This window comes from Alligator mississippiensis, chromosome 1, assembly GCF_030867095.1.
Source record: "Alligator mississippiensis isolate rAllMis1 chromosome 1, rAllMis1, whole genome shotgun sequence".
Taxonomy (NCBI): Eukaryota; Metazoa; Chordata; order Crocodylia; family Alligatoridae; genus Alligator; species Alligator mississippiensis.
This window is the reverse complement of record NC_081824.1, coordinates 483,262,475-483,326,643: the sequence shown is the minus strand read 5'-3', so window position 1 is coordinate 483,326,643 and position 64,169 is coordinate 483,262,475. Positions and strand designations below refer to the sequence as shown.

Below are 64,169 nucleotides of genomic sequence, written 5' to 3'. Positions count from 1 at the left end.
ACCCACACTTTCCCTTAGTCCTATTTTCCCTCTCCCCACCTACCTTTTCAGTTCCCCTGTAGCTCTGGCTCCGGTCCTAGCCTCTGTGCCAGCATTGCTCCCCTGTTCTGCAGACTTTGGGCATTGTCTTTTAATCAATTAAGATCAAACAACCTAAAGTTACCCCCAGCCTCAGTTCTTCAGCCCAGGCCCCTCTAGTCTACTGGTTCTAATCCCGGTCCCAGTAACTTTCACTCCTAGCAACTTTCACTCACTACACTTCTACTTTCTTACCTTAACCTTTCCCCAGGTATCCCAAGTACACCAAGCACATACATACATCCATACATACACACACATCACAACACCCAACTTAGGAAATCACCTGTGTGTATGTGTAGGTGGGTGGTATGTGTGTGAATTAGTGAATACACACATATATATAGATATATAGATATCACGGTGTGTGTGGTATATATGAATTAGTAATCCATGTATGTGTATTGGATGTGCAGGTGTTGGTAACTGATTCTGTCTAAATTTGGCGTGTGTAGCATGTATCGGCTTAAACTGGTGATAGGTGTGCATGAAACTAGACTGGTTATTTTGAGCATGTGTGTATCTGAGTTGCTAGTGTGAGTGTGTATGCCTAGTAGGGGCGTATGCATCTAGTGAGTATATGTGTGCTTAATTGATTTTTATGTGTGCATGTGCAATTGTACACCATGCCCTCCTGTCTAACAGTGCAATATTGAGGTCCTGAGCATTGGCCTGACCCCTCCAGGCAACATTTTTATGGTGGAGAATGCGGGCATATTGCAAGTGTTGGTGGGAGTGAGCATGAGTGAGAAGTGTGGGTTCGGTGAGTTAGTGTGCTTGTGTATTCTCTGTGTGCGTTTCCTTGGTGTCACTGTCGTTGTTGTTGTTGTTGTTGTTTTTGTGGTAGGACTCAGAAATAACCAGTCTGTTCAGGAAGAAGACCCCCATGCCAGGCATTAGTGAGCATGGGGTGAAGTGGGTGAAAAAGGAAGAGGTATCCTTCTTGCTCAGGGAGATCCTGAAAGAGGGTCCTTCTCCTTGGAGGGAGGATGTGTGTGTTCCAGGGTACTCCCTGAATGATATTGAGGTTCAATTTGAGAAATTTTATCTCCGTGAAAAGCCATCACCCCAGAGACAGCAAGGTACTGCAGTTTGGCTACTGTGGCATGCTGTGAAAACAGCAGTTGAAGAAAAAAGGCCAAAGAGCCTCTGAAATTGAGGAAAAGGAAATTCAAAATCAGGCTCTGAGGGAAAAAAATTACAATTGGAACTGAATAACCAAACATTGAAAAGCCTCCTTCATAATTTGGAACAGGAAAATGAGATATTAAGAGACATAAATCTGAATCAGGCCCAACAATTAGAGTCACTTGATCAGGAAAAAGCAAGCTGGTAGGCCTTGCAAAACCTGGTAAAAACCATGGTAAAAGAACAATCTGACAAAGAAGCCAAAACTAATCATGGACCCTGTGAAGAAACTATCACCCGCTTAAAGCAGGAACTCCAGGAGCGCAGCTTACAGGTGGCTGCTTTCATACAGATTCATAGATTCATAGACATTAGGGCTGGAAGGGACCCCGGAAGATCATCGTGTCCAGCCCCCCACCCAAAAGCAGGAAGTCAGCTCTGGTCATAGGATCCCAGCAAGATAAGCATCCAATTTTTTCTTGAAGGTGTTCACTGTAGGTGCTTGAACCACTTCCGGTGGCAGGCTGTTCCAGACCTTGGGAACTTGGACAGTAAAGAAATTCTTCCTTATGTCCAGCCTGAAACGGTCTTGCAGTAATTTATAACCTTTCGACCTCGTTATCCCTTGGGGTGCTCTGGTGAACAAACGTTCGCCCAGATACTGGTGGTCACACCTGATAAACTTATAGGCGGCCATCAGATCACCCCTGAGCCTGCGCTTTTCCAGGCTAAAGAGCCCCAGGGCTCTCAGCCTGTCATCGTAGGATCTGCTTCCCTGACCTCTGATCATGCGCGTGGCTCTTCTCTGGACTCTCTGAAGCTTCTCCACATCCTTTTTGAATTGTGGAGCCCAAAACTGGACTCAGCACTCCAGCTGCAGCCTCACCAAGGCCGAGTACAAGGGGAGAATGACATTCTGGGATTTGCTTGAGAAGCACCTATGGATGCAAGCCAGTGTTTTGGTTGCTTTACTAGCCGCAGCATTGCATTGCAGGCTCATGTTCATCTTGTGGTCAATCATGACCCCCAAGTCTTTTTCTTCCGTAGTGCTAGCCAGCGTAGTACTGCCGGGCCTATAAGGATGCTGCTGGTTTTTCCTCCCAAGGTGGAGAACCTTGCATTTTTTGGTGTTAAACACCATCAGGTTCTCATCCGCCCATTAGCTGAGCCTGTCCAGGTCAGCCTGGATCACCCTCCTGTCTTCTGGTGTGGATGCTTTGCCCCAAAATATGGTGTCATCAGCAAACTTGGCCAGTCCACTTCTGACTCCAATGTCCACATCATTAATGAAGATGTTGAACAATATGGGTCCAAGGACAGAGCCCAGTCTTCAGGTGCTACACCAGAGCGCCAGGAGTTCTTGAAGATCTGTGCCAGGGGCTGGGCTACGATGCTCACCAGCTCCTTGAGTACCCTGCAGTGTAGATTGTTAGGGCCAGCTGACTTGAAGGTATTCAGCCTCTCAAGGTATTCCTTCACAAGGTCAGCATTGATGGAGGGTAGGGAATCTCCCTCACCTGACCTCCCTGTCCCATAGTGGGCAGGGGCATCCCATGGGACTGATGAAAGACCAGTGCAAAGTGCCCATTTAATAGGTTGGCTTTTTCCTGGGCATCAGTTGTCCCATGTGGTTCAGCAGGGGTCCAAGGTTGCCCTTGCTTTTCCTCTGGCTCCCCACATATCTGAAAAAGGACTTTTTATTGTCCTTGATACTTGAAGCTAGTTGGAGTTCAGTTGCAGCCTTGGCTTTCCTGGTTTGCTCCCTGCAGGACCGGACCAGTGCAGAATATTCCTCCTTGGAGGTGAATCCCATCCTCCATCCCTGGAGAGCCAGGGGGGCTGCTGTGCCCTCTTGCTGCCTTTCCTCTGAGATGGAATAGAATTAGCTTGTGCATTGAGGATCGCTCCCTTGAGGAGCAACCACTCTTCCTGGACTCCCTTCCCCCTGGGGTCGTGGTCCCTTTGGGCCTCACTGACAAGCCTCCTGAGCTTATCAAAGTCGGCTTTCCTGAAGTCAAGGACTTCAGTGTTGCTGACTGACTTGCCAGCTTTATGGTGGATGGTGAAGGTGATTAGCTCGTGGTTGCTGGTACCCAGCTTCCTGTTGTTCACTAGGTCACCGATTAGGTCATCCCCAGTAGCCAGTACCAGGTCGAGCAGCGCTTTACCTCTCATTGGCCCATAGACTTCTTGAGTCAGGTGGAGGTTATCCATGCATGATAGGAAGCTTTGCGACCTCTTGGATTTTGCTGAGTGATCCTCCCATGAGATGTCTGGGTAATTGAAGTCACCTGAGAAAACCATGGTCCTGGAGCATGTGGCCTCAGCCAGTTCCCGGGTGAACTCCTGGTCAAGCTCAGGACTTTGGGTGGGAGGTCTGTAGTAGACCCCCACCATTGTGTCCCCTGTGCCGTGTTCCCCACGGATTTTAACCCAGAGGGTCTCTAGTCATCCTCCCTGGTCACCAACATCAGTTTGCAGGGACACATAGCTCTCCTTAACATAGAGAGCTACACCTCTGTCCCTTCTATCTACTTGATTTCTCCTGTACAGGGTATAGCCGTCTATACCCGTGGTCCAGTCATGGGTGGAGTCCCACCAGGTCTCCATTATCCCTATCACACTGTAATTATTTGTGTTAAACAGGAGGATGAGTTCCTCCTGCTTATTCCCCAAGCTCCTGGCATCTGTGTACAGGCAGGCAAGTGTCTCTTTGGGGGCTCTTGCCTTGCCCACAGATAGTACCAGGGCTGGGCTCCCTTAAGTGCCTTGGCCTGCTGCATTTGCAAGGGTTGTTCAGCGGGCCAGCAGTGGCGGTAGTCCCCCCATCCCTCGGCAGGCTTCGTTTAAAGCCCGGTGGAGCAGGTCAGCCAGTCTGGCTGAGAGGAGCCTCCTCCCTAGGGGACAGAGGTGGAGGCCATCTCTTCCCAGCAGCTTGCTGCCTCTCTTGCCAAAGAGCAGGCTGCGGTCATGGAAGCCAAAGCCTTCCCGACAACACCAGTGCCGCAGTCTTTGGTTCACTACCTGGATCCTCCTCTCCCTCCTCAGCCCATACCCTGAGACTGGGAGGATCGAAGAAAACACTACCTGTGCTCCCAGACCCTTTAGCCCCGCTCCCAAATCTCTGTAGCACTTCATGACCCAGCTGGGAGCGCTCCGAGCCATGTCATTGATGCCCACATGAACAAGGAGCATAGGGTAGTGGTCAGTGGGTTGGAGGAGGTTTGGGATCTTCTCTGCAATGTCTTGGATGTGGGTCTCTGGGAAGCAGCAGACTTCCCGGGCTAAGGGGTCGGGGCAGCAGATTGCCCCCTCCATCCCCCTCAGGATGGAGTGTGCCATGACAAACACTTTGCATTTTGTCTTGGGGGAAGCAGGGGCGGTAGCTGCAGTACAGCCTGTGTTGCCTGTGGGAGCTGGCAACTCAGCAGGCTCTGCTGGGGCTGCAAGAGGTTCGTACCTGTTGCAAAGTTGTGGCGGGGCAGGGGTCTTGTTGTGGCCGGCCTTAGGGGCCTTGACCACCTTGGTCCATCCTCCTGACTGGACAATACGGGGGGTCCTAGAGTCCTCCCTTGTCCTGGAGGGAGACCGTGGTCTACCCTCCGCCTCCCAGGGGAGAAGGGCCTGGCAGTAGGAGTCAATCTCCTGCTTGCAGTCCCTGATGGTGTGCAGTCTCTGGACTGTGGACTGGAGCTCCTCCAGCCGGCGCACCAGAGACCCCAAAAGGGAGCAGACCCCACAAGGGGAGGTGGCCATGCTCCCAGGCCCCACAGCCTGAAAAAGGGGCAGGAAGCCCCTGCAGCTGAGAGCCAGGGGCTCTGTCCGAATGGAGCCCGGGACCACGGGCTCCATCTGGGTGGCCATCTCCGAGGTGCCAGAGGTGGGGGCCGCAGACCCCGAGGGGACCCTCAGGGTCCGACGTGTGCCCATACGGGCCATGGCACTGGTAGGCGGACTATAACTATCCCAACTACCACTGATATGACAGTAGGGAGGAGTATAATGGGGTTCAGGGTACCATATGGAAATTTTTAATGCAACATGGGGAACCCAAGGAGAAATGGCACTGGAGACCCTTGTATGAATTAATTGAAAGGATGGTGGAACTGAGTACAAGAGAGAGTGGTCGTGATAGCGCGGGACGGGGGCAGCTTTCCATGCCACCGGGATTGCGGCTACAGCACCGGTATCAGGCGATTGCTGTGGGGGCCCCTGTAATGTAACCCATGAGCAAAGCCCAGGCTCGTGGGTAAAAGTGGTCACTCTAAATTGGGATACAGGAGGGAGACACAGAATACACATTATGGTGGGAAAACGGGGGCAAACCAGTGCTCTTCTGGATACGGGGGCTGCATTAAATGTCTTTGGCAGGAGATGGGACTTAAATCAATATAATAATGGATGGATAACTCTGCGCTCTTTCACTGGACAGGAAACTATGGGTACAGTTTGTAAGGATGTAATAGTCTGCATCCATTTCCCAGAGGGGCAGTATAAAATCAGGATAGGAGGGGTTCAGTTGGAGGGATCCACAGAACAGTTAATCCTGGGAGCTCCCCTGTTCAGTCATGAAGGCTGGGTCTTAGACCTGGCAAATGGGGTGGTATGGAAAGCCCAAGGGGTTACAGAAACCATAAAAAACTAACCCTTACTGGAAACTGGAATGGTGTAGCGGTATAGGGGCAATTAATTTTGATATGGGAGATGAATGGTTGCAGCAATTCCCGGATGTATGGGCAAGAAGCAAAAGTGACTGTGGCAGGATTGATGCTTGTGTAAAGATCGTGGGTGACCTAGGTCCTCCTCAGAAACAGTATAATTTTCCAAGCAGGCTGAGGAGGCTATACAGGCAACCACTGAGGACCTGCTGAAGCAAGGGGTGTTCATTGAAACCCACTCAGAATTTAATTCCCTAGTATGGCCTGTCCTTAAAGTGGACAAAGATTCATGGAGGCTGACTGTAGATTATAGAGCCATTAATAAAGGGACACGTCCTATGTCTCCAGTTGTAGCTGACATGCCCGCTATGCTCAGCAGAGTGCAAGAAAGTCCTCGGTGCTTCTCTGTTACAGACTTAGCCAACTGCTTCTTTGCTATTCCCCGACATCCAGAGTCCTGGAATAGGTTTGCTTTTGCCATCAAGGGAAAGCAATACACTTTTACACGCGTTCTGCAGGGTTTCTTCCCATAATGCCCAGCTATTGTGCACCACCATATGCTGAGCATGTTGCAGAACCTAAGCAAAACAGACCAGGACAAGGTAATGTCCTATGTGGATGGCATTAGGATCTGGGGGACCAAGAGCAGGAGGTCATGGATTGGACGAAAAGGGTGCTGGCTTTGATCCAGAAAACTGGATTCAAGGTCAGCAGACCAAAGGTCAGGAGGTGATGTACTAAGGTGTAAGATTGGGGGTAGAAGGGAAGAAGATAGATCTGCATGAGATCAAGGCTCTACCAAACATGCCAGTCCCCACAGATCCCCACTCCTTACGGGTATTGCTGGGAGGGTTTAACTTCCTTCCCTCCCATATACACCAGTTTGCTGAAATCACACAGCCTCTCTGGAAATTGCTAAAAAAAGGTGAAATGGGAATGGGGGGAGACCGAACAAAAGGCCTTTTGCCTACTAAAAGAAGCCCTGGTTACTGCACCAGCACTAGCATACCCAAACCTGGCCAAACCCTTTTATATTAAGCTGGCTACAACAGAGCAAGCGCTTTCAGTTAGATGGGTCCCACCCCCGAACTCGGGGAGGAAAGTATCAGTGCCCACCATAACCTGCGGCATGAAACCCCAGAGGCCACCATTGCTAGAGTAATAGAGGGAGCCTATTAGCCAGAGATATCTAAGGATTCAAGAAAATGGGTACAGGGATGTTTGAGTTGTGCAGGAGAAGGGGCAAAGCTCAGAGACCCAGGACCTCTCCTACACCAAAAGATAGTCGGTCCATGGCGGAGAATACAGATGGACTATATCCATAAACTGCCACGCACTGCCAGAGGAAACCAGTATTTACTGGTAATTATAGACTCCTTCAGTGGATGGGTTGAAGCGTTCCCCGTGAAAACCCACACCGCTGAAGCAACTGCAAAGAAACTATGGGCAGAGGTTATTTGCAGATTTGGGGTCCCCCAAATCATTGACTCTGACCGAGGTCCGCATTTCACAGGGTCAGTGATAAAACAATTATTACAGGCCCTAGGAATAAAGCAACGACGGCATATCCCTCACCACCCTCAGTCATCAGGACAAGCGGGACACATGAACCGAACTATTAAGGAACCATTAAGAAAGGTAGTTAATGAAACTGGTACTGACTGGGATCTGAGACTGCCATTAATACTAGTAGGTTTAAGAAGTGGGAACCGTTTGGGAACAAGTCTGCAGCCCTACCAAATCTTATTTGGTAAACGTATGGCTCTGCTCCCCACCGGACTGGTCCCATACCCAGACAGCCCCAGCTCCCCACAGCCCACTGATATTATTGACTGGGTGAAGGGACTTCCCCACTGACTCAAACAGCAGGAAATACAAGTTAGTGGGGCTATCCAACAAGCCCAGCTGCGAATGGACAATGGATTGGGCCATATATCATTATCAATCGGCTAAGTCCAACAGTGGTACAGATTGATAAGGGGGATGCAGGGAAATGGGTACATGTGTCACAACTCAAACTACTTAAAGGAACAGGGTAGAGCCAACTGTGAAAACCAGTCTTATCCTAATCGAATTCAACAGGATTTGTCCACTCCCAGGATCCACCGGCAGAGGAGAAACAGCCAGGGGACTGGGTAAGACAGTTTTCTCCTCTCTGCCGCCCACCCTTCTTGAATAGCTTCAGTGGTGGTAAATACGCATCGAGCAGGCTGAACCGTGCCTGTATCTGACGTCGAGGCAGACAAAGGCAGTAGGCCAAAACCTCCGTAGGAAATAAATAAATAAAACAAAAATTAATTGTTTCACCACCTCCCGCTCTTCCAATGTCTCTCCCAAAATAATGGTTTGTTGGGTAACCTCATTCCTATTTCTAATCATGAAAACTGTGAGCCTGTGGGGAATCGTTTGCCTGTGGGTCACCCCACTCGCAGGTGACCTCCACTGTCCGAATAATGAACTAACCACCCACAACAGTGGGATCACCTGTTGTTTGGGAATGGTTGCTTGTAAAAATAGTGTAAAAGGCATCTGGAATTCACCCCACTCTACCTTACCAAAACCAGGGTGCAGACAATGGGATACACCCATGTGGAAAATACTGCCAAATTCGTTACTTGAAATGACACTCCCCGAGCCCTTCAAATATATCATTTTTATCAATACCAAATGCACCATCCCCACCTTTTGTGCTAGGATAGGTCTTAACACAGGGGGGGAAGTCCAGGGTGGTCCTAAGGGGTACAATACATGGAGGGCGGTTAACATCACTATCCCAACAGGACAGGAAATACATGGCTGGATGAGAAATGGAAGGGGATGTTATGGGCACATCCTGGTGTTTAAGTTAGTTGGCCCCCCAAAACCCACACCCACCCCTACTCCAACCATGCCTTCCCCCTCTTCATTAACACCACCTCCACCACCCACCTGCTCCTGCATTTCATGGGACCACCCCAGTCCATTGCCAGCTGGAGAACATCCCATCCAGGCATGCTGGGGTAGCAATAACTCGAATCTAAGCCTCCCAGATGACCGTCAGATGACAAAGACAGCTGACTGTTAACCTCATCCACCCAAGGTCTAAATCCATAAATCTTACCCTGAATGCCACCAGCTGCCCTGGGAAATGCCCTTTGGTCAACTGTGGCACCCTAATATACAATTTCTCCCTATCAAGTTCGGGGACTTGGAAAGCCTCTGGTCTCAAGGACCCCCCAACCCTAACCACAGATATTAATATTCATGAACAGGCACAGCAGCATGAGGTGGGACCCTTTGTAGTAAAGCAAGACGTCATTAAGCTTTTATTAACCAATGTAACACAGTCGTTATGGAATATCACCCTTGATTTACGATCCCACAGTATCACACAGCTGTATCCACAGTGTGCCAGCTGTCACTCTGCTGAATGCTGGATGGCAGGCATGGGCTCAGCAAATCGCACATAAGTCTTCAACCAGCTCTGAATCCAGTGGCCCATGACGCCGATGGTCACTGGACACAGTACTGGGAGCAATTGGGACTGGAACGGGTATCCTCAACACCACAAATGCAGAAGTGCTCTGGAACAGATTAGCAACCATTGCAAATTTGCTCCACCAATTGGACAGACCTACGAAGGATAATTTTGAACGCTCTGTTCTCCTAAGTGTGTCCATAACTTTCCTCATGCAGTGTATAACTCAAATAGCTTCTCAAGACTCCCACACCCTAACTGAAGCCATCATTGCCCTAGGACAAAACACCTCCCTTGTCCTCATGTGTATCCAGGCCCAGATGTGGTACTTGGATGTGGTTAAAGGTATCATACTCCAAGGCTTGGAAGGACACATTCCCTTAGAATTACGACACCTATTAGCAAATGAAACCAAACAGCCTTCGCAGTGTGCTGAATCCTACATGGATGCAATGTCATTGGCTTAGTGCTAAGGTGGGCACACATAAATCAGCTCTGCCTTGGTTGTCCTTCCTGGGACATGCTCAAAACTGCTCTAAGGCTCCTGTCATGCATTACATATATCAGACAATTAACTGGTGAATCCTGCAATAAATTTAGACTGGCCACACATGTAAGATAAGATCAGCCATGCGTACAAAGTAATGATCACACCTTAAAACGGTCCAGCCAGCTATAAAGAGAGCCAACCAGCTACAAAGTCAGTGCTTGGAAATGTGTAACTACTTTCTAGCTGGTTTCTTTCCAGTTTTCATTTGAATGTGTGGCAAAGCCATGAAGTGGCTGTTCCAGGGAGTGCTATGCACTGAGTGGACCATTTGGTCTTCAGCAGGGAGCTGAGTAGCATGGTCCAGAGCTGGGGCAGACATGTCCTAAGAGATGCAACCATTTCTAGGATAGGTTGCAGGCAACCTGCACCCGGCCCAGAATTCACAGCCTCTGTCAGAGGAAAAGTCGTGCCACCCGCTCCCGGATCTTCCTGGTCCGTACCCCGTAGATGATAGGGTTCAGCATGGGGGGCACCAGCAGGTACATGTTGGCAACGAGGATGTGGATGTGTGGAGCCACGTTGTGGCCGAAGCGGTGGGTGAGGAAGGAGAAGACAGCCGTGGTGTAGAAAACAAGAATGACACAGATGTGGGAGCTACAGGTGCTGAAGGCCTTGAGGCTAGCCTCCTTGGAGGGCAGGCTGGTGACCGTCCAGAGGATCAGTGTGTAGGACAGGGTGATGAAGAACACATCAAAGCCCCCGATGAGGAATGCTAAGCTCAAGCTGTATGCCCCTCTGGCAGTGGTGTCTGCACAGGCCAGTTTGACCAGTGCCATGAACTCGCAGTAGCTGTGGGAGATGATGTTGGTCTTGCAGAAGGGCAGACTGCTCACCAAGAAGGGGTGGGGAAAGAAGAATACCGCACCCCTGACCACAACTGCCAGGGCAATCTTAGCAATGATGACGTTTGTGAGGACAGTGGCGTGTCGGAGCGGGTTGCAGATGGCCATGTAGCGGTCATAGGCCATGGCCAGGAAGAACCCGGACTCCATGGCTGTGAAGGAGTGAATGAAGAACATCTGGGTCAGGCACGCACCAAAGTCAATCTGCCGGGCATCGAACCAGAAGATGCTGAGCATCTTGGGCAGGGTGGACGAGGACAGGACCAGGTCAGTGACCGAGAGCATGCACAGGAAGAGGTACATGGGCTTGTGCAGGCTCGGCTCTGTCTTGATGATGAAGAGGATGGTACAGTTCCCTACTATGGCCATGATATACATAGAGCAGAAGGGGATGGAGATCCAGATGTGCACCGTTTCCAGCCCTGGGATGCCGATGAGGATGAAGGTTGTGGGAGACGGGGTGCTGGAGTTGAGAGTGGACATTGTGTGATGCTGGCTTCATGCCTCACTGGGTGAGGCACCCCGCTGCATAAACAGAAGCAACGCCTGAGGAGTTTAGTTGCAATTCATAAACTACCAGGGATTAGCCATGCATTTCCGTAATATGTACAGGGAGCGACAGGAAGCCCCATGAGCTACTCATCGAATCAGAGAAGTGGAGCTGTTAGATGACTCCAGAGGTCACATTGAGCTCAACCCCTGCATGAGGCAGGATCAGCCCCATCCAAACCATCCCAGGCAAATCCACTGCCCACTACAGAAGAACGCAAACCCCGCTCTAGTCTATTCCAATCTGACCTTGGGATAACATTTCTTCCTGACCCCAAGTATGATGATCCATCTGACCCTGAGCAGAGGGGAAAGACCCTCTAGCCAGGAATCTCTGGGTTTAAGCCCTAGCAGGAGCGTAGGCACAGCCCAGTCCCCATCCCCAGCCTGGGCTGCAGCGCCTCTGAGAAAGGCTTAAAAACCCTGACACATGGGAGCAGGAGGGGAAATAAATTCCTCCTGGCCCCAGCAAAGTCCAGAAGCCTGGAAATGCCCACAGCTTGGAAATAGGCACAGCTACACATAAATTATCCCTTACCAGTGCTCTCCCCAACCTCTTCTTGAACCCTTCCAGTGATGGAGAGTCCACACCTTCCCTTGACCTGGATGCAGAAATGACTGGGTGCAACTCTGGCCCTTGCTATGCAGGTCAGATGGGATTTGGATACAGGCTTCTACCCAGCCTGAAAATACAGGTGTTTTGTTAAAGAAATAAGGTCTCATTTAGGCAAATAGGGCCTGGGGGTTGGCTGAAGACTGCTCCAGTTCTAAGACAAAAGGTCTGAATGTATTAAAATATTTGGCAGGGAGGTGGCTTTGATGGGTGATGAATGCCAGTGGTAAGAGCAAAGAAGGGTCCTAAGTTCAACACTTACCTCTGCCAAGGATTTGCTGTGTGAGGAGGGGTTGGCCTCTTCCCAGACCATGATGCCCAGGTGTTGGGGTGATGAACCCAACATCAGAACCAAGGTGGGGGAAAGGAAAGTCACCTCCATGGTGCTGGTGTCCAGAGAGACTGAAGAGAACAGGCAATAAAAATTGGCCTATTGCTATCGGGGAGAATCCCTCTTGGGTAAACCCCAGTGAGCAAGCAAAGCAGAGGTGCCGAGGGAGGTTTATTTCTAGGGCTGCTAGAAATAGTCCTGATCTTGATATCAAGTCAAGTGGTCACCTACCCCCATAGCACTGCCTAGAAAGCCAGGGAGCTGTGAAGGGCCATTGAGGTCAAGCTCTAGGGATAACAAATAAAGAGGTCAGGGTTGGTCAAAATCTACTACACCCCTGAAGCTTGGGGGTGTAGTAGATACGCTGGAGGGTCGGGCTAGGATTCAGAGTGATCTCAACACATTGGAGGATTGGGTCAAAAGAAATCCCATGAGGTTCAACAAGGACAAGTGCAAAGTCCTGCACTTAGGAGGGAGCAGTCCCATGCACCGGTGCAGGCTGGGGGCGATGGGCTGGGCAGCAGCTCTGCAGAAAAGGACCTGGGGGGACAGGGGACAAGAAGCTGAACAGGAGCCAGCACTGTGCCCTTGTTACCGAGAAGGTGACCGGCATCCTGGGCTGCATGGGTAGGAGCGCTCCCGGCAGATCGAGGGCAGTGATTCTTCCCCTCTGTTTGGCACTGGGGAGGCCACATCTGGAGTCCTGCGTCCAGTTTTCGGCCCCCACTACCAAAAGGATGTGGACAAGTTGGAGAGAGTCCAGCAGAGGGCAACAAAAATGGTTGGGAGCTGGGGCACATGATTTGTGAGGAGAGGCTGAGAGAACTGGGCTGATGTAGTCTGCAGAAGAGAAGACCGAGGGGGATTGAAGAGCAGCCTTCACCTCCCTGCTGGGGGGCTGCAAAGGGGATGGAGCTGGGCTGTTCCCAGTGGGGGCAGGTGACAGGACAAGGAGAAATGGGCTTACATTGCAGAAAGGGAAGTTTCATTTGGATAATGGGAAAAAGTTTCTCATGAGGAAGGTAGTGAAGCACTGGAACAGGTTACTCAGGGAGGTTGTGGAGTCTCTATCTTTGGTGGTATATAAGACCTGGCTAGCAGGTGCGTAAGCCCCGGCAACAGGCACGGTGTAGCCTGGTGGTCTTCTAAGTTAGTTTCAAACTGGGGAGATGCCTTGGATTTTCAGGAAACTGCTCCCAATTTTTTCCAGAAGTGCTGGAGAGGTGACTCTGGACTACAGTTCTTGTGGGTGCATCTACACATGTGCTTTACTGCAGAGTTGACCAATTAACTCTGCAGTGTTGTGTAAGTATTGTGTACATGGTGTCAGTATTAGGGTGCAGTAGATTGCTAAACTCCACTGTAAGACTGTATTGGTAGGGACAGTGCTATCTTATGGCAGAGTAATTAACTATGCCAAAATGCTTGCGTAGATGGTGACCAAGGCTGGCCGGTGCATGAGGGTGCTAAAGTGCAGGGGTGCCTGCCACCCAGACCTGCACTTTAGCACCCTCGTGCCCCAGCCAGCTCCTCTGCTGTCCTCTGCCACCACCCAGAGCCCGAGACTGACCCCTGAAGACCCTGCCAGCCCAGAGATGCTCCTCCCTGGCTCTAACTGCTGCAGTCCCAGGTGCACGTGTAGACACTGCACCTAGGAACAACTAATTGGCGCAAACTGCGTTGGAGTTAATTGCATCTCACTAATGGCACATGTAGATGCATCGTGTGTGGGTGGACCTGCCCCAGCTGATGGCTCTTCTCCTGGTTTTCACAAGAACATAAGGGCCGGTGCTGGTGTGACAAGGTGGAGACCTCCTTGTCTGGGAAGAGCACACATCACCCACATGTCCTTCTCATGCTTGCTGCCAAAATAACATTGGAATCCCAAAAGAGCGCCTGGAGGAAAGACAAGACTGCCTTGGACTATTGCACTGCTAAAAGCTACTCAGGATCTCCCACAAAAACATGCCAAGTCCCTTGACTTGCAATTGCTCCATTCCCACCTCCTGCTACTTACCCAGCCCTTGAGCCGGCGGCAGATGGATTGTTCTTTTGACAAGCCAGAGGAACGTCCATGAAGACAACCTTTTGCAAGACTGAGAGAGACCAAAGGGGCAGCCAGATTTATAAGCCGCTCTGCTGAGTCCCTCTGGTCCTATTGTGGTCCCAAAGTCACCTGCAACAAATAGACTTTGGAGACCTAGAGACATTTGTTTACATCCAGAGATCTCCAGCCTATCGCAAAAGTGAAGCCAAGTGCAGACGGGGTTGGAGGCAGCACAATAGGCAAAGTTGCTGGGCTTCCTCAGTTGAGGAGGGGTCTGCAGTGCAGAGGGGTTGGGAAATGGGCTTTGTCCAGCCTAGCAGGGCAGGGAGGGCTGTGGGGAAGGGGAGCAAGGAAGAGCCACAGTTCAGACTTTAGTGATGCTCGCATTGACCTGCTTGCACAATCCCACCCTGCCTGTGTCTGTCTCCCTGCTATGGTACTTCACCCCGTGACCCTGGCATGCTTCAAGGTGGTTCGTGATTGACCCCAAACCTCCATAGGAGCCAGTGTCCATATCGTTCTTCCTTCATGAGAGGTGGAGAACACAATAACTTCCACCTGGGCCAGACCAATGGTCCTTCTAGCCCATTATCTTGTATCCAACCGTGGCAAGTCATAGGTGCTTTCAAGGGAGAGCATCTGGATGGGGCTAGTCTAGTGTTCTCTGCCCCTGGCATGAACCTTCATTGACTGAGGGATGTTGAGGATACTTCCTTGTGTGTCCCAGTTTTATGTAAGACTTCCCCCAGGATGGGCCAAAGTTTGGTCACTATGAGCAGACATCTGTGCCCTGCACCTACATGAGCACCCAGCTGGCAGAGTCCCAACTCCCCTGCAGTAGGACAGTTTCAGATGCAGTAGGGTCCTAGGGGACTGCACAGGATAGCTCCCATCACCACCCTCTGGGACTTCATTGCTTTTCCTGCCTCAGCGCCCCATTGTACAAGAAGCATTTGTGGCACTGCAAGGGTGGGTGCGCACACCCCGGTGCCTTGGTGTCTGTATACTATTCCAGTTTGATGATGCCATTGGCAGAGTAGGCCTCAAGGTCTAAGAGAATAGCCCTCAAAGTCTTCTGGATCCTCATTGGCCCCAAATTTCCAGGGGCTGCTCTGGGGGGACCAGAGGACACAAGAAGGTAATAGTCTGACCACAGCAGAGAGTTTGTCCCAACATGCCAGCAACCAGAGCCCCTGTTTCCAGGTGTCAAACGTCAGTTCCAGTGCATGTGCAGCCTTGTGGGCTGGCCCAGTTGCAAACTGGGACACCCCCATGGGGGTCACACTAAGTCCTGCTCCATCCCTGAGAGCCAGCCTCAGCATGGATGTTGAAGTCACCCAAGACGATAAAGCCTGGGTGTCCTCCCAACACCACCTCACCACCACCTCACTCTTGGCTAGCTCGGTCAGGGAGCCCACTGGGGAGCGTGGTGGCTGGTACACCAGCAGAGTACACAACCCATCCCTGGCCTTGAGCACAAGGTGGACACACTCAGTGTTGGACAAGTTGGTCTCAGACCACTGAGACTTCACCCTCCCCAGTCCCTGGTCCTGGGCTGATGCTTCACCCCATCCCCAGCTGGTACTTTCTGGGCAAACACCAGCCCAAAAGCCAAATTTAGCCTCGTCTTTTGTGGCGATTTTCTTCTGAACTATCACTTCAGGAGCTTGTGACTACTTATAGCTAATGGGAACAGACATCTTGAAACAAGCATCTTGTTTGGTTTATTGAGCTCATGGCACAAAGTCTTACAGAAAACATATTTGAAAACAGCCAACACCTTTGTCTAGTGTCATCATATTTTAATAGCTCATTACAAGTTCTAGGAGGTCTCATTAGCACAGTCATTAGAATGGGGAGCCCACCTTATAAAAGGAGAAAAGATGTTGGCTTGTTTCACCCACCAAAACGAAGACTGAGAAGGCACCGGCTGAAAGACATTGGTTCACACCAACATTTGCAGGCTTGCTTAGTTGAAGCTGTATTTAAGAGGGTTTTCTTTAAGAAGAATTCAATATCCCCTTAGACTCCACAATTATAGTGTAGCCTCTGAAGGTTAAAATCAGGTAGCTCTCAGTTTTCTGATCCTAGGGTGCAGAAAGGCTCTGCTGGTTATCACCCGGTTCATGGTTATTATGTCAGTTCTCATCTGCCATTTTTTTTGCCCAGACTCACTGCTCTGTAGCAACCTGGATCCCCTCTGGAGACTTTTCTGAACATGAGTGTCATGTTGGTGACATGCCAGGCCTCTGGTATGGGCCATCTATAACACTATGTTACATATCATTGCCAAAAGTTCTGCAATTTCATGTCTGAGATCTTCCAGGACCCGTGGGTGAACACTCTCTGAGCCCAGCAACTTGCAACTCTTTCTTTAGTTTATTAATGACTTATAAAACTTCTATTTTCACTTCATTTTGATCCAACCCTTCATGTGTAGCTTCTAGCAAGAATTGATCTGGTGTGAGAATCTCTTCGGTAGCCTCTGTAGTACAAGACAATGCAAATCATCCATTTGGATCCTGTCCTACGGCTCTGCCTCCCTGACTGGACTTTTTGCAGCTTGGCCATCTAATGGTCCCACTGTTTCTCACAATATTTTTCCACTTTGGATGTATTTAAAAATAGCATTAACTTTATTATCTGTTGCAAGACTGTCATAGAAACATGGACAATGAGGGCTGGAAGGGACCTCAGGGGGTCACATCAAGTCCAACCCCCTGCTCCAAGCAGGACCAGCCCCAAATAAATCAAACCAGCCAAGGCTTTGTGTAGCCGGTCTTCAAAACCTCCAAGGATGGAGACTCCCCAACCTCTCTGGGAAACCTGTTCCAATACTTTACCATCTTTCTAGTGAGAAAGTTTTTCCTAATAACCAACCTATACTTCCCTTGGTGCAACTTCAATTCTTTCTCGCTGGCCTTGTTACACTTTAATATTTGACCTGTCAGAGCTTGTGCAGTTTCCCATTTTCTTTTCTTGGGCATCTCTTCTGTTGTTTGAGCAATATCTTTTTGCCTTGGATGGCCTCCTTCCTTTTCCTATTAAACAGGGCAGGGTCCCCTGTTACACTCTGCCATTAGTTTTGTGACTTTATTACCACCTGACTCTCCACCATCTTTCCCAGGTCTCCTCTTATGGGTCACTGGAGTTATTGTGGAATATACCTTCACCCCTCCTTTACCACTTTCCCCGGTGGTGTCTTTATCTTGTATTTTATGTATGCCATCTGACTACGTTCCTCTGTACAAACTTCCTGCAAGCTTTCTCTAGCGGTGTGGCTTGTTCTCTCTCTTAGGTCCATTACCTGTTAACTGGGTACCTCTTTGGTCCCTTTCATGTGGTGGCCCAATTCAAGGTCTTTTGGGTATGGGGTGACTAACCAAGCCTCCCACTCCTTCCATGGTTTTAACATATTGACATGATGTATTTGCACAGCCTTCTTTTCCCTGGCTGTCTGACCTTGTGATCTACTGACCTCACTTGTCTCATCATTTCATATGATCTTTGGCATGGGGCTATCAATTTTGAGTCACAGTTGGGACGCAGAACTAAGTTTCATCCTCCACATTAAATCAGCTCCTCCAGGTCCATTCGTTATAGGAAATCTCTCATCTCCCTTGGGCCTTCTGCTGGTTCTCCAATGACCTTCAATATCTTGTGACATTGCAATGTGTATTGTGTGGGGCTCCACTCAAGTCTCTCTGCTCTTCTCAACCCTCCTCAACCATTTTAGGCTTCAAGCAACCCTTGGAAAAATGACAACTCTTCATCTTCACTCTTTTTTGGGCTATGGGAAAATAATAGAGCAATTTAAGGATGTCAGAAAAACCACAGGAGCTCAGAGGGTCCAAGGTCAACCTAAGGGTCTTTTAATTGTCTGGATCATGAACCAGGTCATAGAAATCATAGAGAATTTGGGCTGAAAGGAAGACCATAGGTTATCTAGTCCAACCCCCTGCATGACACCTATCTAAACCATCCTATACAAATCAACCTTGACACAACACAAGAGATAACACCCGAAACTCCTATAGGTAAAACAGAGGGACCACAGTGGCCAACATCTTCCTGCTACTGAAAAAGGTTGTTAATCTATGCTCAAGAGATCCTGGGTAGAGGGCTGTGCACCCATTACAGAGAAAGGCAGACCCTGACCCCTACTCCAGTCCATACCAATTTGACAATGGTGTAAAATTCCTTCCTGACCCCAAATGTGGGGGCTGACGTGACCCTGAGCAAAGGGGCAAGACCCTCTAGCCAGTGGCCTCTGGGGTTGAGTCCCAGCAGAAGCACTGGTACAAACCAGTCCCCAACCCCAGCCTGGCCTGCAGCTAACACCGAGTACCTTTGAAGGAAGCTTAAAAAATAATTAACACCCCCCTCCCTGGCACATACAGCAGTTAAATGGGGGGGGGGGGCAGGGAGGGATGCCCTTGTCCCTTGTAGCCCCAGGGGGCAACCACCAGTGTCCAGAAGCATTGGAGAGACCCATAGGAAAACACAGGCATAGATCAACTATGAGCTTTGCTGTCTCTTCTGGCATGGGGGCTCCTTTGGTGGCCACTATGATCATATAATCACAGACAATGAGGGTTGAAGGGACCTCAGGGGGTTGCATCTAGTCCAACCCCCTGCTCCAAGCAGGACCAGCCCCAACTACAAAACCTCCAAGGATGGAGATCCCATCACCTCTCAGGGTAGCCTGTTCCAGTGTTTTATTACCCTCCTATAAGAGCATTTTTCCTAATATCCAACCTGAACTTCCCTTGCTGGAGCTTGAGCCCATTGTTCCTTGTCCTGTATCTGCCCCCACTGAGACCAGTCCAGCTCCGTCCTCTTTGCAACCCCCCACCAGGGAGTTGAAGGCTGCTATTCAATCCTCCCTCGGCCTTCTCTTCTGCAGTCTAAATAAGCCCAGTTCCCTCAGCCTCTCCTCACAACCCATGTGCCCTAACCCCACAATGTTTTTGCCCAAGTTTAAGAAGTTTAAAGTCCTGTTATCTCAGTTTCTGATACAGCAAATGCTATTCCACCCAAGCACAGCATATAATCCTGAAATGCAGAAGATGCAGTTCATTCTCACCCTTCCTCCTTCCCCTTGGTCCATCTGACCGACAACGGTGTATCGCTGCAAGTCTGTCAAACAACTTTTTACAAATATAGACAAATGACCTGTAGCTAGCTACCCGGGCAGTGGTCAGTGCCCTCCACCTCTGGTGTCCAGTTTGCTGGATGGAGTGGCTCTGTGACCTGGCCATATATTTGACACACCTATCCTATGGCATCTTACAGTATGTAAGTTAATTATTACTAGAGGAAGAAAGGTCTTCATTGGAGCCAAGGGGTGCTGCGGAGATGTAAGTTGAACAGGTTGCTGCTATTCTGCGACATTTACTACTTCTCTTCATTGTTTAACATTCTTCAAACCCTTACAAAAACCCATACAAAAATGACACTTGGTGTGACCTGAGAGTCTCCTCCATGTCTGAGAAAAATCTCAACCTCCTCTCTGTTTTCAGGGGCCATCAAAAACTTGGGGAGATCAAGGAGCCCTTTGGCCGCAAGATAGAAACTCCTGAGGCAAGATGTGAGGGGATAACAGAGGGCTTGGGTCTGTAATCCCTGGACTCAGAGCGATCTAGCATGACATTATCAGGGGTGGGACTCAGGCATGTGTGTGGATGTGCAGGCTTCAATGCGCACCCTTAATTATGGACCAATTTCATTAATGAATGCAGGCACCAACATTCCAGCCAAAATTTATCTGCAGATTGGGAACAGGTCCCCCCCTCAATTAATTCACAACAATCAAGTTGGATTTGTCAAAAAGGCAATTTTCAGTTATCTATATCAGGTTATTGAAATAGGAGCAGCAGTATAAAGATCCACAGTACCCATGGCTCTCTTAGCACTGGATACAGATAAGGCCTTTAATTGTGTTTTTGGAGGTACATTTTTTGTGTGTGTTGTGAAAGATGGGATTTGGTAATGAACTCCTCAAGTAGGTACAGTCATTTATATACAACCCCCACTTCCACGTTTGTGACCAATAACATGCTATTGCAGCGGTTCTCAACCTTTTATGTGCCAGGACCCACTTCTCAACATCCATGGCCAGTCCCAACCTAGTGCCCCTCACTCCCGAACTGCTGCCACCAGCCTCCCCGAGTGGGGCAGGGGTGGGCATGTAGGACGGTGGGGGGCAGCGTGGCATGGGGGCCCCAAGCAGCCCCTTGCAGCCTGGAAATCTGCCAGCTTGCAAGGAAAAAGCACATTTTTCTCTTTTAAAAGAGACTCCTTTTTAAAAGTTGACCCTTTCATATATACTTGCAACCCATTTTTGGGTCGTGACCCACTGGTTTAGAAACACTGTACTCTTGGATTCAGACTCCTTACAAAGGCAGACTCAAGCAGGTTGCCCATTATCCTCCTCCTCCCCCATTTCTATTTGATTTAGAGTTGTTGGATGAAATTTGGGCCCTTAAGTGCCTTGCCTCTGGTCAAGAGGGCTAGATCATTGGGTCTATATTCATTAAAGAAATTAGTCTATAGTTAGGACAATAATCATAGAATCAGCTGCCGTAACATAACGTCTCATGGATATGGTTTCACAGCCATTTGGTTTTGTGTAGGAGACAGAGAGGGCAGCAGGAACGGCCCTCCTGCTCTCAACGACACCAGCGCTGTGGACGGTTCCTCTGTCGCCTGACCCAATGGCTGCTGTCTCTAGTGTCATTGGCGTGATGCTGAACCTCTAGACTTCAGGTGTGTTGGAAGCCACAGGCTTTCAGCACCCTTTGCCGAATACCCTTGGTCCTGACCCCATAGATGATGGGGTTCATCATGGGAGGGAAGACCAGGTACAGGTTGGCCACAAGGATGTGAACGTGGGGAGCTACATGACCAAAGCGGTGGGTGAGGAAAGAGAAAAAGGCTGGGGTGTAAAACACCAGGATGACACAGATGTGGGAGCTGCAGGTGCCCAGGGACTTGAGACGTGCCTCCTTGGAGGGGAGGCTGAAGACGGAGCGGAGGATCATCACGTACGAGAGGGCAATCAAGATGATATCTGAGAATCCTGCTAGAGATGCTATGGTCAGGCTGTAGGCTTTCCTGGCTGTGGTGTCTGCACAGGCCAGTTTGACCAGTGCCATGAACTCGCAGTAGCTGTGGGAGATGACGTTGGTCCTGCAGAAGGGCAGGCTGCTCACCAGGAAGGGGTGGGGGGAGAAGAGCACCACACCCCTGGCGACCACCGCCAGGGTGATTTTAGCAATGATGCCATTTGAGAGGGCAGTGGCATGTTGGAGCGGGTGGCAGATGGCCACGTAGCGGTCGTAGGCCATGGCCAGGAAAAACCCAGACTCCATGGCTGAAAAAGAATGAATGAAGAACATCTGCGTCAGGCAAGCTCCAAAGTTAGTCTGCCGGGCACCGAACCAGAAGATGCTGAGCATTTTGGGCACGGTGGAGGAGGACAGGACCAGGTCAGTGACGGACAGCATGCACAGGAAGAGGTGCATGGGCTCATGCAGGCTCGGCTCTGCCTTGATGATGAAGAGGATGGTGCAGTTCCCTACTATGGCCATAAGATACATGAAGCAGAAGGGGATGGAGATCCAGATGTGCTCATCCTCCAGCCCTGGGATGCCGATGAGGATGAAGGTTGTGGGAGACGGGGTGCTGGAGTTGAGAGTGGACATTGTGCGACGCTGGCTTCATGCCTCGCCGGGTGAGGAAGCCTGCTGTGTGAACAACCCAGGAGGAGTTTAATTGCAACCCACACAGTGCACAGGATTAGGCTGATCATAGATTCGTTGGGTCAGAAGGGATCTCAAGGGCCATTTATTTCTGCCCCTTGCATGGGTGCAAGAAGGCTACTCCTGATGGCTTTATTGCCATAATAGCTACAGCCCCAAGGAACAGCTGGAAGCCCCTGGGCTGGGCACAGGATTTGGCACCTTTTTTGGTGGCCTGGGTGCTGGTCTCTAGCCTGTGCAAGGCAGGTCAGAGAGGAGTCTCCAGTGGAGGCTGAACCTCCATGAACGTTAAAGGAAGAAAGTCTCACTGAATCAAATGGGGATGAGGAGTCAGGGAAAAGCTGCTCTCACTTCCAGACCAGAAGAAGTTTTGCTTCTTTTATACTGTGTGGCAGGAAAGTGCCTTTAACGAGTGACTAAAGCCCAGTACTAAGGGAGGGGAAAAACCCTGAGCTCGGGACTTACCTCTGCTGACGCGTTGCTGTGTGGCCAGCCAGCGCTCACTTCCCACACTGGGATGCCCAGGTCCCGCAGTGATGAGCCCAGCATCAGAGCTGTGCTTGAGGGAAGGACAATGTCTCTGGTGTCCAGAGTGAGGGAGCAGAGCAGGCAATAAAATCAGCATTTTAAAACTGGAGAGAAGTTCCCTTGTGCAACCACCCGTGAGCAAATGAAGCAAAGTTGCTGACTGAAATTAATGCCTAGGGGTGCTGGAAACTGTCCTGCTCCTGCTGCCAGAGCAAATCAGTCACCTCCATGCTGATATCAAGGAGCCCCGGGGGAGATAGGAAGGGCGGGTGCGGTCTGAGCTCTGCTTTAATCCCTATAACCCGGAGGTCACAAATAGTCTGACCCCTGCCTGAGGCAGGATCAGCCCTGTGCAAACCATCCCAGACAAACCCATCGCCTAGACTCTACATAAGAGAGCTGTCAACCCTGACATGACACGGACCTCACAGGGGAACCAAGGCAGCCCATGTCCTGCTTCTATGAAATGCTGTTCATCTATGCTCGGGAGACTGTGGGCCTTGGCCGTGCCCCCTCTACAGAGGAAGGCAAACCCCCTAATCCATACCAATCTGACCAGGGGGGAAATTTCTTCCTGACCCCAAATGCAGTGTCAGTCTGACCCTGAATGGAGCGGCACAGTCATCTAGCCTGGACCCTGCATGGTTGGTGCCAGCAGGAGTATTGGCACAGCCCAGTCCCCATCCCCAGCCTGCAGCCAGCACCCCTAAGGGAGGCTTAAAAACCCCTTAAACATGGAGCAGAAGGGTTGGGGGTGGTAACCAGCATAGTCCAGATACCCCATAGCAGATCACAGGCATCGCTGCACCTAGATCATCCCCAACCAGTGGCTGCCCAACCTCTCCTTGAACCCCATCTCCAGTGATGGAGAGTCCACCCCTTCCCTGGCATTTATTCCACCGCCTCCTGCTCTAACAGGGAAGAAGCTGTCCTTGCATTGTGGTGACAATTCAGTCCCCTTTACCCCTGGATAAATCTGGAGTGACACCACCGAGACTGTGGACTGCAAGGCAGGTGGTCACACGAGGCAGGAGAAAACCCAAGTGAAGGGAATTCCTCCAGCTTTCCAGCACTGTTTGTGAGAACAGAAATCACTCTTGCTCCCTTCTCCCCCTAGTCACCATGATCTGGGAATCCTCAACGGTGGATGTTTCACTGCTAAAATATTCTCAGGATCTCCCACAACTAGATGAGAAACCCCTTGCCTTAGTGTCGCTCCATCTGTGCATCTTGCTACGTACCCAGCCCTGTAGCGAGCGGGAGATGAAGTGATCCCTCACACGCCACGCAGGGTTCAGTGCAGACAGACGCTTTCGAGACTGGGAGACGGGAGGTGCAACTGGATTTATAAACAGTTCTGCTGAGTCCCACTGGCCCCGTTGCCAGCTCTGAGTCTTGGCTGCTCCAAAACCACCAGCAAGAAATAGACCCTGGGGACTTAGAGACGTGCATTTATGCTCAGAGGTCCAGATAGCTCCAGCCCATGGGAAAACGTTTGACGAGGCAAGGGAAGCCAGGGACAGTCAGTGAGCCTTGCAAAAAAGTTCCCGTGCTTCCTCAGTGAGGACAGGGCAGTACTGTAAAAGGGCTGGGTGCTGGCTTTTATTTAGCATGGCTGGAAGGGCTGGATGGGAGCGGGGACAAAGGAGAAGGCATGGTTCAGACCTCAGTGCTGCTCTGCATAGATCTATCTGAATGCCCCCACTGCACACGTGGTTTCACACCCATACAGCTCCTCGCTCGGGAACCTGCCATGTTTCATACTGGTCCATGGCTAATCCCACAGCCCCCGGTAATGTTACTCTGCAGCTTCCTCCCCCTTTATAAATGCAGACGATAAGAACATATAAAGTGCCAGGGTGGATCAGACCACATCTAGTCCAGCCCCTGCTCAGGGCAGGATCAGTCCTGACTAAATCACCTCAGCCACATGTGGTCCAACCCGCTCTTGCAAACTGCCAAGGATGGAGATTTCCCAGCATCTCTAGGCTCTTGTCTTAATGCTTGACCCCACTAAGAGTCAGAAAGTTCCTCTTAATCTCCAGTGTATTTCCTCTGCTGAAACTTGAAGCCATTGCTCCTAGTCCTGTCCCTATAGCCACAAGGAAAAGCCCAACTCCAGGGTTTTTAAAGGGCTTACAGGATATGTCTAATCTAACCCATCCCTTGCTATCCCCTCCCCAGCACCAACCATTGTTGATTTATAGATGCTGGAGGATACATCCCTAACTGTTCTAGTGAATGGCTCCCAATGGCTCTATCTTGCAGCAGTTGATCCAGCCCCTTTCAAAGGTTCACCATGAAGTGCATAAAAGAGTGTTTCCTCTTCTTGGTTTTTCCCCATCTCCTGTTAATTTTAGTGAGCTCCCCTAGTTATTGTAGTCTGGGACTTGGTGAATAACAGTTCAAGTTATGCACATCCTTTACGATTTTCTAAACTGTCATCATATCTCTCCTCAGTCTTCTCCTCTCCAAAAGGAACAGCCCTTGTTTGATCAACCTCTCCTGCTATGGCAGCTGCTTTGTGCCTCCATTCAACTTGGTCTTCCTTCTTTGTACCTTCTTTAATCCCAAGACATCTTTTTTGAGATATGAAACCTGAAAAGCATGCAGTATTCAAGATGTGGGTGCACCACGGAGATATGCACGGGCATAATGATGTTTTCTGTTTTGTTTTCAGTTCTGTTCTTAATGATGCCCAGCATTTAATGGCTTATTTGTTTGCAACTGTACAATGAGCTGATGTTTTTAAGCAACTGTATGATGATTCTAAGGCCTCTTTCATGAGTGTTCATGGCTTGTCCAGAGCCCAGCATTTTTTATGGGTAGAAAATTATATTTAGAGATTTGCTTTTAGGAATTGGCTTGTAGATAGAGTAGATATGGATTAGAATAATGGTCCAAGGGAATAGCAAGGGTTCATTGGTTGCTAAAAGTCTGTTTGTGACCAAGTTTCATGTTTTCAGTGTTCAAGGCCTACTGTGTACTGCACTGTTCCCTGAAAATCCATGACAAAGATAAGTGAACCTACCATGTTGACATTAGGTCACTGACCAGCTGCAGAGCCCCTGGGATTTCCAGTTTTGGTGGATGGAACAAATTAGGAGACTGTGGCATGCCCAAATTAAGACACCAGTAAATGACCAAGTTAAGATGTGTGCATGTGACGGGTTTGTTGGAGCAAAGGAGTATGCTGACAGAACAGAACATGGATGGTATGATGACCACAGGGAAACCAATCAATGGTACCTGGAAATGGGGAGTCAGAGAAAAGAGAGCACAAAAGAAGGGAATTCAGAGCAGCAAAGGGTCCCTGAGGGGGGAACCTGAGGCCACCATGGACAGAGGGCTCCCCAACAGCCCATCTCACCCATCTCACTGGGGGCTGTTGAACTTGGCCCTTGACCTCCAAGACCGCTGACATTCAAGAAGGAACCAGAGGGTGAAACTCACATACTGGGTTGGTCCACTCTGGTTTGGAATGGTTAGTCTATAAGGTGCCATTCTACCCTGCCTTCTACTTGACTTCAGACTAACACAGATAATGATGTATCTCTACATCTTAATCCATCAGACCAACACAGCTAGTTACCTCTCTCCACCCTTCTTAAGACTACCTCTCTCTGGAGACAGCTACTATTAATGAGCCACCCCATTCATCATATTGCTCAAACTCCTCTGCCTGGGGAGGAGCTCTCAGTCATGGTAGCTGCTCCAGGGCAGTGCCAGAGTCTCGCCCTGGGGGCTCTGGGGTGAGAATTGCCTGGGTTGGGGGCACCTCCATTCTGGTTGGGTTGTGTGCTAGGTGGTTAGTTGGGGAATGGATGGCCTTTAGCTCTGGCTTCTGGTCTCCATGTGTCGGTGGAGTCTTCCTTTGGCAGAGGGGTGGGTGGAAAGTGAACAGGTCTCTCCTGCCTGGTGAGCAGGGGTGAGGATAGGGCTCCAGGCTCGCTTCCACTACTGCTTCCTCAGGGCAAAGCTGGACAGAGAAGTGTCTGCAGAAGAAGATTGGGGGAGCGTTTGGTGGGTTATTGGGGTAACCCTAGAGCAAGGACAGCCCAGGGCAAAGTTACGGGAAACTCAGTCAATTCCTGGAAAACAGATGGAAAAAACCTTGTGCAGATTTCAATATGTAGGACTCTAATAACTACAAGTCAGCCGGTTTTCATAGAATCAGAGAACTGCAAGGGACCTTGAGGGTCATTAGGTCCAACTCTCTGCAGGATTGCCATTTGTAAATCATCTTGTCCAATACTTCTCCAGCTTCTCTTTCACTGAAATGTTTCTAAGGGGCTTCCATACCTTCTCTGAGCAGCAATTATACTGGTTTTCCATTCTAACAGCAAGGCAATTCTTCCTGACATCTAAGTCTACTCCGATGTAATGTGTAGCTATTGCTTTGTGTCCTGCCATCTCATAGATTTCATAGACATTCAGGCTGGAAGGGACCCCGAAGGATCACCAAGTCCAGCCCTGAAGGCAAAGGAGAACAGTTGTTTTTCCTTGTCTTTGTAGAAGTCTTTCTAAAGTTCAAAAACTTCTCACGTGTCTCCTTAATCTTTTCTCAAAGCTAAACATGTCAAGTTCCCTCACCCCTTCCTCCTATGGATTGACTTCCAGCACCTTTATCATCTTAGCCACCCACCTCTCCAAATTCTCCACATCTTCCTTAAAATGTAGAGCCCAGAACTGCGCACAATACTGAAGACGAGGCCTAACCAGGGCTGAGTGGAGTGGTACTATCATAGAAAACAGGACTTGTCCAATGCCTTCAGGTTTTCTGTAAGGCATCTAATTTAGTGCCATTTGATGTTTTGATTTAAAAATCAGCACTGTGCAGCATCCATAAAGGATGTGCTAAAAATAAGAAGTTGGCTGGCTGACAGTTCTCCAGAAGTATCTATCACTAGTGAACCTTCATCAAATAGAAGTGTTTCTAATAAGGCTCCACAGAGTTTGGTACAGGCCTGATAGTCAATGTTCAGCTGAAGTGCAACGTTCCCATGTCTGATCTGGACTTAAATATAAAATCACTGCTCATAAAACTTGCCGATCCTATACAGTTTGTCAGAGTGGGTATCAAGTTGCAGCAAGGAAGCTCTTTAATTGAGCAGAGGGGCAGAACAAGAGCCATAGCTGGAAAATGAAGCCAGGCACCTGCCTGCATTTGACGCAGGCTGAGCCATTGGTTCTGGCTTGTCCTTTTCTGAGCGTCTGTGAGTGGCACAAAGCTTTGAAGATGGCCAGAGGAAAAAAAAGGCCGTGCTAAAGCAACACCAGTCTGCTCTCATGCTTGCTAACAAAGACTCTCACCTGTAGAAATGACACGGAGGTGAAAATATGGTAACCCAGATGGGAATCCACTAATAAAGCTGCATTAACACTCCCCAGCAGGTGCCTGTCTGGGGCCACTGGGAACAGCTTGGGCTCCCAGGTGGTTACAGGGCCTTGGGGAGGCTTGGCAGGGCTCAATATAAACTCAGCTGCCTGCTCAGATTCATCCTCTGGTGTTGGACCTGCTCATCCCTCTGCTATGCAGCCAGCTCTTCCTTTGCCACTGGCTCCCAGTCTGGGTGAATGGCCATGCACAGGTGACTGCCCCTGGCTGTACTGCTGCGGGGAGAAAGGCCTGGGTGAGTGTCACTTGCTGGGCAGAGGCAGTGGGATGTCTGAGATCTTTGGCAGTGCAAGATGTGCTGTCTGCTGCTGTGATTTGTGGCTACAGGTTGCTCCAGGACTTGATTTTTACAGGAGTGGTAGGAACGACAGAGCAAACCAGGTGCAGGGTCCAGCTAGCCCAGCCTCCTGCCTTGGTGTAGCCGGGGCGAGCTGCTTTGGAGGCAGTCTGCAGGGGGCAGTTATGTTGTAGCCTGCCCAGAGGTAAGTTTCTGCCCAAGTGCTGTTAGTTAGTGGTTGTCTCATGTCCTGAAACAGCCTGGACTCCTTCCAGGTGATTTTAACTCCATGCAGTGCTACCCTGCATGTTCCTCTCCTCCATATAAAGCCATATCCTTTCTTCAGATCCTGGTAGACTCCCAGCACCAGACGTGGCTTGTGTGGGGGGCTGAGAAACTCTATACGTTACCATTGCAAGGCAACTACAGCAGATGGAGGGGCATAATAGAGGTGGACTTAGCAAGGCTTTCATAGTCCCACATGGCATTCTCATTACTAAACTGGAGAAAAATGGGCTTGATCAAAAAATTGTGCCTCTCTGATTTAGTTAGTCTATTAGGTGCCAACTTATCTTAGCTTCTGATTGATAAGATTTCCATTAGTTGGATTCATAATGAACTGAATAACTGCAAGGAAAGAGTCAGCATGAACGGATCAATGAGAGAACGGCAGGAAGTCTCAAAGGGAGGGACCGCAGAGATCTGTTCTCAGCCCAATGCCACGTACCAATTTCATTCATGAATAGAGAGAGCTTCCCGATCCAACCTGCGCATGGCATCAAGCTGGTAGAAGCAGCAAACACTTTGGAGGGTAGAAGTCAGATTCAGTGAAAGGGGGATAAACTGCATAATGGGGCTATAAGCAGCACACTGAAATTCAGCAAAGACCAATGTCACTTGGGAAGAGATGCTAGACGCACCCATACAGGACCAGATAGCTGCCTAGGCTGCAGCACTGCTGAGAAGGAACTGCGTGTTATAATGGCTCATAAATGCAACACGAGAGCAGCGTGTTGCTGTCTCCAGAACAAGGCAAATGTAGTTCGGGGTTGCCTGGAGAGAAGCCTTATGAGCAGAGCACAGGAGATGAAAGTGCATCTCTGTCAAGTGCTCGCTAGTGATGTACGGTGTCCTGTTCTGGGCACCACGTTTTCGGAAGAGCGGAGAGAAACTGGAGGGGAACCAGAGGTGAGCAATAAAGATGATAAAGGGTATGGAAGGCAGCTGCATAAGGAAAGGAGGACAGGCTGGATATGTTTAGCATGGAGAAAAGGAGATCGAGTGGAGGGAGAGTGATGGCAACTGGAGAATATTTGCAAGGCTACCCAGAAGAGGAAGCGCAGCTCTTCTCACTTGCCTCCCAAGGCGAGGTGTAAACTGCAGCAAAACAGATTTTGAGCCTTTCTTAGGGGACAAACACTTCCCAGGTCCACGAGCTGCAGGAGGTTGGAACAAGCTGCCTGGGGAAATTGTGGCATCTCCCTTCTGGGAGGCTTTCAAGGAGGGCACAGATGTGGGGTGGCTTGGGAACATTGCACCCCACATCCGTGCAGGGAGATGCCCCTTGAGGTCCTATTCAGACCTAGGACTCTAGTGTTTTTATGAAGCTATTTTCCCTGCAGTTTTAACATGACTTCTTTTCAACTGAATCCACCTCCCCCTTGCTCTGATGTATTGCCAAAAGGAAAAGGTGTGTGCGGCCCTTTAAGATCAAGCGTCCCACATGAGGACTTAGATGCATGTTTAAGAGGAGCGAGGAACGTGTGTTCCTCACTTGCTGGGGCCTCGCACATCTATTAATTTCCCTGCTCTCTGGAAGTAAGGAATCTGCTATTGACAGAGTCCCAATTGCTCTGTAATACTGAGCCCACTGCTGCCAAATCTCTATGAAGCTCAGTTCTCGGGGAGCTGGTCACTTTTAATTAATCACCTTTCGGTCTCTGTGGGTGCTGTAGGGCTTTTCTGCTCAGACAAGGATGGACCCCTGTGAGAAGAATAAATGCATCCAGGATGTTCTTCAATATTCATCCCGCTCTGTCTAAGGTGCAGGCTGAGAAGGTGCTAAGGGAATTCTTGTCCCTGAAAAGGAGATGTTTGTGAATGCATGTGCCCTGGTTTGTTTTCTTTCTATGCTTTTCTTTTTTGGGGACTTTGGGAGTTAAAAGGTGAGGCATACAGCGCTCTATACAGTGGGAAAGCTTCATTCTTAGATCATATTTCTCTGTAAGGGCCTGATCCTGCTACGCACTGGGCATGTCTACACATTTAATGAATGCTATTTGGCTTACTGAAGATAAATTTAATGTGCAGTAGATTTACTACCTGCATATGCTGGTAGTAAATTTACTGTGTAGTAGACTAATTTACTGTGCAGTAAGCACCCGCACATGTAGACGGTGACACTTTACTGTGCAGTAGACTAGTCTACTGCACAGTAAAGCGTCTCATGTAGACGTGGCCATTGCAAACTTCCCTTCTAGTGCAAGAGCTGCTCAGTGCCTCTGGGTAGGCTCAGGTTGTGGGGCGCCTTTGAAGACAGTTGTGTATCGGAGGAGTTAGCACCCGAGCATGCAGCAGACAGGTAATGACACTGTCAGGTTTCACATGCTTGAGTCTGTGTGTCTGTCTGGTTCCCAGCGTGGGTGGTTGGCAGTTTGCTTTAACATGCTTGCTCTGGGTTTGTCTGCAGGGGGTGGGAGCTGTGGAAGGAGTGAACCGAACATCCCACCATGTCATTGCCCTTCAACGCCACAGTTGGAAACCCCTCCAGCTTCATCCTGCGGGGCAATCCGGGGCTGGAGGACCTGCACATCTGGCTGGCTATTCCCTTCTGCTGCATGTACCTGGTGGCTGTGATGGGGAACTGCATCATCTCTTAGTCATCAAGATGGAGCGGAGCCTGCACGAGCCCATGTACCTCTTCCTGTGCATGCTCTCTGTCACTGACCTGGTCCTGTCCTCCTCCACCCTGCCCAAGATGCTCAGCATCTTCTGGTTTGATGCCCGGGAGATTGATTTCGGTGCCTGCCTGACCCAGATGTTCTTCATACACTCCTTCACAGCCATGGAGTCTGGGTTCTTCGTGGCCATGGCCTATGACTGCTATGTGGCCATCTGCAACCCGCTGCGACACGCCACCATCCTCACCCATTCCCGTATAGCCAAGATCGGGTGCATAGTGGTGGTGAGGGGCATGGTGTTCTTCTCTCCCCACCCCTTCCTGGTGAGCAGACTCCCCTTCTGCAGGACCAACATCATCTCCCACAGCTATTGCGAGTTCATGGCATTGGTCAAGCTGGCCTGTGTGGATGTGGCTGTCACCAAGGAGTACAGCCTTACTGTGGCCTCACTCATTGGCTCCTTTGACATATTCTTCACATCCCTTTCTTATGCCCTGATCCTCCAGACAGTCACCCGCCTGCCCTCCAAGGAGGCTAGTCTCAAGGCCTTCAGCACCTGTGGGTCCCACATCTGCGTCATCCTGGTCTTCTACAGCATGGCTGTCTTCACGTTTCTCACCCGCTGCTTCGGCCACAATGTGGCCCCCAACATCCACATCCTCATTGCCAATGTGTACCTGCTGAACCCTGTGATCTATGGGGTACGGACCAAGAGGATCAGGGGGCGTGTGCTGCAGGTTTTGCACTGTGGCATCAAGTGACAGCAGCATCTGGTTGGGGCTGCTCTTTGCTGAGCGCCAGATGTTACCCCTAACATTCATCGCTGACTGAAGTCAAGCATTTATGCCTCTACATGGACTCTCAGCTGAATTTGATCCCTGCCCCCCAGTGTCCCCAGCTGTCATCCTTTCATAGATATTAGGGGCTGGAAGGGACCTTATAGATCATTGGGTCCAGCCCCCCTACACTTGGGCAGGAAAGACCGCTAGGATCAGATGACCCCACCAAGGTGGGTGACAAGACACTTTTTGAAGATGGCCAGGGTGGATGACTGTACCACCTCTGGGGGAAACCTGTTCCAAACCCTCGGCACTTGACTTGTAAAGAAGTTTTTCATTAAGTCTAGCCTGAAGCAATCTTCAATCAGTTTGTGCCCATTGTTTCTTGTCCTCCCTGGGGGTTCTTGGTGAACAGATGCTCCCCCAAGCCCTGATGTGTGCCCCTGATATACTTATAGGCTGCCACCAAGTCCCTGCTGAGTCTTCTCTTCTCCAGGCTGAACAGTCCCAAGTCTTTCAGCCTCTCCTCAACATCGGCGACATGGCACAGCTCTTGAGTTAAAGAACTAGTGGCAGTAACAGTAAGTCATAGAAGGCTACGATCCACCAGAGGCCCCTTAAATATTTCTCAGTCATGAAAGAAAGTTTTATTCAGTGGTTTTTGCCCAGCAAGGCAGGACAATCACCTTGTGAGGGAAAACTGGAAGTGGACAGGGCCAGTATGAGCTGGCTATCAGAGCAAGGGGCTGGCAGCCAGGCTCTGGGAGGTCTCTTCCAGCTCTGGCACTGACTCACTTCTAGGCCTAGGGTAAGTCACATCATGCCCATCCCAAAGATACAGGTTGTTTCTTTGTATCTGTAGTAAATTGTTTGACAGGCTTGCAGTAATATGCCATTTGGGGTCTGACTGTCACCCAGATGGATGGAGGGGGAAGAGGAAGGGTGAGAATAAACTACATCTTTATACATTAACACGTGCTCAGGTGTTATTTGCTATATATAATTTGCTATATAAGATACTGAGATAACGGGACTTTAATTTTCTTAAACCTAGACACAACTTTTGCCAAGACAGAAATGAGGTTTTCCAGGCTTCTGCTGCATCTTTCCCTATGTTTGAGTTTAGTAAGGCTGCCAGCAACTCCCTTCTCCTAGACCAACCCCCAGACAAGTTGGAAAGAGTCCAGTGGAGGGCAACAAAAATGGTTCGGGGGCTGGGGCACATGACTTATGCAGAAAAGCTGAGGCATAGTTAGTCTGCAGAAGAGAAGACTGGACAGAGGGTGGATTTGATAGCAGCCTTCAGCTTCCTGAAGGGTGCTTCCAAAGATGATGGAGCTAGATCAGGGGCAGGCAAGGTCCAGCCCACAGGACAGATCAGCCTCACAGAAGACTTCATTTCCCAGCAGCCCCTGCCCACATTTCTCTGGCCAGTTTCCATGGAGACCCCAACAGCGGCAGCACTCTGACATCTGGGGCCAGGGTTTCCATGGAGACTGCCCCCAGCAGCACTGGCAGGGTGGGTGGCATGGCGGGGAGCTGCTCCAGGGCAGGGGTGTGCAAGCAGCGAATTGTGCCACTGCCCCAACTCCAGACCACGCTGTCACCACTGCGACATCCCAGCCCCAGCTGCGGAGCAGCTCCCTGCCCTGCTGCATGCCCTGCCAGCACTGCTAGGGCTGGTCTCCATGAAAACCTGATTGCACACTCTCATGGCACCACCCGTGCTGGGGTCCCCATGGAAACTGATGGCAGCAGTGCAGGGAGAGGCTGCTGGGAAATGGAGTCTGGAGCCCTTTATTAAAGGAGGGGATGCCTCCACCCAGGTCTTTCCTCCAGGCAGGAGAAGGGATGTGATACATGCTGCCTTCTAACTCGGGGTTGCAGCAAGGGAAACTGCAGCAAAGGAAGTTGAGATTGATAGGAAAAATGTTCTCACTCATGGTGGTAAAGCACTGGGACAGGTTACCTGGAGAGGGGGTGGAGTCTCAATTCTTGGAGGTGTTTAAGACCTGGCTTCACAAAGCTATGGCTGGGACAGTGTAGTTGGGGCTGTTTTGAACAGGGGTTGGACTAGATGTGACCCCCTGAGGTCCCTTCAGCCCTCATTGTCTATGTTTCTTTGACTGTCTTGCAAGAGATAATGAAGTTAATGCTAGTTTTAAATACATCCAAAGTGGAAGGACATTGAGAGAAACAGTGGGCCCATTAGATGACCAAGCTGTAAAAGGTCCAGTCAGGGAGGTAGGGCCATAGGACGGAATCCAAAAGAATAGAGAATATGCTGACAGGACAGAATGTGGACAGTATGACGACTACAGGGAAATTAATCAATGGTACCTGGAGATGAAGAGTCATCAGGAGGGTAAAAGAATACAAAAGGAGGGATATCAGAGCAGCTAAGGGTCCCTGAAGGGGGAACCTGAGGCTACCATGGACAGAGAGCACACCACCAGTCCGTGTCACCCATCCCACTGGGAAGGGTGGGCCTTAGCCCTCGACCTCCAGGCTGCTCACATCTGACGTTCAAGAGAGAAGCTCACGGTGAAGCTCGTGTACTGGCCAGATGCACCCTCTGTGACAGCCCTAGGACAAGTAGATATAGAGTTGGGCGGGTTATTTTGTTTGTCTTTCCTGCTTTATTCTTATCTGCTATCACTGTGTATCAATAAAATTTGCCTATTATCAAATGGAAGAAGTCATGGTTGGTCTGAGGGTTTGGGTCCACCCAGAATAAGGTATCTGGGTCATAAGTCAAGTGCCAACAAGGGGGGCAGGACAGCCAATGTCCTGCTGCTGTAGAAGTTGTTAATATACATTCAAGAGATTCTAGGCAGAGGCTGTAGCACTGCTACAGAGGAAGACAAAAACCTCCCCCAGTCCATACCAACCTGACTGGTGGTGCCATTTCTTCCTGACCCCAAATATTGCGATCAATCTGACCCTGATCCCATCCCATGTCTTGCAGGTTGAATTCCACTAAATAACAATCAGTCTCCTCTAAAAAGAATACCTCCTTTCATGGGAAGCAGGACACATTTTGCTATTGCTGATATTATTATTTTATTTCTGTCTTGTAAGTTGTTGTTTTTTGTTTTATCATTATTGAGAAAATACTTTTTGAAAAGCTTAAAAGACATATGGGATTGTTCCCTTCCCTTCCTTTGCTCCCACTATCAGTTTGTTAGACTTCCCAGGCAGATTTTGTGTCCGAGTGGACAACCTCAGTGTTGACTGAGATACCCGACTAAAGGGCAGGAGTACTCCTATGACTGTCTCTAGGTGTACAAGTGCCTCTGTTAGAGGGATAGCGAGACATCTGTGCACATTTGGAGGGCAAACCTATTCTGATCATGGGGATACACATGTACTCAGGAATAGAAGTTGGACCCTGGCCTTAAACTGAGACTTTAAACATATTAGATCACAAAGTCAGATCTTTCTATCTCTCTCTCTCCCCTCCTGCACCCCCACTCTTTCCCAGCCCCAACACTGGTACCCAGAATTGCCCCTATTGGTCTGTGCTAGCATGTCACTTCCTGCTGTGCTCTCTTGAACTTATAAAATGATCAGAAGTTTATATAATTATACACTGAACTGCCCCATGCTGGACTGGAGCTGTGCTGTGATGGGTCATCTGGACCTCTGGGTAGCTGGAAGCTTATTTCTCAACTGTTTCCTAGTAAATGAGTTGGGGATGGTGCTGCTTTGAGTAGGGGGTTGGACTAGATGTGACCTCCTGAGGTGCCTTCAACCCTCATTTTCTATGATTCTGTGAGATTGCATGTTTCCATTGTGTCCTGCAGGACACGGTCAACATCTTGGCCCAGTCCTCTGCCTCTGGAGCTAAAGGAGTAGCTCTCTTAGCTAGTACAGCAATATATTATTATCCTCCAATGACCCAGCTATGAGCATGGGACATGGCACAGTAGACTACACATACATGCCTGTATTTGATTATGCATAAGTAAAAATACAGGCAATAAATGGTGTGTTATTCATAGCAGGCTTTAAAAAAAGAAAAGAAAGGTATAGACACCGAGAGAGTTAATTTAGTCTCTGCTTTAGCCATAGTGGTTCTGTTGACCTCAGTTATGATGACATCTCCCAGGGTAATAGGGAATCTCCCCTGAGATGTTGCAGGCATGAAACATAAATAGTTTGACTCTGATTGCTGGCTGGAAGTGCCTCCTCCAGTCAGGTGAGGGATTGGGGTTTGCCACTTGAGTCTGGTGAACATAACCTGGCCAAGACATTTCCTGACCGCCTTTTTGCAAGGTAAATGCACCTGTTTCTAGCCAGCATTGCAAACCCATCCTACTCCACCAAGCACTTGAGGCTGCTGGGCCCTCCTAGCCTTGAGGTGGGTGTGCAGGGCAGTGAGTGGGGTATTCAGCCAGGTCAGGCTGCAGTATAGACAGACCAATAGATATGTTGATCAATAGATCAATTAATATGCTGCCCAGATACCTGTTGGTCAAAGAATGACTGTATATAACTATCCCTCCAGGTAGCTAGCTGAATGTGGGGAGAAGGTGAGTTCAGGATGGGTTTTAGCCTTTATCTGAGGTATGGGGGGCAGGTCTCAAGACATCCAGTATGATCTACTGACTGACAACATCAACTCTTCTGATGCAGCACGAGGCAGAGGGGTTAACTGATCCCCATGATCAAATATTGGGTCACCTTCATCAACGTGAGGAGGGGGTTTACACAGCACCAGCAGCATCATGTGGCTCCTGTCTGGGCTGCCTGGTTTCATCCCTGAGTCCTGAGACAGGGACAAGGGGCTGAGGCATTTGATTGTGAGACTGGTATGGGTGCTCGGACCATTGAGTCTAGTTCCTTGTGTACAGATGGGTGCATTTGCTCGTGAGGCCCCCAGATCCCCACTTCAAACCCTCACCCACAGCTACAAGGCTTATTGCTCACACCAAACACTTGCACACAGAAATTTGCCTTATGAAGGCTGCTGAGCTCTCAGCAAGGAGGGAATGCCAGGACCAAGGCTGCTTATGCCCCATTTGTGCCCCTGTGCTGAGACCCAGGTCTTGTTCAGGGTACAGGATGGACCGCAAGTCCTTGACCTTGGTGGCAATTGTGATTGCTCATAACCTCTGCAGAGCTCACCGCCGGGTCTCTCGTTGGCTGCCTAAAAGAAGAGGAACACACAATTAGAGACAGGGCTCCTGAGATGCACTTAGTTTATTAATTGGCTCATAGTATTTTATACCTTAAGGACAGAGGAGATTATGATATCACAGAATCAGAGACAATGAGGGTTGGAAGGGCCCTCAGGAGGTCACATCTAGTCCAACCCCTGCTCCACACAGGACCAGCCCCAACTACATCATCCCAGTCAAGGCTTTGTGTAGCCAGGTCTTCAAAACCTCCAAGGATGGAGATCTTAGTCTGATCTCTCTATATATTACAGGCCATTAAATTTCACTTAATTGATGAGGCCAATATCTTGTGTTTGGCTAAAGTGCACCTTCTGAAAAGGCATCCAGGCTGGATTTCAATACATCAGGAAATGGAGAATCTACCACTTGGCCTGCTACTTGGCTGTGGTGATGAACTCTTACTGTTTAAAAGGTTTGCCTTATTTCTCATTTAATTTCTTTTATGGCTTCAACCCCATCTATTGGTTCTTGTTCTGCTGTTCTCGGTCACATCATAGAGTAGCTAAGTCTCCTCTCTGTAGAGATCTGGCTCTTCCAGCCATACACTAGTTGGTGTGGTTCTTACCTGCACCTAGTCCAGTATTTCAAAGGCCTTTGCAAAAGGTGGATTGCCGAACTGCAAGCGTGAGTTCAGTCTCAGTCTCATTCTTTCCGGTGATGGAGGTCATTTTTTCCCCTTGACTCTATGCATTGTTGTGCTTTCTACACACTGAAGGATCACATTACCCCCTTGCTATGGGAGCTCCCACTGAGGTGACCATCAGGCAGAACCCCCAAAACCTCGTTCAGAGTCCCTGTTTTCCAGGACACAACATTTGGCTGTATTAAAATGCATTGCACCCACATCCAGATGGTGCTTTCTGCCTGCCCTGCCCTGCCCTGCCCTCCTCTTGATGTATGTGTCCACCAGTCCGTGTGCTGACATCTGTCAGCAGTGATTTTGTTTCCTTCCAGATCTCAATTGAAGGTGCTTGGGGGGTCAGGGATGGATGCATAAGGAAGCCCACTGGAAACATCCTCATTCCATGACAGCTGCTTTCTGACATCTGTCAGCGCAGGAGAAGGGGGAATTGTTCGTTGTACCAGGGCTCCAAGCTTGGAAGATTGCCCTTGCCAAAATCTGGATTTCCTGCTCCAAAAATGGGAGGTGGGGACCCTCTTACCAGGATGTAGCAGGCCTCAAATTTCTCTCACAGCCTAAGTTGTATTGATATTGGGTAGTTCTGGTTGTTTAATCATAACGTTTGTCTGTACTGCATCAAAACCGAGGCCTATTACATCGGTGCTATTAGCCGGATGTGTGATCTTGTAAAAAATGGAAGCAGGTTTGGCAGAGGTTGATCCCATCCTAGCCCTCCAGCTCCTGTTTCCAACTTATGGCCCTAGCCTGACTTCTAAGTCTGGTTCTTGTCCTTTGCACATGTGATTAGTTGCCATTAATCAGCACAGCATCGAGAACACAGATAACGAAGGCATTTTTACCATGTTGCAGTGCGTGAGAGAGACATAGTTCACTGTGTTAGTCTGAAATCAAGTAGAAGGCAAGGTAGATTTGTACTTTGGAGGCTAACTGAGGTAGATATACAGAGCCAGATGGGGGTGGGGGTGGGGGCAGTACATTTGTACCCCCCCCTTGATTCCCATTGCACCCCAACTTAAAACCAACTGTCTGGCAGGGGAAGCATCACCTCTCGTCAGGCAGCAGCAAGGGGGTCATTGACTTTGTGGCTCATTATCCTCTACCCAATTCTTTCTAAATTCGTCATTTCCCAGGTGTTAATGACCCTCTCTCCTTTTAATGGACTTGATGCTCAGCTGATCGAGCCAACCTTTCTTTTGCCATGCTGCTGCCTGTTCACTGCTCCTAGGAATATAGATCCTATTTCACAGCCTTTCAGGCTGTTTTGAATTCTGGCTAAAAAACATAAAGTCAGGTGGTGAAACTTTAATTCAGGTGAACATTAAGTCAGGTGTGGAAATAACTTTCAGCAAAACACTGTATGCACTGTCAAGAGGCTCGAGAGGGCCGGATTTGGTTTTATGAGTCTGGAAAAGAAGAGATGTACATTTATTTCTAAAGACCACAGGACTAATGGAAAGGCATCTCTTGATTTTTTTTTTTGCCTATTTTGCTTTGTTTTTTACACGATAGATGATATAGCAAATGAATGCACATTCCAATAGAGGTACATATGTTTTATTTTCAGTCTTGAACTGGATCAGATAGCCGAGGACCCTAGCATATTGCTAACATTTCTAGTTTCTTTTTACCTGGAGAAAAAAATGTGTTGTGTGATAAAGGATGAGGCACCTCACCATCTGCACTCCATTTTTCAAAATCCTAGATCCACCTATGTATGTATCTATCCATCTATCTTGATAGATAGACAGACAGACAGTTATCTACATGGGTGGATTTAGGATTGCTAGAATTGGTCTGGTCTGCAGAGCCCGGAGCTGCAATTTCAGGGGAAGTCCTGGTGAGCCCCAAGCTGAGGCATGCTCAGTGCAGAGAGAGTCCTTGGGAAATGACACTGCTAAGATCTAAGAAGTCTCTTCCAACCAGCTGAAAAGTGTAAAAAACCAAACACAGGCATTTCACAGTGGTAGCTAATGGCACCACCCCAGCTGGAGAACCAGCCACCTCCACTCCCAAAACTCAAATCCCTGTTCCACAACACGGGACTGCTGGAGTTGTTCAAAGGGATGGTCTATAGGATATTTTATGTGGGCAAAGACACATGGTTTTTTCATCGTGTCGTGCTTGGGCTTAGGGAGAACTTTCTCTCTGAAGGTGGTCAAGCACTGGAGCAGGCTGCCTAGAGAGGTGGTATATTCCCATCCCTGGAAACACTCAAAAGCAGGCTGGAAAGGCACTTCACGGGGATGGTTTATTTAAAAAAAAAAATCATAGAATCATAGAATGATAGAGCACTTGGGCTGGAAGAGACCTCCAGAGATCACAGAGTCATTGAGAAGTAGGGCTAGAAGGGACCTCCAGAGGTCACATCTAGTCCAACTCCCTGCCTGAGGCCGGATCATTCTTATCCAAAGCATCCCAGACAAATCCATCATCTAACCTCTTAGCAAAAATGAGTCAAAGTGCACTGGGTTAGATTGGTATGGACGGTGGGGGTTTCTGCTTTCCTCTGTAGCAGGAGGCATGGCATCTTCCTGGGATGTCTTGAAAGCCGATTAACAGCCTTTGCAGCAGCAGGGCATAGGCCATTGTGGTCTGTTGGTTTTCCCTGTGGCAGGTTCAGGTGTGATATCTTGTGGTTGCTTCAGAAGTGACTGTGTAGTTTTGCTAAGAGGTTGGACAATGGATTTGAATAGGAAGGTCTGGATAGGGATGGTCCTGCATCAGGCAGGGGTTGGGCTAGATGTGACCTGTGGAGTAGCCCCACTTCTCTGTGATTCAAGCAATAATCCTGCCTTGAGCAGGGCACTGGCAGGAGAGGGGGTGCATTAGCTGGGCTGGGCTTGGGCTCCCAGTGCACTAAGCATGAAGCACGGAGGAGCAAGGGGCTGGATTAGATGGCCTCCTGAGAAATGGCTGGGCTGTTATGGCTAAATACATTTTTTTTTTTTTAAGGAAAAAGGAAGAAGAAAAAGAAAACCAGCCTCAGGTGTACGCTTTCACGGAAATGTTCAACTCAAAGGTTTACATTTCAGCTCAGGTATAAGAAATTGAAAATTGGGTTTTGTAATGAGGAGTGCAAGGCAAGGTTAACAACAGGCACTGGTTGTAACACATCATATACCTTTATCCCAAGGGGTTGGTGATGCTCTGAAAGAGACTGGATTTCAGCCTGAAACTCAACCATCATGTCAACTTGCAATGGCACTGGCTTCAGACCCTCCTCTTTCATGCTGGCAGGCATCCCAGGGCTGGCAGCTGCCCATGTCTGGTTTGCCGTTCCTTTCTTCTCCATGTATATTGTCACCGTTGTAGCCAACTTCACCCTCTTGTTTATCATAAAGATTGAGGAGAGCCTCCATGAGCCCATGTATCTCTTCCTGGCTATGTTGGCCATCACTGACCTATCTCTGGTGACCTCCATAGTGCCGAGAATGCTGGGAATCTTCTGGTTCAATGCCAGGGAGACTGGGGTCAACGCCTGCCTAACCCAGATGTTCTTCATCCCCTTCTTGTACGTGATGGAATCCGGGATCCTGCTGGCCATGGCTTTGGACCGATTCATCGCCATCTGCTATCCCTTGAGATACATTATTATCTTGGCAAACACAGCATTAATAAAGATTGGCTTGGTCATTGGATTCAGAGCCACGGTGGTGCTCATGCCAGCACCACTGCTGGTGAGAAAGCTGATGTACTTCCGAACCGAGGTCATCCCCTACTCCTATTGTGCATACATGGCCGTGGTGCAGCTGGCCTGTGTGGACACATCAGTCCATGTTATGTACGGGCTCTTTGTTATCATTGCTTCTGTTGGGGTTGACCTGTTCTTCATTGCCCTGTCCTATGTCCTGATCCTCTGGGCTGTCTTCCGCTTGCCATCCAAGGAGGCCCGGAGTAAGTCCCTGGGCACTTGTGGCTCACACATGTGTGTTGTACTGCTTTTTTACTCCCCCGTGGTCTTCTCTTTTGTAGCCCAGAAGCTTGGGTTCAGCATGGCCCCAAACATCCAAATAATTGTGGACAACCTCTACTTCCTGCTGCCTCCCATGCTCAACCCCTTGGTGTATGGCGTGAGGACCTCGCAGCTCCGGAACAGGGTGGCTAAGATGCTCCATTGCACAAAGATATGATGCCAGGGAACTGTGTGTCCAGATGGGTCATCAGGTCCAATTCATCCCAGGGGAAGGCACAGCTTCACCCAAGAAGCTCTAGCATGACTGTCCTCATTGTTTAGTGAGCACTTTCCAAGAGCAAATCTATTTGCAGCTGCCAGAGAGGAGCCTCGATCTCACACAAGAAGGGGGTTAAATTCCTAATGAATCTCACCAACAATGTCTAGCTCAGCTCAGTTCCTCTCTTGGCTTTTGTCATAGTTTTCACACTTATATTGAAATAAAGCTTATATGATGCGGATCACACCAACAGCTGGGTCCCAGACTGAGTGTGGGTGCTCCTCTGAGCTGAATGCTGCCTAAATGGACAGGGAGACAGAGTCCTTGACTGGAAAAATTTGGAATTTCCCTGGGCCCAGGGTAGGAGGGGAAAACAGACAAGGGTAGAAGTGCCATCATCTAGTCAAGGTCCCAAAGCAGGTCATTAGCACACCTGGGAATAATAGCCTGGGTCCCCTTTTGCGGACCAGTTCGCAGCTCATTGGAACAGATGGCCTCCTAGGAAGCTACTTCTATTCATAGAAATCATAGAGACAAAGGGAGGTCACATCCAGTCCAACCCCTTCCCTGAAGCAGGATCTTAGGCACCCAAGCCTTCCCAGACACATCCATAATCTAAACTTTTCATAAACTACAGTCACCGTTGACACAACACAAGCCATCACACCAGACCTTGCCACAGGGAAAACAGGGGAACCATGGCAGCCAATAGCCTGCTGCTGCAAAAGATGTTAAAATACACTTGAGAGGTCCCAGGAAGAGGCCGTGGCCCCCCCATGGCAGAGAAAGGCAACCCTCACACTGCCAAACTGTACCAATCTGACTGGGGGGAAAATACCTTCCTGACCCCAATGCAGCATCAGTCTGACCCTGAGTGGAGGGGCAAGACCTTCTAGCCAGGACCTTCTGGCTTTGGTCCCAGCAGGAGCCTTGGCATAGCCCAGTCTTCATACCAGGAGGGAGAGTAAGTGGTAGTATTGTCCTTTAGGATTCATGGGTTTGGCCAGGGAAAATCTAGCCAAGGCACAAGAGAAACCAAAAATCTGGCTTGACTACATAGCATGTGCCAAGCCATATGGTAGAGGAGACCAGGCCATGTTGCTGATCCCTGTGCAGAGGAAGAAGCGCCAAGCAGCTTACAGGTTCTTAAACAGTTGAATGACATGAACTATGGGGTTAAACTGTCCAATCGCTCTCCCCATCATACAGCATGTCCTGCTGATAGGACAAAGTTTGCAGATGACACCAAGCTGGGGAATATAGTAGATACGTTGGAGGTTAGGGCTAGGGCTGGGGCTCAAAATGACGTCGACACATTGGAGGATTGGACTGAAAGAAATCTCATGAGGTTCAACAAGGACAAGTTCAAAGTCCTGCACTTAGGAGGGAACAATCCCATGCACCGGGACAGGCTGGGGGTGACTGGCTGGGCAGCTGAACAGGACCTGGGGGTGACCGTGGGCAATAAGATGAACACGAGCCAGCAGTGTGCCCTTGTTGCCAAGAAGGGTAACGGCATCCTGGGCTGCATTGGTAGAAGAGTTGCCAGCAGATTGAGGGCAGCGATTCTTCCTCTCGATTCAGCACTGGGGAGGCCACATCTGGCATCCTGTGTCCAGTTGTGGGCCCCCACTACAGAAAGGACGTGGACACATTGGAGAGAGTCCAGTGGAGGGCAATGGAAATGGTTTGGGGGGCTGGAGCACATGACATGTGAGGAGAGGCTGAGGGACCTGGGCTTATTTAGTCTGGAGAAGAGAAGACCGAGGGGGATTTGATAGCAGCCTTCAGCTCCCTGCGGGGGGGTTGCAAAGAGGACGAGCTGGGCTGTTCTCCGTGGGGGCAGATGACAGAAGAAGCAATGGGCTCAAGCTGCAGCAAGGGAAGTTGAGGCTGGATATTAGGAAAATCTCTCTCACGAGGAGGGTGGTGAAGCACTGGAAGAGGTTCCCCAGAGAGGTGGTGCAGTCTCCATCCTTGCAGGTTTTGAAGACCCAGCTATGCAAAGCCTTGACTGGGGTGATGTAGCTGGGACTGGTCCTGCTTGGAGCAAGGGGTTGGACTAGATGTGACCTCCTGAGGTCCCTTCAACCCTCATTTTCTATGACTATGATTCTTTTGTCAGTGTAAGCCCAGCAGAGAAACTGAGGCACACAACATGACTGCAACGTCATAGACTCATAGAAAACACATGTATGAAATAGTTCAGATATATTACAAACCCCACTGTCTGTCACAGTTTTTTACAATAAATAGGCACAGAGTCCCTGGTTTAAAGCTGACCCAGAGCCAGGAGGGGTGGCAAACTTTGCAGAAGTTCAAAGATTCATAGATGCTCGGGTTGGAAGGGACTTCAACAGATCCTCGAGTCCAACCCTCTGCCTAGGCAGGAAAGAGCGCTGGGTCAGATGCCCCCAGCCAGATACCACCTATCCAGCCTTCTCTTGAAGACCCCCAAGGTAGGGGGATCCTAAAGGGATCCAGCCTTCTCTTGAAGACCCCCAAGGTAGGGGGATCCTAAAGGGATCCAGCCTTCTCTTGAAGACCCCCAAGGTAGGGGGATCCTAAAGGGATCCAGCCTTCCCTTGAAGACCCTCACCTCCCTTGGGAGCCCATTCCAGATTTTGGCCATCCTTACTGCAAAGAAGTTTTTCCTGATATCTAGCCTAAATCTGCTCTCTGTCAGTTTGTGACCATTGCTCCTTGTTACCCCACAAGGAACCTGGCGAAGAGAGCATCGCCAATCCCTTACTGCATCCCTCTAATGAATTTGTAGGCGGCCACAAGATCCCCTCTCAGCCTTCACTTGCGAAGGCTGAAGAGGTCCAGGTCCCTCAGTCAAAACAGCTGCTACCAGGAGTGGGGCTCGAACCCACGCAGACATACATCCATTGGATCTTAAGTCCAACACCTTAACCACTCGGTCATCCTGGTTACAATATACTGCTCACAGAATAATAGAAAAGGAAAAAAAAGACAGAATTAAAAATAAAGCACTGTACAAGAGGCCTGGAAAGTGTGAGGGCTCTGGCCTCATTTGATCTCAGCTGGCATTTTGTGGGCAGCTCTGGGCCCCTCAGTTTAAAACGGATGTTGAGAAGCTGGAGGAACCTGAGGGGAGCACTAAGGAGGACAGAGAGGTGGGAGTGGAAGCCCTAAAAGAAAAGGGGCTTGGATTATTGGGGAGAAAAGGAGACGAAGGAGAGATGTAGCAGAACACTTCAAGGATGTGACAGGCTGCCTGAAAGACAAGCTCAGGAAGAAGAGCGGGTTTTCCTCGCTGCAGCGGGCCAGAACGTGAAGCAATCGGTTTAAACCCCATCTTCCTCATGCTTTTTCCTGGCAGGTGTCAGGGGAGTGGAGGCATTAATTTATGCTTAGCATTGAAAGGAAAACACTGGGGTCCCTGGTGACTCATGGGCCATTAGGAGATCCTGCAGGGATCTGCTGGAAATGATTTATATACATCCCTCACACCCAACTAGAGCCTTGTGCTGCTCACTCCCCAGACTGTTTGGAGCTGTCTCATGGCGAGGACCATCCTTGTCCAGCTTGCGTGGGGCCTGGAGTGAGATCCATCAGGTTAGACCCCATGAATCACAACCAGCTTCTGGAGCAGCGGGGATGAAACTGCTTGTCCAGGGGCTTGTGTCGCTGGGGGAGCAGGAAGCATTGGGACGGGTTAGCACTGCAAGGTGCAGCGGGACGTGTGTAGGGCAGGCAGTGCTGGAGCAGGGTGCTTGCTACCAACCGGAGCAGGGGGAGGAGGGTGACGAGCGGCCAGCTTTCATCGGCTTTCATCAGCTGTAGCTCTCTCTATCCGATGCTGCGAGAGGATGGCGGAAAGCAGAGTATAAAAAAGGAGAACAATTAGAATACAAAAGACAGAGGATGGAGAGAGAAAGAGACAGGGGCAGAGGGGATAGGGCATCAGTGCTGGGAGAGACAAACATTAAGCCGATAGGAATTAAGGGTTACCGAAGCTGACCAGGTGATAGAGCTAGGTTATAGGACCTGAGGGTGACAGGGGACAAGAAGCTGAACAGGAGCCAGCAGCGTGCCCGTGTTGCCCAAAAGGCTACCGCAATCCTAGGCTGCATTGGCAGGAGCGGTGCCCGCAGATCGAGGCAGTGATTAGCACTGGGAGGCCACATCTGGAGTCCTGTGTCCACTACAGAAAGGATGTGGGCAAGTTGGAGAGAGTCCAGCTGAGGGCAACACTAATGGCTGGGGGGCACGACTGGTGAGGAGAGACTGAGGGAACTGGGCTGATTGAGTCTGCAGAAGAGAAGACCGAGGGGGATTGAATAGCAGCCTTCACCTCCCTGCAGGGGGGCTGCAAAGAGGATGGAGCTGGGCTGGTCTCAGTGGGGGCAGATGGCAGGACAAGGAGCAATGGGCTCAAGCTGCAGCAAGGGAGGTTGAGGTTGGATATTAGGAAAAACCTTCTCAGGAGGAGGGTAGTAAAGCACTAGAATAGGCTACCCAGAGAGGTGGTGGTATCCCCATCCTTGGAGGTGTTGAAGACCCGACTAGACAAAGCCATGGCTGGGATGATGTAGCTGGGGCTGGTCCTGCTTGGAGCAGGGGGTTGCACTAGATGTGGTGTCCTGAGATCCCTTCCACCCTCATTTTCTGTGATAGGAGTCCATAGTCCCTATTTAAACTGTTCTTACCACAGTCCAGGCTGTGGATGATTTCTTGCTCCTCAGCTTCCCCTCCAAGTCTCTGTGGCTAGAGAAGGAGAACATGGCAAAAACAGAGAACTGATGGGAACATCTCTTACTAGGAGCAGTGCAGAGGAGAACCAGAGCCACGATGAGCATATGCTCCCTTTCTGCCTTTGCTAGCCACTTGTGCACCTTTTTGGCAGTGGCTGCAAAGAGACTAGACATGCCCTCAGCAATGAAATGCACACCCAACCCAGCCAGCTGGGTGTTGGTCCCACTGCTCTCCGCAGAGAACGGGGCAGGAGTGAGAGCTGACCCAGGTCTGGTGTGAAAGGGCACGTGTCTCCATGTAGACCTTGAGAGGCTCCTTGAAACCATAGGGAAGGAGAACCATATTCTCCCTACCCTAGAAGAAGAGGGTGGCTGGTATAACTACGTGCAAACTGGGATATGAACAGCTTGCAGAACTTTTCCAGACTTTTGGACTCTTGCTTTTGCTCCCAGCAGTGTTCGGAGGCTAAATGCCTTAAGGCTTGGCGTTGATGGTGCTATAACTGGGTCTTCTATGTTTAGTAACAGGGGAAACCAAAATCTTTGAGAGTAGCTTTGTGAATCGACGAAAACCCCCGTCGTAGAATCAGGGGGTGGGAAGGGACTTTGGGGGCCAGCTAGTCCAGTTGGCTGCACAGGGGCAGGCTTTCCAGAGCCCGCACACCCCTTCCTGGTGCCCGTGCACCTTCCTTATCACACTCCCAGTGACGGAAATCCTACCGTTTCTCTTGTCTCCTGCTTTACCCGTGGTGGGTTAAGGTGCTGGGTTTTGTGACAGCATCACCTGGGTGGTGTCAGTGACAGGTTAGACTGGGATTTGCTTGGGATGGTTCGGATAGGCTGATCCTGCCTCAAGCAGGTGGCTGCTCCAGAGGTCCTGTCCAGCCCGACGTGGCTGATTCAGTGATGCCCTATGCAGTTTGATCGCATAGCAAGCTCTCCGGGGTGTAGGTTGTAGCCGTGTTGGTCTAAGTACATAGGCAGACAAGGCTCTTTGAGAAAACGCAACATCTGTTATTATCCGAGTTGTCTAACAAAAGATATCAGATTTCCCCAAAGAAACCTGTCTGTTTCATAATAAGCTCTGACATTTAGGATGCTTTTTCTGGAGTTTAATCTGAGTTGTCTTCCCCATATGTCATACCCGTTGCCACTTGTCCTGCCCTCAGAAGTTAAAAAGAACAATTATTTGCCATCCTCTTCATGGCAGCCTTTCCAATATTTGGCAGCTGTTATGAAGGATGGGATATTGAAACAGATGTGAACGATCATGGTTCCCTTCCTCCGCTTGAAGGGGTCTTGCGCTTACCGCAAACCTGTTGAAGACCACTGGGTTTGCCTTTGATTTCAGTGGCCATCAAATTGCAGTCCCTCTCCTTTGCAGTCTCCAAGGGGGTTAGATTTCTCCATGACCTCCAGAAGGCCCTCACAGCTCAACTTTGCATGGGAGAGAGGAACATTGCCTCCCACCAAACTGCTTTTGGAAATAGCAACCATTAGTTAGGAGTTGGCTTATCTCCACAATCAAGACAGTCCCGAGTCTAACCTAGCTACCATACCCGTCTCCCAAATGCATCTCTCATGGCATTATACCATGCCAATGGGATCTAGATGCCTTGTGAGTCTTAGAATCACATTAGCCAAGGGCTGGAAGGAATTGTCTAAGCCACCTGCTTCCCTGAGACAGGATTGGGTATAGCTGACCCATTCTCATCTGGTATGTGTTTAATCTGTTCACAAAACCCTTATATTTAGTATCCAGCCCAAATCCTTGCTACACATTCAGCTCATTTCTCGGTGTTCCCCAGGATCACAACTGATTGCCGTGGCCACAAGTTTGTAACAAACTTCTTATAGTGGAAGACTGTTATGAGGGCCCCGCTCAGTCTCTTCTTTCTTTAGATGAAACAAGTCCAGTTCTTTCAATCTTTCCAGTGCCTTGTGGTTTCTAAGCTTCTTGTAATTATTACTGTGCATGAGGTTTGGCGGTTTTTTCGCAAAAGCTTGACCCTGTTTACTGGTGTTCAGCGTGTGCTCGGCTAAGGACCGCGGGCCCCTTCCTGCTGTACGCATGCATAGCAGGTTATTAACCAATTCTCTGTGTGGATTGGAGCTCTCTCTCCTAAGTGGGTAGCACTTTGTGTTGGTCTTTACTTGAATTTCCTCTTGTTCGTTCCAGGCCCTCCCTCCATTGCTTTGAGATCATTTTGAGTTCTGATCCTTTCCACCACAGTGTTTGCACCTACCAGTTTATACCAGTTTTATAAGGGAACTCTCTATTCCATGGAACTGGGACCAGCATAGACCTCGACACTTGAAATGAACTGAACAGTGACCCCCCGGTAGCTGCTGTCTGAGAATAGCATCTCAAAGACATTGGGTGAGTACATGGTGATTGCATCTAGACCCCAGCTGGTTTATTTGAAGGTCACGTAGGGTTCTGCCAAAAAACTCATTAAATTGCCACTCATTTCCTCATATCCCCGTCCTGAGTTACCCTGTCCAAGAAGGAATTTAGCCCCGTTTCCCTTGACAGACCTACACTGGCTGTTTTGTCACTTTATTATCCCCTAGGTGCTTATGCAGTCATTGTTTCACATCTGGTTCCAGAATCTTTCCAGGGAGTCTCCATTATCCTGGACATAAAGGACCAGATATTTTAGGGGAACACTTTTGCTCTCCATTTTGGATGAAAGTTCCTGTAGAACGTGCCTTGGTAACCCCGCCTCCCCTGAAGTACGGTCATGTGTCACAGAGTGGGAGAGGGTACAGAAGTAGGGATGGCAGCAACATCTGGGCAAGTGTCCCCACAAACTCGCCATGCCCTGTGCACACTTGGCCTCAGTCATTCCCCAGCAGGAGCCACTTTGAGGGGTCAAAGAGATGATCCAAGGCTCATTTTTACTTCCCTGATGACGCTGCTCCCCACAGGGTTAGATGGGAGGATGGTGATGGGGCCCCTGACCACAGTGACCTCATAACTGATTTCACAACGAATGGCCCCAGTTGGGGTCTGGGTTCTTAGCTCTCTGGGCCAGACATTTCTGCATCATGAATCTGCTTTGTGAGGAAGTGTAAAATCAGTTGCCCCGAGGGGCTGGCTGGCTTTGGGAAGTGCAGAGGGGCTGTGGAGCTCACCACCCCAGTCACCCCTGGCAGTGGTCCCTTGTTGCTGGCAACAGAAGGTGGAATGATTAGACTTGTTCATCGGACTTTGTGGCCCAGGTTGGGACCAGGAGGATGGTTTCCAGTGCAGAATCCGTACACTTCTTCATTCCCTTTCCCAGTGCATCCTGTTCCTATATGGTAACAGCAGGTCTAAGAATGGGATCAACCCCCTGTTAAGTCAGTAGCAAAATGCTCATTAGCTTTAGCAAGAGCAGAGTTGCATCTGAGCTGCCCATGGGGACTGAATGGACCAGGAAGTTCAGGTCTGGATTTCCTAAAAGTTATACTCACACTCAGTGGGCATGTCTACGCATGCACATTTACTGTACAGTAACCAAGATTACTGTGGAGTATGGGTGCACGCCTACACGTGCATGCCCATACTGCTCAGTAAATATGGTGACTTATGCTGACTTGAGCATAAATTTGATCCCTGCATCATGCAGGTATCAGATTTAAGCCCGATTAGTTACTGTACAGTAATGCATGTGTAGAAGCCTTACTGTGCAGTAACACTGTGTGTGGACCGATGTGGGACTAACTTTAGTCCGAAGTCAGTCCACACACAGAGTTAATACGCTTTAATGCCTGCACATGTAGATGCTGGCCTATTCCCGCTTATTGTGCAGTAATTTACTGCATAGAATTTTACTGCACAGTAAATTTAAGCCAGAATAAAAGCATGTGTAGACACACCCAGTGACAAGTGGACAAGAGAGGCTGGGAGGAAGTCTTTTGCTTCTATTACCCTGGAGGTCCGAAAATGTGACCTCATGGCACCTCCTAGCCTTATAAGCTAAGAAATTGTGTTATAATTCTTCCCGGCGCTTCCACAGAGAGGCCTTAGAAAATCTCACAGGTCACAGAGGAGTAGGCATCATCCGTGTACACAAGACACTCACCGAATCCTATGTTCACCTCTAGGTCTCTTGAGATGCTTTGTCTCTTTGGATGTGGCCAGCAACACGATGACCGTTCATAACACCAGCCTCAGACCTTCCGTGTTCTTCCTGGTTGGCATCCCGGGGCTGGAAAGCGTGCAGCACTGGATCGCAGTCCCATTGTGCTCCATGTATGCCTTGGCCCTGTTAGGGAACTGCATTATTCTGCTCGTGATCTGGACAGAGCCCAGTTTGCACAAGCCCATGTACCTTTTCCTGGCCATGCTGGCCATCACCGACCTGGTCCTGTCCACTTCCACCTTGCCAAAAATGCTGGGCATCTTCTGGCTGGGTGCCAGGGAGATCGGGTTCCATGCTTGCCTTACCCAGATGTTTTTCATCCATGTCTCCTCAACGGTGGAGTCCGGGATCCTGACAGCCATGGCGTATGACCGCTATGTGGCCATCTGCAACCCCCTGAGGCACGCAGAGATCTTGAGAATCACCGTGGTGGCCAAGATAGGCCTGATGGTTTTTGTCCGTGGGCTTCTCATTATAACCCCTTTTCCTTTCCTTCTTTGGAGGCTGTCCTTCTGCCAGGCAACTATCATCCCACACTCCTACTGCGAGCAGATGGCGATAGTAATGTTGGCCTGCACTGACACCACCATCAGCAGATTGTATGGCCTCATCATGGCCCTGCTCGTGGTGGCTCTGGATGGGACGTCCATCACCCTGTCCTACGGGATGATCCTCCAAGCGGCCTTTGCCTTGCCCTCGAATGAGGCCCGGCTCAAAGCCCTGAGCACCTGTGGGTCTCACATCTGTGTCCTCCTGGTCTTCTACATCCCGGGTCTCTTCTCTTTCCTGGCAGACCGATTTGGCCAGAATGTCCCACACCACATCCACGTCATACTGGCCAGCATCTACCTCCTGCTGCCGCCTATGTTAAACCCTATTGTGTATGGGGTGAAAACCAAACAGATCCGAGAGAAGGTAACGAGGGTCCTTTGCTGGAGGAGAGACTGAGCAGTGGGTGGGGTTGGCCAGCTTATCCTTTACCGTCCATTACAATAGCCTTATTTTGTAGCATCTCTTCACACTGGAGCCATTCTTCACATGCACAAGGCACTCACCTAATCCTATATTCACCTGGACTTGGTGGCCCAGGTAGAGACCCGGACATCAAATACTAGATGGACAATGTTGAACCCTCAGTCCCTGCCCCACAGAGCTTACAAGGTGACAAGGAAACAAGCCAGTGTCATGATTTTCTCAGCAGCACTGTGCTTAGGTTTTTTCCAACTGAAGAGCTCTTCCTATCGGTCTGTAAGTGTGTGATCTTGCAATATATATTATTCACGTTCATCCCATTTCAGTTACCTCAAGGTTCTTCAATTCCTCCTGCCTGATATTTGGGTCCTTCTGTCTCATGATGGTGCCTCCCATGTTATCTAGGAATAGCATAAGATCATATTTACTTGTCAGGGCAAGGTCACTAATGAAGATAGTAAAGATGATCACTCTCAAGACTTATCCTCAAGAAACCCTGCTGATAATTTCTGTTCATTTTCAGCACAATTTATATCACATCACCTTCAGGCAGCTCCTTCACCCCTCACCATTCATGGTATAATCACGGTTTTTCATTCCAATTTGTTTCCCATGTGACACTGTATCAAATGCTTTAGTGATGTCCAAAAAAGTGAGATCTACCACATTCCCTTTGAATAGAAAGCTGCTTATCATATCCAAGAAATAAAGCTTAATCTAGCGCTGTCTATGCTTGGTAAACTGATGTTTTATTTGATCCCATTTTTCCATTTACCTCCGTGGTTTTCATTATTCATGCCTTCAAAACGTTTTCTAAAACATGCACGCTCCTGCGGTCACATGAATGGGCCCACAGGCACCTGGACCACCACGTGTTCTCCCCTTTCCTCAGTAACAATAGTACATTTTTTATTCTTTTATTAAAAAATCCTCTCTGTGGATCTGCAGTTCTGTGTGCCAGTCCTTCCTGTATTGCTGGAGGAAGATTATCTCCTCCCCCTGACTTGAGTCTTGCTCAGACGGTAGGTGTGTCACTCCCATTTCCACACAGGTGGGCTGTGCAGCCACAGGCACCAGAGTGCTGCGGTCCCTCTCCCAGGGAGAGCAGAGGGTGACACAGGCACAAGGTTATGCGGGGTATCCAATGATGATATCACCATAAAAAGCCCTTCAGAGACTTCATGGAAAGATGATCATCACTGAGATGCTTGATATAGAGGAATGTCTGAGAAGGATGTGTCATGGGGATCGGGACCATGTTAAAGACACCAACAGTTTCTGTCTTGCAAGCATGCGTGGTTTTGGCTCTCGTTTCTCCCTCTGTGTTGCCTGCACTGTCCTTACAGCACCCTCTCCTCCCATCCGAGCCCTTTCCCTGCAGTCCCCATCATGCTGTGTTCACGTATTTTGATCCCTCCCCGTTATCTCCAAGGGCCGTGTAACATGCTACATTTAGGGTGTGTTTCCTTTACAGCATCTCTGTGACTTAGAAAGTTTTCTGAGTCTCACGGTAATGCTTGTGGCGATCTAAATAAAGCAAATCCTAAGCACTGCAGCCCTGGAAGATGCCGGTATGCTGCAGTCTGCTATGGGGGCTGGGATCAACAAGCAGCTATTCAGCGGTCTCAGTCTCCTAATGGTATAACCTCTACGGAGCAGCTGGATAGAAGCTCAGCAATGGTTAGGTAATATGATCTGGAGAAATGCCTGGGTGGAAAAAGCCTACATTTGCTACACAGGGCCCAAGGGGAAGCCGTTCCAGGATGGATGCAGAAACTCTGTTCTCCGTAATGGGGCATGGTCTACTAAAGTCTTTAAGTCAGAGGCCTGCAGGAGATGGGCTTATTCTCCACATCATGCCCGAAGCCTCTTTGTGATCAATACAAAGCCCTTGTCCTCATGGTTTCCTGAGAGAGACTGCCACTGTCTCATCATAGAGCCCTGGATAATGCTCCCTGGATGGGTCCTGAATATGGGGATGCCAGAGATCTGCTCTCAAGGATGTGCCTCAGTCTAGACCCCAAGGCCTGGCCTGAGACCAGTTCTGAGATCTAGTTCCCTTTTTGCCCTCAGCCCGACCCTCTCTTTCACCTACAGTTAGTAATAATGTGAGCCTTGGCCTACCTTGGCTCTTGGGCACTGATTTTTAAATTATTCTTTAATGACTTGATCCAAAATGTAGTGATGAGCTGTTGAAATGTGCAGATCAGATCTAGTTAGTAATGCCTGCCCAGAATGAGGCTACCATACATAGAGAAGTAGATGATCTGGATGGTTGAAGCACTCACTCAAAGCAGTATGAAATTAGTTAATCCAGTAGGCAAATCATGCATCTCAGACTTTGCCTGCTTTGCCTAAGTCATGCATCTCAGAGAGACTTAGAAGAAATTGCGCTGTAAGCTGGAAGATATAGGATGTGTAGGAGGAGTGAAAGTACTAAGTGGTTACAGCATGACTGCGAGCCAACACGGTCTTGAAGTGGTGCACTGTTATAAATGTACTCTTTTTATTAATATGTTGTTGTATTTCCTGTGTAGGGCGTGTCTACTATCCTTCTTATTACCCAGATATTAATGAACTTGCTCCTGAAGACCTCAGAGAGTAGCCTGACCCTGAAGAGCATCCCCCGGAAATGCATTCAGATGGCCTTCACGTGGTCCAGCTGCAGTATCCATACTGGAAGAAACCGAAGGCCTGGTCTCTGAGTACAAGAAACAGGATAGTTGACTGGCAAGGTGGTCACTGTCGGTGCACCTGTGGCACCAGTTATTATCTTGGGTTCATTTCCTACCTGAAGGCTAGAATGGCTAACTGTGGGAGGGTAGGTAATTGTTGTAGCTCTGCTCGTTTGGAGATTTATTGTTACATACTTCCTGAGGGAAACCCTGTTGAGCTGAATGCCCCTGAGTTTGTGTCCCCAATACTGCATTCTGCATCTGTTCAGCCTCTCAAGCTACTGCATTTATGGGAGAATCTGCCCCTCCCATTCCTATGGTGACAACACTCTCCAGCAATGTTGTGAGGCCCACCAGGTAGGAGAGCGCATTACAAGTTGGAACAAAGGTATTACATGGTTTGTGAATCATACCTACACAGAGGCGTGGTGGGATGGTACCCACCAACCAGAAATAGGCTGTATCCGCAAGTTTCCACCACTTCTCCTCATCCTTTTATACCAGTAAAGGTCCTCATGCAAATTAGTGCTATGATTCTGCCAGAGCAATGCTGTTTCATTAACCTGATACAGCCTCGTCCCCATGAGTGACAGTGGGAGCTCTTTCACTCTCTGGGAAGTGAAACATGGTTACAGGCTCCCAAAGAAGGAAGGATAAATGTGATCTGTGAGAAAATGGGGTGTTCGCTACTATCTCTGGCCGTTCCCCCACGGGAGGCCCCGACACCACCTGTGTATAACTCCACACCCTGGTGCAGGTGACAAGTTAAAATCCCAACCCACCTAACATGACCTGCGTATACGAGTTATCTAATGTGTCATATGTAACAATAAGGCAATGTGTTTGTTAAAAAAGACCAGGTCATGTGATGCATGAAAATGTAACCACTTGGGCTTTATGCAATTCGTGTTGCTTAGGAGGTAAAAGTGGAGCCGTTGCTCTACTGCAATTAAATAACCATACTATTTCCCTAAAATGGCCAGCAATTTTCTCTGAGACTATACCTCTCAACTTTACGATACCCACTTCATGAGTATCAGATGTAAACATTCCATAGCTAAAAAACTGGAATAAAGTAAAAAAATAATCTGCAAAGTCTTGAGACAAAAGCTTGGCAAAGTACTCATTTGGCTCCCCTTGCTTGAGAGGGTGGGCAAATTATCAGTTGTACTTCCTGGGTAGGGCGTGTCTACTATCCTTCTTATTACCTAGATAGTTATGAACTTGCTCCTGAAGACCTCAGAGAGTAGCCTGACCCTGAAGAGCATCCCCCTGAAATACGTTCAGATGGTCTTGACGTGGTCTAGCTGCAGTATCCATACTGGAAGAAACCCACCACCCCGGAGCAAGTGAAGTCCTGGTCTCCAAGTAGAAAAAATAGGATAGCTGACTGGCAAGGTGGTCACTGTCGGTGCACCTGTGGCACCAGTTATTATTTTGGGTTCATTCCCTACCTGAAGGCTAGAATGGCTAACTGTGGGAGGGGAGGTAATTGTTGTAGCTCTGCTCATTTGGGGATTTATTGTTACATACTTCTTGAAGGGAAACCCCATTGAGCTGAATGCCCCTGAGTTTGTGTCCCCAATAGTGCATTCTGCATCTGTTCAGCCTCTTGAGCCACTGCATTTATGGGAGAATCTGCCCCCTCCCATCTCTATGGCTATCAATACTCTCCAGCAATGGTGTGAGGCCCACCAGTTGGAGAGCGCATTACAGGTTGGAACAAAGGTATTACATGGTTTGTGAATCATACCTACACAGAGGCGTGGTGGAATGGTACCCACCAACCAGAAATAGGCTGTATCCGCAAGTCTCCACCACTTATCCTCATCCTTTTATACCCGTAATGTTCCTCATGCAAATTAGTGCTATGATTCTGCCAGAGCAATGCCGTTTCATTAACCTGATACAGCCTCGTCCCCATGAGTGACAGTGGGAGCTCTTTCACTCTCTGGGAAGTGAAACATGGTTACAGGCTCCCAAAGAAGGAAGGATAAATGTGATCTGTGAGAAAATGGGGTGTTCGCTACTATCTCTGGCCGTTCCCTACTGGGAGGCCCCGACACAACCTATGTATTACTCCACACCCTGGTGGAGGTCACAAGTTAAAATCCCAACCTACCTAACATGTCTTGCGTATACGAGTTACCTAATGTGTCATATGTAACAAGAAGGCAATGTGTTTGTTAAAAAAAACCAGGTCGTTTGCTGCATGAAAATAGTACCACCTGGACTTTAGGCAATTTGTGTTGCTTAGGAGCTAAAAGTGGAGCCGTTGCTCTACTGTAATTAAGTAACCGTACTATTGCCCTAAAATGGCCAGAAATTTCCTCTGAGACTATACCTCTCAACTTTACGATACCCACTTCATGGGTATCAGATGTAAACATGCCATGGTTAAACAACTGGAATAAAGTAAAAAAAATAATCTGCAAAGTCTTGAGACAAAAGCTTGGCAAGGTACTCTTTTGGCTCCCCTTGCTTGAGAGGGTGGGCAAATTATCAGTCCGACTGTCAACGTACCTGAGCCTTGTAAATGGTATGATGTAATACGTACTATTCGTGTGTCACCAAGTGTTACCTCAACTACATGGCTAACCATCTTGAGCATCATAGTATTCTGCATTGCCCTAGTGGCAACAGCTAAATAGTGTTTTAATCGTTGTTGTTGTAAATCTGTTCATGCTATGCAAGTTAAATTTATAGATCCCTCCCCATTTCCCGATGTAGAGTATGTGGCTTTAGCATTTTAATTGTAGCTATCATGGTGCTTCAGCAAGCAATGGGTGGAGTGTGACAGCTGAAAAGTGTGCCTGTCTGATAAAGGTGCTTGCTAAAGGCTCTGTGAAAATAATACCAAGTGTTTTTCTGTATTTGTTTAGATATTAAACTGTATGTTGTTGCTAAAATCCTAATTCAAGGTTAAGATGTAGTGAGGCCTTGTTTAAAGTAAGGCCTAGTAAAATTAGCAAAGCCTTGAAGTAGTAAGGCCCTGTGGCACAGTTAAAATTACCTTATCAAAGAAATGCAAGGCTTGTACTGCTAATTGGTGAGTCAAACGACAGTTGAAGTAAAAGGAATCTGAGTGTTTGTTCATTATCAGTATCATTCAGAGGCTATAAATGAGCTGGAATATTTGGAAACCATTCAGAAGGAAGATACAGCTCTGTGAAAAAATTAGTTAGCTGTTGCCTGGATCAGTGGGCCCGCGGACCTCGAAGAGCCCAAGAACTGCATCCCAGGGTTCTTCCTGGTATTCCTTTGAACAGTGTCATTCGGGGACGCCTGACTTCATTGAACTTTGTGGAAAGAGAAGCTTGCTGTGTACCAGGCATCAGAGGGGACTGCTGATAAGTTGACGACACTAATTGCTTTTGTCTGTCATTGTTTGTTTTGTTACTACGCGTAGTTGTGTTTTTGTTAAGTTAATAAATCTTTCTTACCTTTCTACCCCCGCCCATACTCTCAATCCCTAACCCTCCGCAGGCAGCTGGGACAGAGGTCACTTGCCTACTTGATCAGAGCAGGTGTGTCCATACTCCAACGACTTGGGAACTGCAGCTGCCGTCTGTTCCCATCATTTCTGCTGGTGGAACCGGGTAGATTTAGGCAAGGCCTATATCAGTAGTGACATGATGCTATGGGACGGAGAGGGTGAGGGAGCATTTATAGACAGCTGACATTAGCGTTAGATGGGCAGGGGTCGAGCTTCATCCGAAGCCTGACATGCAAGGGTCTAGCAGGGTCAAGAGGTCAGTGCTTGGAAGAGCTGCTCTTGAGCCACAACACTTCCCGCACCCGCTGCCGGATCTGCTTAGTGTTCACACCATACACGATGGGGTTCAGCAGCGGGGGCACCAGCAGGTAGAGGTTGGAGAGGAGGATGTGGATGTAGGGGGCCACGTGGTGCCCAAAGCGGTGTGTGAGAAAGGAGAAGAAGCCTAGGATGTAAAACTCGAGAAAGACACAGATGTGGGCGGTGCAGGTATGGAAAGCCTTGAGACGCCCTTCCTTCTGCGGCAGCATGAAGACGGCTCTGAAGATCAGGACGTAAGACACAGCGATGAAGATTATATCAACGCCCAGGATTGTGAAAGCTACAAAGAGGCCGTAAGCTTTGTTGATCCTGATGTCAACAGCTGCCAGCTTCACCACAGCCATGTGCTCGCAGTAGGAGTGGGAGATGATGGTGCTCTTGTAGAACTGCAATCTCTTAATCAGAAAAGCACACGGAGCACTCAAGATGGTTGGCCTGATTACAATGGCAAGCCCCATTTTGCACAAGAAATGGTCAGTTAGGATGCTTGAATATCTCAGGGGATTACAGACTGCCACGTACCTGTCAAAGGCCATTGCCAACAACACCCCTGACTCCATACCCTGGAAAGTGTGGATAAAGAACATCTGGACTAAGCAGGCATTGAAACCAATGTTGCTGGATCCAAACCAGAAATTGCCCAGAATTTTAGGCGTTATGCAAGTGGATAAACCTAGGTCTGTCACAGCTAACATAGCCAGGAAGATATACATGGGACTATGGAGGCTGCGCTCTGTTTTGATAACTGCCAGAAGGAGCAGGTTGCCTAGTATAGCGAGAACGTACACGACACAGAAAGGGAGAGCGATCCAGAACTGCACGCCTTCCAGGCCTGGAATCCCCAGCAGCGTGAGCGTGGAGGGGTTGAAGTACACCTTGGTGAGGTTTGGGGCTGGCATGGCACTCTGCTGCAATCCAGGCTATGTCCAGAAAGGTTTGCTTTTCCTGGCTGTGAGAAAGCAATGAGAGAACAGTCCGTTAGGTTTTATCGTGAAAAGAGATTTTCAGTGTGGTGCACATGGGAGGTGGCCTGGCCTCGGTCTCCTCAAGATGTGGAAAATGGATGAGGACTTGTAGGTGAACACATGCCTTTTGGTTACTCAACTGGAGTGAAAACTTGGTGGAATTTTTTGAGAGGCTTAAGGGTCTCAGGGAATGCAGACGGCAACAGCTCACCACATCCAGACAGTGGCCAGTACCAATTGCAAAGAATCTCTCTTGGACGTGTAAGAAATCATCTTCCCACTCAAGAAGTCTCTTCCCAACAACCCTCAGACAGAGGTATCTCAGGCCTGGAAGCAAAATTAGCTTCTGTAACAGGTGTAATGTTTTATTCAATCTAAGGGAATGGGGACACGCAAGAGGTCTAATGTTTTATCCAATCTAAGGGAAAGCAGACACACAACAGGTCTAATGTTTTATCCTATCTAAAGGAATGGAGACATGCACCCTTAGAGCAGTTTTAATGTGTTTTCAATCTGAAGTGAAAAGAAACCCAAGCCTATTAAAGTCAGTTCAGTCCACCTGGAACAGTTTCAAAGTGTACTGGGACAATCAGGAGAATGTGGACACGCATGACACTTAAGTTGGTTGAAATGCAGTTTAAAATGCAAAAACCTAGATGTACAAGCTAGTTTAGAAGTGTTTGAAAGCCCCGAACCAGTGCAGAAGGGTTCCTGGAGAATCAAGGGGGATTTTGAACCAGGTATGCCAAAGAAAATTGCAATTGGACTGGGTGCTCACTACCGTCCCCTGAGGGCAGTTCGAGGGCACAACCAGGTAAAAAAGTTGATCAAATGATAGGGAAGTGGGTTTGGAAGGGACCTCCAGGGGAGTCAAGTCTAGTCCAACCCTTGTCTGAGGCAGGATCAGCCCTGTCCAAACTATCCCCGATGCATCCATTCTCTGACCTCTTAGCAAACCTACAATATTTAGCAAAAGCACACAAAAGACATCACATCCGAATGTGCCACACATAAAGCAGGGTGGCCATGGCAGCCAATGTCCTGCTTCTTTAGAAGCTGTTGATATACACTCAAGAGAGTCCAAGGAGAGTCCATGCTCCCTGCTACTGATGAAGGCCCCCCACCCACCCCAGTCCGTACTACTCTGACCAGAGGGAAAATTCCTGCCTGATCCCAAATATGACCATTGTATTTAGCAATATACATGTGGGACAATTGTGAACCACTTTCCAATCAGTGTCATTCCCAGACCGGTTCAAGTGTGATGTCTGTTGACACGCTCAAGGGGTGAGTTGACCTGCCTTGCTGTGGACTGGTCACTGAGCTCCCGTGCCCCGCTTGCCCAATAGCAGCAAGCTTTCTAATGGCCAGCTGTGAACTCACGCTCTACTCAACTGCGACCCCTCATCCTATTCCCCCTGGGCACCAGAAGCGTGGGTCCAAGCCCTCACCACCACCCGCCAGGTCAGGAAGCACGCTGCAGCTACTGAACTTCCCTGAACTCACGTATAGGAGAGATGGGAAAGCAGACAAAGAAAATGCCCCATGTCACCTGGCACCTCCAAAGCATGGGTTAAGCATGCTGGGCTGGGTCCTTACTGCCACCCTGCTGTGTTGGAGCCAGAGCCCTTCCCACTACTGCGAACCGGCTCCCAACCCGTGCTGTGTTGGAACGGCTCCATCCTGCACCCTAAAGCAGCAGGCGATGCACTCGTTATCCGCTCCACTGCCCAGTACTTTCTGTGCCCAGCGCATAGCCTTGTTCTCAATAGTCTCAGTAATGTTCTCAATAACAGAATAATATTCTCAATAACAGCATCCTGGGCTGCATTAGTAGGGGCGCTGCCAGCAGATGGAGGGCACTGATTCTTCCCCTCTATTCAGCACTGGGGAGGCCACATCTGGAGTGCTGTGTCCAGTTGTGGGCCCCCCACTACTGAAAGGATGTGGACACATTGGAGAGAGTCCAGTGGAGGGCAATGACAATGGTTGTGGGGCTGAGGGCATAACTGGTGAGGAAAGGCTGAGGGAACTGAGCTGATTTATCCTGCAGAAGAGAAGACCGAGGGGATTGAATAGCAGCCTTCACCTCCCTGCAGGGGGGCTGCAAAGAGGATGGAGCTGGGCTGTTCTCAGTGGGGGCAGATGGCAGGACAAGCACAATGGGCTCAAGCTGCTGCAAGGGAAGTTGAGGTTGGATACTAGGAAAAAACTTTCTCACAAGGAGAGTAGTAAAGCATGGGAACAGGCTACGCAGAAAGGTTGTAAAGTCCACATCTATAGAGGGTTTTAAGACCCAGGTAGAAAAAGCCTTAAGTGGGATGATGTAGTCGGGCTGGTCCAGCTTGGAGCAGGGGGTGGGCTAGATGTGACCTCCTGAGGTCCATCTCAACCCTCATTCTCTCATATTTGATAAAATGACTCTGTTTCTGGTAATAGTGCAGGAATTTGCTGCTCTTTGACCCTGGTGACTGTCTCTACTGTGAGTGTGTTACAAGACAGGGCGAATGGCACTTTGTCCCCCTTCCTCTTGCCACTCATTCTGTTGTGCCCTTCTGTCCTACTCACCTCCTGTCTCCAACACCTAGATGCAGTTGGTGTGAACTTTCCTTCCACACTTCTGCTCAGGCCTGAAGTCTGTCTCTCAGCCCAATGTCTTTGGCCTGCAACATGTCTGAGATGGGGTAACCAGAACTACGCGGCGTCCAGCTCTGTGCCCAGAGGGGACACAGTGGCTCACAAGGGCACTAGAAGTCTCGCTGTTTGATTACCCATTCTGTCCCTCTTCCTCCCTAACATCAGACTTGCTTTCAAGGCCCAATCTACACCATGACTTGCTCACAAGGATGACTGAGCAGCTTCACTTGGGAAAGGGAGTGATTGGCACAGGAAACATCCATAACAGGGGGCTGTTGAGAAGGATGACTTAGAAATGCATATTAGCACAAAGAAGGATGAAGCATTCAGCACACTGGATGCACTCAAGTCCTGGGCACTGGATCATCACCCCCCTCTTTGATGCAAATGAATGAGAATGGGATGGTGAAATCACAGGCCTGGAAGGCAGTGCATTGTCCTGACCCATCCATGGGGAGTGGGATCCAGTGATGGAGAATAGCAAACATTGTGCCTCGTGGCTGTCATATTCTTTGTTGAGCAGAAGGCAGGGAACAGATGCACTGGACCTATTAGTCTGTAGTCTGTAAGGTACATCTCTACCCTGCCTTCTGCCTGACTTCAGCCTAACACAGGTAATCACCTTTCTATATTCTTCCCTGTGCATGAAGAAAACAACCTCCCTGAATGGTCATGGCATGAGGTGAGAAGTCCCGCATCTTGGAGCTGCGCTCAGCCAGCTAAGAACAAACCTTTCCCTTTAAAGATGCATCCTTTGCCCCAGAGAACGACAGGGAACCACGTAGCTGAACTCACCACTCTCGCAGGGCCCGCTCTGCAAGGCAGGCACCAGGTGTGCTCTGAGGCAGGTGAGGCTGAGCAGATCAGTCCTGTGTCAGAGGCAGATGCTTTTATTGCATCTGTGGGAATCCCTCTGGGGCTCCAGCCTCTTCCAAGCACCGACCTCTTCCCAAAGTCCCCAAGCAAGAGCTGCTGTTGTTATACACATAGAGATTTTGTCTATTGCTTTTAATCTTACGAAGTTTCATGAGTTTTGCATTGTCTTTAGAAACTCCATTTTGTGTTGCTCTGTAGCTTGACATAAGTGCTCGACCTTTGTATGCTGTATGTGTGATTGAATGTGTGAGAGCGCGTCTGTGGAAAAGGAAAACATCAGCTGGCGACTGGCTGAAGAGTGCGGACAGATAAAAGACCAAAACAAGAAGAATCCACCCCAGAACAGCGGGAGAACAACAGCAAGCACCCTTCAAGGAAGAACACATTGATAACCCAGCAAAAGCCCAGATGTCTGGGTGAATTTGCAAGGCCATAAGGCACGGGGCGAGATATATTGATTTTGGGTCTTGTTCTGCCTGTCATCCTGGAGCATTGGTTCAGCTGATGAGATGGGACCGGCAGGAGCCTGGCTCCCTACTCATGGTCAACTTGGCTGACCACTAAGTTACTCTGAGTACTGAGAAGACTGGTAACATAAACCAGCACAGAACGGAATTTAGGGTCTGAATGTGTGTGTGTGTGTGTGTGTGTGTGTGTGTGTGTGTGTGTGTGTGCGCGCGCGCGCATTAAGCGCTTAATCAATAAACATGGCATCTTACCTTATCCTGCCTCATAAGGTCTCACTTGTGAGATGAGCAATGGGCAATTTGTGTAACACTGTGAAAGGAAACAGGACCAGGAACAAGTCCTGTGCTGCCCTTGCCCCTTGCACTAGGCTGGATCCAGAGCTCAGTGCAACATGCTGCAAAGACCTGAGGGACGTGATGGCCGCTGCTCCAAAATGCAGAGCTGAGCTGGGCTGGGCCCTGGGAGTGTGCCCCTAGCTGGGACAGCCTCGGGAATGAGACAAATCAAAGCATGGTGCTGTGCCTGGATTGCCCTGGCATCACTGCACGTGTTGGCCCAGGGTGTAGACTAGAGTAGGCTTTGAGCTGTTTAGTGATAGGATAGTCCTTCTCATGGGATCTGCTGGCCTATAATATGGCTAAGAGAAAAACAGGCAAAGGAAATGCTCAGGTGAGGGGATACCACTGCATGGGAACCGTTGAAGAAAACTCTGGAAAGAAGGGTTGAAAAACCTAGGGGAAAACTTGCAATGTCACCTTGATTACTTTTAGTGGTGCAATGAGAGACCAGGCTACTTTTAGACGAGATCTAGCTTATATAGTGAACAGGACCCGCCCTAGGAATATGAGCGTGGCACCCTTTAGAAACACTCCTATTTCTTTCCCCTTATTTAGTAAAGGTTTTGATCTTTTAGCCAAGCCATCTAGCATAGAAACTAGGTCTGCTTTGGGGCATCTGCTCTTTTGTCTAGAGCGGTGGTTCTTGCTGAAATGCCGCCTTGTACGTGTGCCTC

General features: G+C 49.2%; 5 protein-coding genes, 1 non-coding gene and 1 pseudogene across 6 annotated transcripts; 3 read left to right on the top strand and 4 right to left on the bottom strand.

Moving 5' to 3' along the window:
• Positions 1-10,263: 10,263 nt before the first annotated feature.
• LOC102558021 (olfactory receptor 52P1) lies at positions 10,264-11,196 on the bottom strand. The gene has a single exon (XM_006264148.3). The coding sequence runs from the start codon at positions 11,194-11,196 to the stop codon at positions 10,264-10,266; it is 933 nt and encodes a 310-aa protein (XP_006264210.3).
• A 5,837-nt stretch (positions 11,197-17,033) lies between these two features.
• On the bottom strand, positions 17,034-21,959 carry LOC102557791 (olfactory receptor 52K2; the record flags this gene model as incomplete). Its single annotated transcript, XM_006264147.2, has 2 exons — positions 21,042-21,959; positions 17,034-17,042 (listed from the first exon to the last, which is right to left on the bottom strand). Coding segments are annotated over exons 1-2 (927 nt in total), but the record flags the coding sequence as incomplete, so codon positions are not given.
• Positions 21,960-30,948: 8,989 nt separating this feature from the next.
• On the top strand, positions 30,949-31,880 carry LOC132249624 (olfactory receptor 52R1-like; annotated as a pseudogene).
• Positions 31,881-40,909: 9,029 nt separating this feature from the next.
• On the top strand, positions 40,910-41,854 carry LOC106739794 (olfactory receptor 52A5). The gene has a single exon (XM_014605345.2). The coding sequence runs from the start codon at positions 40,910-40,912 to the stop codon at positions 41,852-41,854; it is 945 nt and encodes a 314-aa protein (XP_014460831.2).
• A 2,893-nt stretch (positions 41,855-44,747) lies between these two features.
• TRNAL-UAA (transfer RNA leucine (anticodon UAA)) lies at positions 44,748-44,830 on the bottom strand. Its single transcript has one exon. It is a non-coding gene; the product is annotated as a tRNA-Leu (tRNA).
• Positions 44,831-50,753: 5,923 nt separating this feature from the next.
• Positions 50,754-51,695, top strand: LOC132250355 (olfactory receptor 52L1-like). The gene has a single exon (XM_059727092.1). The coding sequence runs from the start codon at positions 50,754-50,756 to the stop codon at positions 51,693-51,695; it is 942 nt and encodes a 313-aa protein (XP_059583075.1).
• Positions 51,696-58,147: 6,452 nt separating this feature from the next.
• On the bottom strand, positions 58,148-59,110 carry LOC132249619 (olfactory receptor 52A1-like). The gene has a single exon (XM_059725162.1). The coding sequence runs from the start codon at positions 59,108-59,110 to the stop codon at positions 58,148-58,150; it is 963 nt and encodes a 320-aa protein (XP_059581145.1).
• Between the last annotated feature and the right edge of the window lie 5,059 nt (positions 59,111-64,169).

What these genes read in the sequence shown, in the direction of transcription:
- LOC132250355 (XM_059727092.1), top strand. Translation starts at nt 50,754, where the DNA reads ATGACCGTTCATAACACCAGCCTCAGACCTTCCGTGTTCTTCCTGGTT.
- LOC102558021 (XM_006264148.3), bottom strand. Translation starts at nt 11,196, where the DNA reads ATGTCCACTCTCAACTCCAGCACCCCGTCTCCCACAACCTTCATCCTC.
- LOC106739794 (XM_014605345.2), top strand. Translation starts at nt 40,910, where the DNA reads ATGTCAACTTGCAATGGCACTGGCTTCAGACCCTCCTCTTTCATGCTG.
- LOC132249619 (XM_059725162.1), bottom strand. Translation starts at nt 59,110, where the DNA reads ATGCCAGCCCCAAACCTCACCAAGGTGTACTTCAACCCCTCCACGCTC.